A 72,089-nucleotide genomic window follows, 5' to 3' on the forward strand; every position below is an offset into this window, starting at 1 on the left:
TAGTTGTTAACGGAATGTTAGCCCTTTTGTATTGCCTAGCTACATATTATTGGTGCGGGGACCAAAGATCGATACTTAAGCAGGCTTAGGCAATTTATCTTTCATTTAAAGCTCTCAAAGCCTAATGGACTGACCTAGCCAAGGGCAAATAAGCTCTTGAAATTCAGCACGGTTCTCATTGTCTCTAACCTACCCGAGGAAATGCAAGCACAATAAATTCTTCATTTGTTTTAATATCTCATAGGCTCTGACCTACCGGAGGACAAACAAGCTCGGTAAGTTCATCATGTTTTTAGAGTCTGCACTGCCTCTGACCTAGTTGAGGAGAAACAGGCACAAGAAATCCATCGTTCTTTCTCTAAATCTCATAACCAAAGAACTTTTAGCTATAAACCTAACAGAGGACATATGACTTTATCTCACTACTATCATTCACCAAGTCTTCTATAAGGAGCGAGTCTTTCCTAAGACAAACATGAATGTCTTATTCCTCATCATATTTCTATGTAGCTGAAATGTTCATCCTATTTCGTTCATTATTTATCTGGTTATGTACACACTTGGGATTTAAATATCAGAGTCGTAGGCATAGGATACATCAAGAAACTACAGATCATGAATGGATACCTGAATTGTTACAAGACATCACCCTGCTGCTTAGAAAGGACTAGATGTTTTATATGGAATAAACAAGGAGTACATGCTGCTCAAACAAACACACTTGAATTTTTGTATATAGGTATATAGTAGGCACGTTGATGAGCTGCGCGACCAGGTTTAACTTTTAGCAAGAATGCTAGTTTCTCGGATTGAGGAACCCGATGGTATCGATCGTTTATCAAAAGCTGATATGGTTGAGATTTGTGGTTGCGGCCGGTGCCTTCTTCGTTTGCAAGGTCGCTATTTTTTCTATCTTGAAGGGATTTAAGAAATTTGATATGGTTTATTGGTTCGCAACACTGCGCCATCAGAGTAACATGGGTTGCACTAGCAAAAAATATTTCTTCTTGCTGATACTTAGAGTGTTCAGCTAAATCTTGTGTATGTTTCAAAAATTATTACGAAATCACAACAAGATAATACAGTTGAAACTTTGAATTGTATCAGTTTTGTGCCAGAAAATAATAGTTGAGCTCATCAATAATGCCCCAACATGAAACAAAATAGTTGAGCTCATAATAGTTGAGCTCGTTGAACCATCAACAAAATCACGGTTACCAAATAATAATCACGGGCATTCAACTATCAAAGCTCGTATCAGTTGTCGACATTTGGTAACTATGGTAGTATCACACAACAAAATGTTATATAAAAACTAGTTTAGATACAAGTGGGTTGGGTTCGGCCGATCGCCCCCTTTTACAGTGTTATGGATGTATTGAGTCATTAGCGAAAGTAAAGTGTGTTAACATGTATGAAACGAGAGCTTGGCAGCTCCTGAAACTGCAGAAGGAAGGACTAAAGAAAGCAGAAGTGACCTAGTCGAACTGACAACAGTGACAACGACACATATGGTTTTACTATCACGAGTAAAGCCAAATTGCTAATACTCAAGTTGTTGTAGTCAGAGATGTTTAACAGACCAGCTCATAGTATGTCGATCTATCTACTTGATCCAGATTTAATAAACACGTTTCTATGTATCTCTGGAAGAACTTTTAATTAGCTGTTGCCATCAGTCAAGGCAGGAGCAACACACATGACCCGACCGAATCGGGATAGGTGTATTGTTAAAGGTGATCGTGGCGGTGGCTGTTCGAATAGCCACTTAAGTTTGAACAGTGGTGAGAATCGAAGGTGAAATCAAGAAAACATCTTCAACGCAACTTATGATCGATTTATTCAGATGAGACGATGAATGGTCTAATTAACACGCTGGAAGCATTCCCAATTCGAGTCAGTTCTACTTACTTAGGTCGCTTATCCTCGTCGAGGACGGAATGTATAGCCCCTTTTCCTTGCTAGTTGCATCATCTTGGTGGAGAGACCGGAAGATCAATACTTTACAAGAAAAACTCATGAAATCTATTGTTTCCTTAAAGCTCTTATTGCCTAATAGACTGGCCTACGAGGACAGGGAAGTTCTAACTTCTAACTCTTCTTTTTGTAAATGTAAAAATGTTCGCAGGTGTTGCAGGTGGTACGAGTGCTTGCAATCGTACCGATGGCCGTCGGTCGGTCTGTTTCATTCGGCTTGAAGCAACAAAGGCAGTACGAGCGCACACGCTCGTATCAGACACCGCCGATCTTGATTTGGTTCCAATTCAAGACAAACAGGCACTGGGTATTCATATTTTGTTTAAAGTTCTTATTGTATCTGACCTACCCGGGGAGAAACCGTACAACAAATTCATTGTTTTTTAATGATTTCACGGGCTATTACTTGGCTGAGGACCGAGCACATGACCTAGGAATTTTTAGCTAATGACCTGACGGAAAACCAACGACTTTCTGTCACTACCTTCATGAAAACAAATGAACATGTCACTACCTCTACAGCTCACTAAGTCCTTTATATCGAGTGAGCCTTCCCAAAGTGAAAGATGAATAGCTTATCCCTCATCTTATTTCTCTGTAGTGGAATTATTCATTCCTACTACATGCATTGTTTGTTTCATATCTGCATGATATGGACTGGAGTATTGTAGGTCTAGGCATAGGAGGCACCAGGAACTATCGATGAACAATGTATAATCCATAGAGGAATTGCGGGAGAGAGAACCGCCACATCTTCCTCCTACCCTACCACATCAGCTATTTCCTAGCCAGTCACTGAGTGGTTAAAAGTGTACTGGCTAGATCCACCTAGTGCAGCCTTTTGGTGATTTCCAGTCTAACCAAGGATCAAAGCAAGTTTCGGTCAAATCTCCACACTTCTGGGATTCCTTGTACTAGTGATTTCCAGTGGTGGTAATAAGTTTTGGTGATTTCCAGTCTAACCAAGGATCTAAGATAAAACTGGGATGGTTGTAAGAAAATGCAGGTTCCGTGATCAAGATAGAACTATTATGCATTTGTTTTTATCTTGCATATCTGCACGCTTTTTATTGAGGTATCTCGAATATGTTTGAAGTGATATTATCCACGTCCACCAATACATATGTAGAGTTTTATATGTTGAACTATCTAAAACCATCGCAATGACATTATCCACTAATGCATACATAGAGGTAGAGCTGAATTAATAGGAATATTACATGGACCAACGAGTCAAGAAATTATGGGTGAGTATGAAAGCAGTAGACATGCAGATAGGTCTCAGATGCGTACACTACACAGCAAACACAAAATTGCAGGGCTCACAGAAGAGCAGATACAAATTAATTTCAAGGAATTCACAACAGAGATCCACTTGGGCCCTGGCTGAATACCAGAATAACAGAATAACAGGGAGGGTAAACCATAAACCGAACGATAGAGGGTGCATGTTGGCCCTTGCTGCTAGACCAATGGAGCCTGTCTAGGAGCCTTGTGTACTGCTGTAGTCGCGGTGCTAGGCCGTGTTCTGTTCTCTACTACTCTTTTTCTTTTTCTACTTTCACCTTGCAGTTTGTTCCAGCCGTGTACTCCTTCCTTCACGCAATGAAAGCAGTGCCTAACTGCATTTCGTCAAAGTAAACCGAACGATAGCATAGGAAAATGACTGAATTAAGCACCCAACCTTGCCAGACCTGGCTTCCTTCTTTCATATACTGTATACACACACGTATAACTTTTTTCCACAAACAAGCACAAATGTGGGGTAAATATTCATCCATCGGGTAACAGAAAAAACTATCTCTCAGTTTATATGTAAAACTCTCCTCTACACTCACTTATCTCGCAACGAAGTTGTAGAAACTTGCTAAGAGCTGACTGTGGAAACCATTTCATATTCACTAATGGCTTCCCGTTCATCAAGCAGAGGAAGAAGGCGCCCCCGAGCCACCGCAGAAAAAACACGAGCGCTGCCACCTACCAAATACACCTATGATTCCCCTTCTTTGTTAAGGAGATTTGAATTATTATTCTGTAGCTTTCAAAACAAATAAGTGGAGAGCAAAAATGTATAATTCTGAACGCTGAACAAGGAAGCTCCTCATTCCTGATATGACACTGATTATTCATGGGCTGATGTTCCATGATCTGTTTTCTCTTATTCATCATTTGTAAAGTTCGTATTGCCTACCTACACGAGGACAAACCAGCACAAAAAGTTCATATTTTGTTTAAGATCTCATATGCTCTTACCTACTCAAGGACCAAGCGTGTAACAAGGAATTCTAGTTATTGGCCTAATGGAGAACCAACGATATGATGTCATTACCTCTACCATGTAACCAATTCTGCTCTTCTTCTATAAAGAGCAGGCCTTCCCTAAGCCAAACATGAATAGCTCTTCATCTGATTTCTCTAGTGAAATTGGTTATTCCTATTTCATGCATTATTTATTTGGTATCTGCACACTACGGATTAGAATCTGATAGGTGTAGGCATGGGAGGCACCAGGAGCTATAGATGATCGATGGGTAACAATAATTGCTACAGTACACAGCCCTTATGCCTCTCACCCGGACTTCACCACACGGCCCTCACGTCTCCCACTTCTACCCCACCACATCTGAACTATTTTTCACGTGGTCATTGACTGGTGATATGTGGACCGGCTAGGTGAAAAGTTAATTCAGGTAAAATCTATGTATTCCGGGGTGGCGGCGCGGCACGGGGCATCTGGAACTGGAATGATGGCAGCGGGCGACGAGGCAGCTGCGAGGTGAAGGTTCATTGTGTTGCGTTCGCATGGCAGCCATAGTCAGAGGAGATGTATATCTATATCATCTGTGGCAAAAAAAATGCCACAAACAAGCGCAAATGTAAGGTAAATATCAATCAGTCTGCCTGTGCTTGCTATCACCCTGAGTTTTTGTCATCTATCACCAAAGCTACTTGTCAAAGAAAATGCAGTTTCAGTTACCGCTCCCAGATGATGCAAAGTACTCCCTCCGCCCTACAATATAAGAGCGTTTTTGACACTACACTAGTATAAAAAAAAGCTCGTATATTATGGGACAGAGGGAGTAGGTGCGTGCGTAGTGCCACGGACGTCGGCATTCTGTATGAAGTTGCCCATGACCATGCGCATGTCGTGCCTGGCGTCATCGACCGATAGCCAGCTAGCCCGCCCCCAATGACTTTGTTGTTGCGTCTGCACGCGTCGGCGATCGCCTTGTCATCATCAGAGGTTCCAAGTCTGTCTCTGAAAGAATTCCAAGGTGCAGCAGTGTTCCTGCCATCTTCAGATTTCAAGGATGGAATGTAGTTTTGTTTATAGTTTTGAGATGCCACTGCATGGATTTTCTTTGTATTTTCATCCCATACATTAGCCAATCTCATATCAACTATTTTTCTCTGGTACAACCGCTTGGCTTCAAGCAGTTTACTAGTGTGGCAGGTAAGTGCTTTCTTTTGATCTTCAAGCTACATTGATCAATTGATTTACTGATCTGAGAAAGGTTCTTGCTCCATCTTTTGAGCCATCTTCTGGTGGCCTTATACGTGGCAACAATGTCCTGGGCAGGATGGCTATACAAGGCGGCATTGTTCGTTCCAGTTAGTTTCGTCATCAATGTCAAGGAAACCAATTGCAGCCACACAGTCATGCAGAATGGGTAGAGTAATTGAGATGCTCGTGGTAGTTATTAGTAGTAAAATTTGCAAAGCTTGTTTTTCATGTCTCTCCCTATCACACTTTTTTCTCTTTTCTTTTTATTTAGTTTTCTTCTTCTTTTTTGTATCATTTTTCTCATGTGTGTATCTAGTCTGCTTTTGCTTTACTGTGTGTTATTAGTAGTAAAATGTGTCAATTCTACTCTACTGGGAACGAGAAGTAGCACGCAAGGCCGAGTCAGGTGGGCCTCGGCCTAAGATGTCGACGTCGTGGACAATCATGGCGTCGACAATGAGGGATCGGACGAGAACTTGCCGGATGCGAGGCACGGGAGATAGGGGAGAGAAATCAGGTTGGGTGCAATCTCCTAAATAAATGATGAGGCAAATTTTATGCCTCCGTTTTGAAAAAAAAAAGATGGTTGGATGCAATCGACTCAAACTGTGCTCTGTTCGTTCTAATCCTAAAAACGGTTGGAGGAAGAAGAAACATATCTGGTCATTGTTTTCTGATCCAATGATTAAAATGCAATTGATAGAAATTGGAAAACAATTAAGTCGCATCAGGTTTAGGCGGTCCTTTTTAATTAGCCGTTGCACATCATAAAATTCTAGAATAATTGTGAAAGGTGGTCGTGACTATGCTAGTTTAAACAATTATTCAAATTTAGACAATGAGGAGAAGGGGAATCTTTTGAGATTTTTCATGAAGTTCAGTCTAGAAAATAATAATGAAGAGGACGTCCTCGAGGTGAAACTTATGACCGATTTATCTCCCCAAGAGACATGAATGGTATAATTAACACATTGAGTTAGAAAATACTAGTATCAATTAGGCGAATTTGTACCTCTTTTCTCTTGGCTAATTGCATCATCTTAGTGTAGAGACCGGGGATCAATACTTCCAAAATAAACTTATGAAATGTAGTGTTTGTTTAAAGCTTTTGTAACCAACTAGACTGACCTAGCCGATGACAAACAAGCGCAGGGCATTGATCTTTTGTTTCAAGTTCTCATTGTATCTGACATACCCGGGGAGAAACAAACACAACAAATTTGGTTCTTACCTACTCAAGGACCGAGCTCATAACTAAGGAATTCCTAGCTATTAAAGTGATGGAAACCCAATGACTTCATGTCACTACCTCTACCATGCATCCAAGTCTTTTATATGGAGTGAGCCTTCCCAAAGCCGAAGATGAATAGCCTATTCCTCGTCTTATTTCTTTATAGTGGAATTACTGATTCCTATTTCGTGCATTATTTGTGTCATATTTGTACGCTAGGGACTGGAATAATGTGGGTATAGGCATAGGAGCCACCAGGAACTATCGATGATCAGCGGAATATGAAAACAACAACTCAACAAAGCCCCGCTGCATCTTCCTCCAACTCTACCATACCAGCTATTTCCCAACCGGTCACTGACTGATGACAAGTGTACTGCCTGGATCCACCTAGTGCAGATTCTTGATGATTATTTGACAAAGGATCTTCTAAGCAAGTCTCGGTTGAATCTTCATTCTTCTGGTCTTTTTTTTTTCTTTTGAGACCTATATATACTGACGCATTTTCTTTTGAGACAAAAATGCGTTAGTCGATTCTTCTAGGAACGAGAAGTGGTAGACAAGGTCGAGTCGGGTGTGTCTGGGCCTGAGATGTGGACATTGTGGACTGTCACGGTGTCGCCATTGAGGGATCAGACGGGAACTTGTCAGAGGCGAGGCACGGGAGATTGGGTAGAGAAATCAGGTTGGATGCAATCGACTCAAACTGTGCTCTGTTTGCTCTAATCCAGAAAAGGTTGGAGGAACAAGAAACATATCAGGTCGTTTGTTTTCTGATCAAACAGCTTGAATGCAATCGATTGAAATTGGAAAAAAATTAAGTCGCCTCAGGCTTATGCAATCCTTTTTTGTTAGCCCTTGCTCATCCGATAATCCTAGAGCAATCATGAAAGGTGGTGCAGGCGGGGCAGTTCAAACAATTATTCAAATTTGGACAATGAGGAGAAGGGGAATATTTTGAGATTTTTCCTAAAGTTCAATCTGCAAAATAATAATCAAGAAGATGTCCTCGAGGTGAAACTTATGGCTGATTTATCTGGCCAAGAGACATGGACGGTCAAGTTAACACATTGAGTAAGAAAATACTATCAATTAGGCGACTTTGTACCTCTTTTCTCTTGACTAATTGCATCATATTGGTGTAGAGACTGAAGATCAATACTTATAAAATAAACTTATGAAACGTAGTGTTTGTCTAAAGCTCTTGTACCCTAATAGACTGACCTGACAAACAAGTTCAGGGCATTGATCTTTTGTTTGAAGTTCTCATTGTATCTGACCTACCCGGGGAGAAACAAATACAAGAAATTTGGTTCGTACCTACTCCGGGATCAAGCTTATAACCAAGGAATTCTTAGCTATTAAAGTGACGGAAAACCAATGACTTCATGTCAGTACCTCTACCATGCACCCAACTCTCTTATATACAGTGAGCCTTCCGAAAGCCAAAGATGAATAGCTTATTCCTTGTCTTATTTCTCGGTAGTGGAATTATTCCGTGCATTATTTGTTTCATATATCTGCACGCTAGGGACTGGAATATTGTGGGTGTAGGCATAGTAGGCACCAGGAACTATCGATGATCAACGGATAATCAAAACAGCAACACGACACAGCCCCTCTGCATCTTCCTCCTACTCTACCATACCAGCTATTCCCCCAACCGGTCACTAACTGATGACAAGTGTACTGCCTGGATCCACCTAGTGCAGTTGAATCTTCATTCTTCTGGTCTTTTTTCTTTTCTTTTCAAAACCTATATATCCGACTTAGTGAATGTTAAATGTAACTTTTGCACTAAATTTATTTGAAAGCTCAACATTCCCTTTAAAAATCTGTATACCGTATCTACGTCGAGGAGTGGCTTTAACAAATAGGACAAGCTAAAATTACAATGGTAGTAAGATAATGCAGGTTTGGCGATCAAGATGGAAATACTATACATTTGTTTTTATCTTCCCATTTGCACGCTTTTTACGTTGGACTATTTAAAACCGTCGCAATGACATTATCCAAACCAATGCATATGTAGAGCTGAATAGGCATCCCAGATGGACCAACGAGTCAGAAACTATGGATGGGTAGGAAAACAGTAGACAGACAGACAGTTCTCAGGTGCATACACTACACAAACACACGACGCGGAGCTCATAGCAAGAACAGGTTCCAACTAATTCGCAGGCAGAAATCCACCTGGGCTAGCTAGCCCTGACTGAATACCAGAATAACAAGGAGGGTAAACCATAGACCGAATTATGGCAATAGGAAAAGGAATCAACGATTCCACAAACTATGGATGGGTAGGAAAACAGTAAACAGAGAGACAGGTCTCGGATGCATACGCTACACAGCAAACACACGAAAACACAGAGCTCACATAAAGAGCGGATGCACAGATTAATTCCAACGAATTCGCAGACAGAAATCCACCTTTTTTTTTGAAACGAAGACGCTAGACGCGTCCGGCTTTAAATTAATAAAGCCCTCAGGCACCAGTTCAGCAGGATTCAACCCATAGAAACAGAAAACAAGTTCAGTCCACGAGGACGACGAAACGACATAAAGGTTCCACGCGAAGGCAACTGAACAACATACAGCTCATCCAACGCAAAGACCTAACTAGCATGAAACCATCTCCGAAGGCACCAAAAGGATCATCGAGTCGTCGTGTCTTGTCTAGCCATCACCTGGATAGTCTTGATACGCGCCATGGCCTCCGACATACGCTCAGCATCGCGCTCCTTCCCCAGCGGAGTCCATGTCTGTAAGAAAAGGTGACATTTGAAGATCACATCCGCAGGGTGGTTAGGGAATATTTTCTCAATCGTAAATTTATTGCGCGTCGTCCAAATAGCCCAAAGAAGCGCCCCTACGCAACGCCAAGCGATTCTACTACTGGTCCCTCTCGTGGTTTTAAGGATGGCAATCAAGTCGTTCCCCGAGGCTGGGTTCCAGTTCGAGTGGAAGGCTTCCCTAACTGCGCTCCACGCGAACCTGGCTAGGTGACATCTAAAAAAGACGTGATTAGCATCTTCACCTAGACCGCAGACAGTGCAGGTACCGTCCGCCGGACCGTTACGTTTTGCCACATTGTCCGACGTGGGCAGCCTATTCCTGAGCATTTGCCACATGAAGATTTTAATTTTCAAGGGCAGGCCTGCCTTCCACAGCCCCCTAGCTATATCAAGTGCTGTCCCTTCAGTAAGCTTGTTGTATAAGGATTTAACCGAGAATTTCCGGGACGCTGTCAAGCTCCATTCGACTAAATCGTCGCCCAGCCCTATCCGGTTGACACCCATTTGATGTACGAGGTCGTCCCATGCCTCCCGTTCGGCATTGGAAAGGGCCCTCATAAAATGTATCGCTGGAGGGTCAGAACAGGCTGCCTCTCCCACTAGGATGTTGCTGTCTGTGGCGATCCGAAAGAGATTGGGGTGACTTTGCCAAAGGGGAGAGGCTCCCAGCCAATGGTCCAGCCAAAAGCGAGTGGATTGACCATTCTGGATGTGGAATTTGGCCCCGATAGCAAAAGCTGGACGGACCGCTTGGATCCCTTTCCAAAACACGGATCCGCTAGCCGGGGCACTGAAAGGATTCCCATTTGGGAAATACTTAGCCTTTAGCAGCTGAGCCCAAAGACTCGACTCGTTTTGGGCGAGCCGCCACCACCATTTGGACAGTAGGGCTACGTTCATAAGTTTGGAGTTTAGGATCCCTAAACCTCCAAAATTTTTTGGCCTACAGACAGCCGCCCACTTTACCAGGTGGTATTTCCGCTTGATACCAGTTCCTTCCCAAAAGAACCGGGAGCGCGGTGTATCTAGCTTAGCGTGCACTCCATCAGCTAATAAGAACATCCCCATAGTGAATAGGGGTAAGGAGGAGAGGCTCGAGTTAGTCAAAATGAGCCTAGCCGCAGAAGACATAAAACGCCCTCGCCACGGGCTAACCCTATTGGCCACCTTCCCATACAGCGGCTCCCACTCAGAAATCGATAATTTGCGATGGGATATAGGGAGCCCCAAATACTTAATTGGAAAGCTCCCAAGCTTGCAATTAAGTAGATTTGCGGCACGCCGACTTTGCTGGTCGTCCATCCCCATGGTGATGACCTCGCTTTTGAGAAAATTTATTTTGAGTCCGGACAGGATCTCAAAGGCTAATAACAAGAGCTTAATCGAGGCGATACTATGATCGTCGGGTTTAAACAGAAGCAAGGTATCGTCTGCATATTGTAAATGGGTCACACCGCCCGGGATGAGGTGAGGAACGAGTCCCTTAACGTGACCAGCCACGCTGGCCTTGGACAACATTGCTGCCAAAGCGTCTGCTACAAAATTGAAGACGAGTGGGGAGATGGGATCGCCCTGTCTTAACCCTTTCCTATTACGGAAAAACTTCCCCATCTCGCCATTGACAATAACCGAGGTGTTGCCACTAGTGATCAGATGCATGATCCTGTGAACGAAACCCGCCTCAAATCCCTTTTTGAGGAGGACTTCCCGCACAAACTCCCAGTTTACGCGGTCGTACGCTTTCTCAAAATCGAGCTTGAGGATAACGCCCTGTCCACGAGTACGTTTTAACTCATGGATTATCTCCATTAGCGCGATAGGCCCTTCTAGAATGTTTCTACCCTTAAGGAAAGCGGTCTGGCTCTTATGGATAACTCGTTGGGCCACCGGCGCTAACCTAGAGGCATAGGCTTTGGCACATAACTTGAAGGGAACATTTAGGAGCGTGATCGGACGGAACAGCTTGATTGTATCCGCCCCTTTGACCTTGGGAATCAAACAGATCGCCCCATAGTTAAGTCTCGAGAGGTCAACCGTACCTAGGGCGAAACCATTAATAATGGCTTGGAAGAGGTTTCTAAGTAAAGGCCAGAACTTTTTGAAGAACTCTACCGGCCAGCCATCCGGACCTGGAGCCGTGTCGTTCTTCATGCCTGCTAGCGCTAGGTCAATCTCTTGTGGCGAGAAGGACAACATGAGTGCATCGTTTTCCTGCTGAGACACCCTCTCCCCCGGGCCCCATAAGTCTTCCCTAAGACTTAAGACTTTCTCTTCGGCTGTTCCCAACAGCTCGACAAAGAAATCGAAGATGTGTTTAACTATTTCAGAATGGGCCACCAGGGTTCCATGCTCCGACTGAAGTCTTAGGATGGTACTCTTGCGTTTACGGCCATTGGCGAAAGCGTGGAAGTAGCCAGTGTTGGCATCACCTTTCACGACCCACTTGACGCCGCCCCTGCGTCGCCAGTATTCCTCCTCTGCTCTAAGGATAGCCAAGACCTGGTTTTCAAGAGAGTAGCGGTGCTCCCATTCGTCGCCAGAGAAGGGTCTGGCATCCGCCTGCGCGTCTAAGCTCGCGATTTCTTCCACGATGCGTTCCCTTTCCCTTTTGGACTCGCTGCCATGGTTGGCCCCCCATCCCCTGAGGAAAGCCCGCAGAGCCGCAGCCGCAGAGGACCAGAACTCTACTGGTCCTCTTTGACATCCCACCCGGTCTCCAATCAAGGCCCAGCGAGTCGTGACCAACTGACAGAAGCCCTCGTGTTCAAACCACGCCGTCTCGAAGAAAAATCTACGGCTACGACGCCTACTGTCCTCCCCTGACGAAAGAATAAGAGGTACATGGTCTGAACCAATACGCGTCTCGGCCACTAAGGTACAAAGGGGGAACAGGGCCTCCCAATCGCTAGAACAAAAGACACGGTCGAGAACACAACGCACTGGAACCCGCTGTTTGTTAGTCCAAGTGTATCTTGCACCTGTCCGCGCAATTTCCCTAAGAGCCGCGGCTGCTATCGCATTGTTGAAAAGGAACACCCTAGCCCAGTCAATGTTGCTGTTACTCTTGTCCGCCCCCGAGCGAATCAAGTTGAAATCCCCGCCCACAACGACGGGCAAGTTGGCCGCACGCTTGGCCCCGACCAAGGTTGTGATTTCCCCCAAGAAATCTGCCGACCTCGCGTGGTCCGCCGGCCCGTAGACGCTGACAATTACCCAAGTAGCCATGGAAACCCGGTGACGAACAGTAGCTGCAATAAAGAAAAGACCCGGTTCCCACGCAATAACATCACAAATATCTCTATTACAACCCATCAGCTGGCCTCCAGAATGCCCCATGGAAGGGGTCCAGAACCAATCAAAACGCTGCAAAGGATCAAACGCCACTAAATCCCTAAACGAGAAATCAGCCTTAATAGTCTCTTGGAGCGCAACAAAATCAATGAGTTATTTAGACATATACTCTCTGAGCTGCGTACGCCGCCCCCCATGGCCGCATCCGCGAATGTTCCAGAATATGTATCTCATCAGATAACCCTATTATGCAGGCGAACTCCTCGGGAGCTCACCGCCTTGGCCACACGCTTCCTTGCCGGCGCTCGGCTGGAAGAAGGCAAGTCCGAGGCCACCCCGGCCTCGTCTTCCTCGGTGGGCAAAACTACTGCACCAGCCCCTACTGGTATCGCAGCTTGACCGTCCGCGGGCTGCACAGCCACACAACGGGCGGCAGCAGCCGCCAGAGCGGCCTGACCATCCTCACGCGCGCGAACTAAGGGAATGATATCCAAAGGCGAGGAATCTAGTGCAACGCCACTATCGTGAAGAATCTCAGCTAGATGAACATCAGAAAAGGCATTTAAGATCTTATAAGAGGGGGGAGGGTTACCTGTCACGTCCATGTTCTTGTCAGCAGCACGGAGCTTGGCGCTTTCCAATGAGGACAAGTCCCCGAGCTTGGCCTTGGCGCGCACGCTAGGAGCCCGGGTCGCCACCGGAGTCGCCCTCGAACGCTTGGCCTTGGTCGCCGGCCCTGGCGCCTCCAGAGCCGCACCCAGCTCTCCTCCCAGCGCATCAGTCGCCCCCACCGCCTCCTTGCCTACCGTCTTGATCCCTGGCTTCCTCCCTGCTGTCTTCTTGTTCTGCCGCCCGGAGCCGCTCGACATCCTCTTGCCCGAGGCCGGGGTAAGGTCAGAAACCTCGCATCCTGACCCCGAGCCCCCAACGCGCGCTGGAGAGGCAGTCAAAGGGTCTGACTCCTTCGACACCAGCGGCAAGGGCACCGGCTTGATAGGGACTTGCAGGTTGGAGCCGTATTGGTCGAAGGACTGATCGAGTGAACGGGCAAGGGGGGGAAAACTCACAGCAGTGTCTTGAGTAGCTAGCACACCCAACTTTTCCCAAGTTTCCGTGTCAATGGAAGTATCTGGAATGCTCTCTTCGGGCTCCTCATGCAGCTCGCCCATCTCCACATCTTGGCCAACCGGGGTCACCCCCGCGCCCGGTGCCACCTGCTGGTGCCCCCAGCCACAGCGTTGTCCGTTGTCGCATCCTTAACAACTTGCTTGGAGGGAATCTTCGCGGCTGGCCCGGGTTTGAGCTTGAGCTGCCCGCCCGCACCAAGCTGGCTTACAGAGAGGGGAGCGGATGGGCCCGCCCCAGACGCACCACTCCCGTCCCCCAGCCTCCGCGGCAGCCGCTCCACCTCCACCTTGATCTGGTACCCTTCTTGGTTAAACCACACCTCGACCGTGCCGTTAAGCCTAGCCGGCGACTTGCAAGCCAGTTTCATCCTCACAGGCCCCAACTTTATGAGGGAAAGCTCGTCAACCACGATCGGACGTCCCAGCATCTTAAAAGCCTCCTTGATACGCTCAATCTTGCGATGTTTCTCAGGGATCCCGTAGAGCCGCACCCAAGCTTCTGGCATCACCATCAGGGGGATCACCTCTTGCTCCACATCACGCACCCTAGCAATGATATCGTTGATAGAAAGGAAGAGCTTGCCACTAGTCCGGGCCATATGCAGGAGATCCGCTGAAGGGAACACGACCATGAAATCGTCCTCACCTACTTGGGTGACTTGCCAGTCCCAGTCCCCCGTGACCATGTGGTTGAGCTCCTGAATAAGGATCCGCAGGCTCAGGCGTCCTGGCTCAGCCGAGAGGATGGCGGCGTTGCCAACAGAGAGCTGCCGAGGACCCTCGGATTCCTCCTCCTCTTCGAACTGCAGACAGAAGAAGCCTTCCCCAGCAATAGCGCTACCCATGATCTGCAAACAAGGTTGCCGACCCCTCGTCGGGCAGTGCGCAGACGCGTGTCCCTCCTCCTTGCACAACACACACAAAGGCTTGAACTTACACTGCGACTGGAAATGGCCAAGTCTCCCGCACTTGAAGCATTCCACCTCCGGGGCCTTCGGCACATCCTCCACTGGAATGGGTTCATCCGCTGTACCCTTCGATCCAGGGAGGAGCGGCACCGACAGGGGGGCGGAAGCCGCCCTGGGCCTCTTGGCCAGTGGATCCCCGTGGCCACCACCACAGTTAGGGTGATCCATTGGCTTCCGCTCCAACTCCCGCCGCCGCGCCTGCTCCTTCTTCTTCTTCTTTCTCTCCTGCTGCTGGATCCACCAGGGGGGAGGAGGACCCCAATCCCCCTCGCGCCCCACTTGCTCTTGGTAGCGGTCGAATCTACCAATTTGCCTCGCGCGCGTCTCCTTCGACGCCTTCTCCCGCAGGTCTCTCTCCCGCTTCCGCTCCCCATCCAGGTCCTGGACCTCCATCGGCCTCTTCTCCATGCGCCGATCGCTCATCACCGCCGCTGCGAACGAAATGGGAAGCGAAGGAGGGGGGGTGGGGCGAATGGATCTGGCGAGGTGTGCAAGACGCCGCACCTCGTTTCTGATTGCGGGAAACCCTAGCGAGGGGGTGAGGCAGCCGCGCCGCAGCCATATATATGAGCCGTGGCTGGGCCAAGACCTAGACAGCGCTGGCGCGGGCCTGATCGGGCCAGACGGCCTAGTAGAATCCAAGCCACCGCCCGCAGGCTGATGTGTGGGCCCCACTAGGCGAGACACACCCTCGACGCTCGTCCCAGGCACGGGGGCCGGCCCACAGCCCACTAGCCCGGCCTCGGCCCCAGGCCCAACAGCGCCAACCCTAGCCTGCGAGGAAACAGGGTCATCGTCCCCCGCCGACAGCCCTGCCGCCGCCTCCACCTCCTCCGGCCCCTGACCGGCGGCCACCTGCGACGGCAGCCGCGGCCACTCAGCCGCCGAGGCCACTGGAGCGAGCATCGCGGACGCCGCCCTCGACCGGATCGCTCGCGCAGCATCTCCAGGAGACGCCCCCCTGACCGGAGACTGCGAGGGCTGCCATGCCCGAACTGCGGCGGCGCGCGATCCCCGGCCACCCGGAGCGAAACGACGGCGCGCCCCAGCTGCGCCGCGCCCCTCGGCATGCGCGAAGGCGACAAAATCGCCCAACGACGGGCCCTCGGGCACCGGCCGCCCTGCCTCCGACTCCAGATCCACACCGACCACATCCTCCGGCTCCTCTCCTGCCAACGCCCAGAACCTACCTCCTACCGACGCCACCACCGGACCCTCCGCCGCGCCCCGCCGCGACCAAGCCGGGGAGGAGCCAGCACCACTCCTTACCACTTCCCAGCCCTCGCCGGCCGGAGCACTGGGCGACTGGGGCAAGGCGCCCGAGACGTCGCCAGAAGGAGCGCCTAACGGTCTGCTCGTCATGTCCTCTCTATGGTCGACCACAGAAATCCACCTTAGCCCTGACTGAATACCAGAATATAACAGGGAAGGTAAACCATAAACCAAATGATTTCATAGGAAATAGAACTGTGAATCAAGAACCAAACCTTGCCTGATCTGGTTACCTTCTTTTGTATACATGCATGTATAAGTTTTCGCCACAAACAAGCACTTTCATCCATCAGGAAACAGAAAAAACTATCTCTCAGACCATATGTAAACCCCTCCTCTACTTCCACTTATCTCGCGATGAATAAAGCTGTAGGAACTTGCTAAGAGCTGACCGTGGAAACCATTTCGTATTCGCTCGACGGCTTCCGTCTCTTGGAGCAGAGGAAGAAGGCGCCCCCAAGCCACTGCTGAAAGAAGAGAAGCGTGGCCAGCAGGACCACCCCACAAGGTATGACGATGTCCCACGCGAGGCTGAAGAGGTCGTCACGAGAGCTCGCGTAGATGTAGGATGGCCTCATGCTGTGCACGAAGTGATGGGTCCTGTATGCATCGTATGCATGAGGCAGCGCACGCAGCATGGTGCCCCCGCCAGATATTGCTTTCAGGCGGGATTTGATTGGCCCTCATCTTATGTCATGGTAAAATCTTTTATACAGATTGAATTCGATTAACCAGACACAAGGACGAGATGAGTTTCGCTGGAGTCTCACTATATCTGGGTCCTTCATAGTCGACTCGATGTACCGTGCACTCACGCATTCAGAGGTTCCAGTGGATAATAACATGAAAATTTAGAAGTCCAAGATTTCACTAAAAATTAAAATCTTCATGTGGTATCTTCGGAGGGGAGTTGTGCTAACCAAAGAAAACCACATCCGCCGCAACTGACAAGGAAGTAAGAAGTGTAGTTTTTGTGCTCATGACGAGACAATTAGACACCGCTTTTTTCAGTGCATGGTTGTGCTTTCTACATGGTCAGTCATCCAAGTAGCGTCTAATTTGTATCCGCTGATAAGTGTAGGCAATATTGTTAGTCATTGGTTGGTCGGGTATTCCAAATAGGTTCAAAACGCTAATAAAGGTGGGAGCGTATGCCTTGTTATGGCCGCTTTGGCTATATAAAAATGATTTGGTTTTTTATAGCAAAAAATGCTCTTTTTACAGATTATTTTCCGTTGTACGCACTTGCTTCGTATGTGGTCTATTCTACATCAAATGGAGTGCCAACCGCTGTTTAAGGCGGTGTGTACGCGGTTGGAGCTGGTGGCCATGAAGATCATGCTTTGTATGCGCTTGATGTTACATTTTGAGTTAACAAATGCACCCTTTATCGAAAAAAAGAAAAGGATCTGCGAATCAAGAACCAAGCCTTGACTGATCTGGTTTTCCTTCTTTCTTACGCACGCATGTATATTTTTTTCACCACAAACAAGCGCAAATGTAAGGTAAATATCCATTAGTCTGCTTGTACTTGTTATCACCCTGAATTTTTTAACATTTCGGGCTGGTACGTTACAAGGTCGCCTGGAATTGTCACGCTAACACTAGTAGCAAATGTTCCCGATAAAACTTAAAGCACAAGCAAGGTTCTTCAAAGTTAAAATCTCTACATTCGCCCTACGCATATACGCATGTCACTTGTGAGAAAAGTGTGAATGACCAAATGGTGGACAGGCTATGGTGGCACAATGGGTTGGCCTGCTCGCATTCCTAGTAAACAGAGTACACATGAGTTGCTAGCACTTATTTAACAAGATACTAAATTATGCTAGACTTAGCAGGATACTAACCCATCTTAGCATTGTAGTAGTAGCATTAATCTGAGAAAGAAATGCATAAATGCAAGATCTTACAGGATCTGGTAAATAGTTCTGTTGTATGGTACTCCCTCCGTTCCAAAATAGATGACTCAACTTTGTATACAAAGTTGAGTCATCTATTTTGGAACGGAGGGAGTAATTCTTTGCTCACCCCTCCACTGCCCGGCACCATGTGCGATAGCTGCTGTCATGCCAAGGTATCACCTTTCGTCATCCAAGCAGGGCATATGTACGGCGGAGGCATGCAATGTGCCTTGATCCCGATTGATCAAGCCACTCATGGTAGATTCTGCCAACGTCATGGGCATAAGCTCTTTGTGGTGCGAGCTGAGATAGAGGAGTTGAGCTCCTTCCATGAATGATGTAGGTTTTGTCGACGTCATGAGCATAAGCTCTTTGTGGTGCGAGCTGAGACATAGGAGTAGAGCTCCTTCCACGGCACGTAGATGATTCGCTATTTTGGGATACTCTTCGCAGAAAACGAATGGTTTCGGATTGTGCACTATGAAAGGTGGTCGTGGTAATAGCCGTTTGAAGAGTCTTTCAAGTTTGAACAATGAAGAAATCTTCTGAGATTCTCCCGAAAGAAGACATCGTCGAGGCGAGTAAACTAATGAATGGTTTATCCGGGCAAGACAATGGAGTGGGTAGTTAACATGTCAGAAAACAGTGCCAATTGAGTCAGAAGGTGTTGACAATTGTGTGAATTTGGTTCTACTTATTTAGCTCGTTAGCCCTTTTATGTTGGCTAGCTGTGTTTTCTTAGTGTAGATATTGAAGATCAAAACTTTAGTTTTTTCTAACAAATATATTCCTTGTTTATTGCTCTTGTAGCCTAATAGTCTGACCTAGCAGAGGACAAACAAACTCAGAAAGCTCACATTCGTTTCAAGTTCTCGGTGTCTTTGACCTACCCAAGGAAAAACAAGCACAACTGATTCGTCGTCTATTTTAAGGTCCCATAGGCTCTTACCTACCCAAGGACAAACAAGCTCAGGAGAATAATCATTTGTAAAGTTCTTATTGCCTACCGACACGAGGAGAAACCAGCACAAAATTTCATAGTTTGTTTAAGATCTCATATGCTCTTACCTACTCAAGGACCAAAGCTCATAACAAAGGAATCCTTAGTTATTGGCCTAACCGAGAACCAACGACATCATGTCATTACCTCTACCATGTACCCAATTCTGCTCTTCTTCTATAAAGAGCAGGCCTTCCCTAAGCCAAGCATGAATAGCTCACTCTTCTGATTTCTTTGTACTGGAATTGGTTATTCCCATTTCATGCTTTATTTAGTTGGTATCTGCACACCACGGATTAGAATCTGATAGTTGTTGGCATGGGAGGCACCAAGAACTATAGATGATCGATGGGTAACAGGAATTGCTAGAGTACACAACCCCTATGCCTCTCACCCCTACTTCACCACACAACCCTCGGTCCTCTCACTTCTACCCCACCACATCTGAACTATTTTCCGCGCGGTCATTGACTGGTGATAAATGGACCTGCTAGGTGAAAGGTTACCTCTGGTAAAATCTATGTATTCCGGGGTGGTGGCATGGCACGGGGAGGCTGGACCTGGAACGATGGCCGCGGGCGACGAGGCAGCTGTGGGGTGAAGGTTCATTCTGGGCGGTTGCGTTCGCGTGGCAGCCGCAGTCAGAGGTGATCTGTAGCAAAATTTTGGGCGTGATGTAAAATTGTTTGGGCACCATATACATACCTAGGGCATCAGCTGGAGCCCTTTTTCGCCCAAAGTGACTGAAATGGAAATTTTGTGGCACGGAGGCTATTTTTTGTCATATGTTGGAGATAGTAGATAACTTGAGACTCAAATTCGGGTGGAGGTGTGCTTTACGTTGGACTGTATTAAACTGTCACAACGGTATTGTCCAAATCAATGTATATGTAGAGCTGAATAATATCTCACATGGACAATCGAGTCAAGGATCTACTGCTATGAGTAGAAAACAAACAGGTGCAAACATGCGTACACTACACAGGATACGCACGAAAACGCAAAGAACACAGAAAGAACAGACCAGAGTTTTCCCCTTTTTTTTAGTGGAAGAACAGATTAGATTAATTTCAAGGAATTAGTAGCAGAAATTCACATGGGCTAGCTGCCTAACAGTACCATAGGAAAAGGAGCTGAGAATCAAGAACCAAGCCTTGCCCTGATCTGGTTTTCCTTCTTTCTACACACGCATGTATAACTTTTCGCCACAAACAAGCGCAAATGTAAGGTAATCCATTTATCACCAAAGTTACCTGTCAAAGAAAATGCAGTTTCAGTTACCACTCCCAAATGATGCAAAGTAGGTGCGTGCACGGTGCCGCGGGTGTCGGCGTTCTGTATGAAGTTGCCAATGACCATGCGCATGTCGTGCCTGGCGTCATCGACAGATAGCGCCACCGTATTCATCGATGCGACGCACAGTGTGTGTGTCCCAATGACTTTGTTGTTGCAAACGCTGGCGCCAGTGATCGCCTTGGATCGTCAGAGGTTCCAAGTCTGTCTCTGAAAGAACCTGAAAGAATGCCAGGGTGCAGGTTCCTACCATCTTCCGTTTTCAAGGATGGAATGTAGTTTTGTTTATAGTAGTTTTGAGATGCCACTGCATGGATTTTATTTTATTTTGCATTTTCATCCCAAAGATTAGCCGATCTTATATTAACACTTTTTCTTCGGTACAACCTCTTGGCTTCAAACCAGTTTACTAGTGTGGCAGGTAAGTGCTTTCCTGAAATTCTATTCTTGGATTGGATGGAGAGAACTCTTTAATCTTCATGCTGCATATTGCTCAATTTGTTTAGTGATCTGAGAGAAGTTCTTGCTCCGTCTCTTGAGCCATCTTCTGGTGCCTTATACCTGGCAACAATGTCCTGGGCAGGGTGGCTATACAAGGTGGCATTGTTCGTTCCAGTTAGTTTCATCAATGCCAAGGAAACCAATTGCGGACGCATAGTCATGCAGCATGGGTAGAGTAATTGAGATGCTCGTGGTAGTTATTAGTAGTAAAATTTGCAAAGCTTGTTTTTCATGTCCCTCCTTATCACATTTTTTTCTCTTTTCTTTTCGTTTAGTTTTCTTCTCTTTTTGTGTCTGTGTTTCATTTTTTTCATGTATGTATCAAGTTTGTTTTGCTTTACTGCGTGCCATGATATAATATGGCATTATTAGTAGTAAAATGTGTCAGTCAATTCTATTCTACTGGGAACGAGAAGTAGCACCCAAGGCCGAGTCGGGTGAGCCTCAGCCTAAGATGTGGACGTCATGGACGGTCACGGCGTCGCCAATGAGGGATCAGACGAGAACCGGCCGGAGGCGAGGCAGGGCAGATAGGGGAGAGAAATCAGGTTGGATGCAATTTCTTAATTAAATGATGTGGCAATTTTTATGCCTCTGTTTCGAAAGAAAAGAACTAGGATGCAATCGACATGATCTGTGCTCCGTCCGTTCTAATCCAAAAATGGTTCGAAGAAGAAACATATCTTTTCATTCATTTTCCGATCCAACGATTTGAATGCAATTGATTGAATTGGAAAAAAATAAGTCGCCTAAGGTTTAGGCGGTCCTTTTTAATTAGCCGTTGCATGTCAGATAATCCTAGAGTAATTGTGAAAGGTGGTTGTGACAGTGCCAGTTCAAACAATTATTCAAATTTAGACAATAAGGAAAAGGGGAATCTTTTGAGATTTTTCCTAAAGTTTAGGCCGCAAAATAATAATCAAGAGAACGTCCTCGAGGTGAAACTTATGACCGATTTATCTGGCCAAGAGACGTGGACGGTCTAATTAACACATTGAGTCAGGAAATACTATAAATTAGGCGAATTTGTACCTCTTTTCTCTTGGCTAATTGCATCATCTTGGGGTACCTCTTTTCTCTTGGCTAATTGCATCATCTTGGGGTAGAGACCGAAGATGAATACATCTAAAGAAACTAATGAAATGTAGTGTTTGTTTAAAGCTCTTGTAGCCTAATAGACTGACCTAGCCGAGGACAAACGAGCTCAGGGCATTGATATTTTCTTTGAAGTTCTCACTGTATCTGAACTACCAGGAAGAAACAAATACAACAAATTTGGTTCTTACCTACTCGAGGACCGAGCTCATAACCAAGGAATTCTTAGCTATTAAAGTGATGGAAAACCGTTGACTTCATGTCACTACCTCTACCATGCACCCCAAGTCTTTTATATGGAGTGATCCTTCCCAATGTCAAAGATGAATAGCTTACTGATTCCTCGTCTTATTTCTCTGAAGTGAAATTATGGATTCCTATTCCATGCATTATTTGTTTCATATTTGTACGCTAGGGACTGGAATATTGTAGGTGGAGGCATAGGAGGCACCAGGAACTATCAATGATCATCGGATAATCAAAACATCAACTCGACACAGCCCTGTTGCATCTTCCTCCTACTCTACCATACTTTCTTTCTCTTAGCCGGTCACTGACTGATGACAAGTGTACTGGCTGGATCCACCTAGTGCAGTTTCTAATTTTAGATTGGGTGGATCTAAGCAAGCATCTGTTGAATCTTCATTCTTCTCCACCGCAAAAAAAAAATCTTCATTCTTCTGGAGCCAAATTTTTGTTGCCCAAAATGACCCAAATGTCTGTTTTTTGTCATGGAGGCTATTTTTGGTTATATGTTGGAGGTGCTCTTAGTAGATAGCTTAAGACTCAAATCCGGGTGGGGGTGTGCTTTACGTTGGAATCTTTTAAACGGACGCAATGACATTTTCCAAACATGTGTAGAGCTGAGTAATACTATGACTCTCACATGGACCATTGAGTCAAGGATCTACTATACTACGAGTGAGTAGAAAATAGTAGACAGACGAACAGGTCTCACATGGTTATTACTAGTAAAATTTGCAAAGCTTGTTTTTCATGTCTCTCCTTATACATTTTTTTTATCTTTTCTTTTTATTTAGTTTGCTTCTCTTTTTGTGTCTGCATGTCATTTTTTCATGTGTGTATCTGGTTTGCTTGGCTTTATTGTGTGTTATTAGTAGTAAAATGTGTCAATCGATTCTACTCTATTGGGAACGAGAAGTAGCACCCGAGGCCGAGTCAGGTGAGCCTCAGCCTAAGATGTGGACGTCCTGGACAGTCAAGGCGTCACCAATGAGGGATCGGACCGAGGCGAGGCACAGGAGATAAGGGAGAGAAATCAGGTTGGATGCAATCTCTTAATTAAATGATGAGGCAAATTTGATGGCTCTGTTTCGGAAAAAAAAGTTGGATGCAATCGATTCAAACTGTGCTTTGTTCATTCTAACCCAGAAAATGGTTGGAGGAAGAAGAAACATATCTGGTCGTTTTCCGATCGAACGATTTGAATGCAATTGATTGAAATTGGAAAACAATTAAGTCGCCTCAGGTTTAGGCGGTCCTTTTTTTTTATAGGCGGTCCTTTTTAATTAGCCGTTGCACATCAAAGTAATTGTGAAAGGTGGTCGTGACAGTGCCAGTTCAAATAATTATTCAAATTTAGACAATAAGGAAAAGAGGAATCTTTTGAGATTTTTCCTAAAGTTTAGTCCGCAAAATAATAATCAAGAGGACGTCCTCGAGGTGAAACTTATGACCGATTTATCTCGCCAAGAGACATGGATGGTCTAATTAACACATTCAGTCAGAAAATACTAGTATCAATTAGGCGAAATGTACCTCTTTTCTCTTGGCTAATTGCATCATCTTGGTGTAGAGACCGAAGATCAATACTTCTAAAATAAACTTATGAAATGTAGTGTTTGTTTAAAGCTCTTGTAGCCTAATAGACTGGCCTAGCCGAGGACAAACAAACCCAGGGCATTGATCTTTTGTTTGAAGTTCTCATTGTATCTGACATACCCGGGGAGAAACAAACACAACAAATTTGGCTCTTACCTACTCGGGGACCGAGCTCATAACCAAAGGAATTCTTAGCTATTAAAGTGATGGAAAACCAATGACTTCATGTGACAACCTCTACCCAAGTCTTTTTATATGGAGTGAGCCTTCCCAAAGCCAAACACACGAATCAATAATATCACTACAGAGAAATAAGACAAGGAATCGATAATATCACTACAGAGAAATAAGACAAGGAATCGATATGAAAAGGAATCAACGATTCAAGAAACTATGGATGGGTAGGAAAACAGTAAACAGAGAGACAGGTCTCGGATGCATACACTGCACAGCAAACACACGAAAAAGCAGAGCTCACATAAAGAACGGATGCAGATTAATTCTAACGAATTCGCAGACAGAAATCCACCTGGGCTATTAGCTAGCCCTGACTGAATACCAGAATAACAGGGAAGGTAAACCATAAACCAAACAATAGCATAGGAGAAAGAACTGTGAATCAAGAACCGAACCTTGCCTGATCTGGTTTCCTTCTATTGTATACATGCATGTATAAGTTTTCGCCGCAAACAAGCGCCAATGTGGGGTAAATATTCATCCATCAGGAAACAGAAAAAACTAACTCCCAGACTATATGTAAACCCCTCCGCTACTTCCACTTATCTCGCGATGAATAAAGCTGTAGGAACTTGCTAAGAGCTGACCGTGGAAACCATTTCGTATTCGCTCGACGGCTTCCGTCTCTTGGAGCAGAGGAAGAAGGCGCCCCCAAGCCACTGCTGAAAGAAGAGAAGCGTGGCCAGCAGGACCACCCCACAAGGTATGACGATGTCCCACGCGAGGCTGAAGAGGTCGTCGCGAGAGCTCGCGTAGATGTAGGATGGCCTCATGCTGCGCACAAAGTGATGGGTCCTGTATGCATCATATGCATGAGGCAGCGCACGCAGCATGGTGCCCCCGATGTAAAACACTGGGGAAAGCGCTCTGACTTTAGAGGCTGAGAACACATTCAGGATGACCTGGGGGAGCAGGAACCCATCGAGCAATAAGCCCCCGTAAGGGACAATGTCCTCCCAGAATGTATGTCGTGACGGCATGAGGCGAGCAATTTGCCTCAACATCCTTCTGCTATGGTTGGTTCTCATGTGGACAACCGCAGTTACGACTCCACCTATGATGTACAGCGGCAAGCACACCCAGAGCACTTTCCTCTCTGCAGCCCATGCCTCGTGTTTGCTTCCATCCACAGAAGACCGTGCAGACCATGCCAACTGAAGAAGGCGCAGCTGCAGCAGAAACGTCGCCATTGTGATGATTCGCACCATGACCTCATTCACCTCAAGCCAACCACCACCGGAGAAGGGAACAGTCTGTTTGTTGCTGTGCTTGAAAAGAGCCTCAAAGTTGAGCACGAGAGGGGTCATGTAACCCAGAACGAGCACGACAAGCATAGTGATTGACATAGCAGGGAGCGCTTCAGGGACCTTCTTGACATGGAACAGCTGCACAGCAATGAAGGCACACGACAGAGTCATTGAGATGAGGGCCATGGTGCTTTCCAAGTCCATTCTCCATATTGATTCTTCCACTTGGCCTATGTACATCCCATATGAATCAATGCCCAGCGTTTCAAAGAAAAGAGGGTCGGTCTTGCCCCTCAAGCTTATAATTTTCCCCTGGACATGTTTTGCTGCTTTAGCGTCCAGACTAGCAAAGTGAGCAGTTATCAAAATCTTACAGTCTGAGGAGGAGACATTAACCCGTCGACATGCGATCAGGCACAAGGAGCCTGTCTCGGTGTCATAAACACCTTCCGCCGAGATCTGTTGCCGCTGAAATGTTGCTAGTGACCAACGCCCAACATAGCGGATATTGTAGCTGACATTAAGTAACCTCTGCTTCGTCTCCAGCACTGCAGGGCGAGTGGAAAGGTCTGTGAGCACAAAAGAGCTCCCATCAGACAACATGGATCCGATTGTGATCGGCGATGCGTACCCAGAACCACCCCATTTCTGCAAGTTGAACCGGAACGCCAAGTCTAGATACGAATTTCTATCTGGGAACTTGCCCTTCCTCTTCTTGTTCAGGCCATACTGCTTGTAATACTTGGTTGCCTCCTCAACCTTAGTGTAGTTGTACTTCAAACCCCCAAAGTTACCCCTAACCGCAGTTGAATATCCGGCAATGCCCTGGTCGCCTTTCAGGCTGGTGTTCCAGACCAACCCTGCAGAAAAGCTCCGTTCCTGGATCGACCACACTCCCGGGAACCAGAAGGTCATCCCAATCCCGCACTCACTGACAGTCAATTCCGCACGGGATGATCCTGAGTTTACCACATGGCATCCTTTCAAGCATAACCTGTTCGAATTGTGATCCCAGAAGCCCTCTGCCACAATCGCCTTCTCGGTGACCATGAAGTAATACCTGGAATAATCTGACATGTTGGAGAAGGCGACATAGACACGCACGGCGCCGTCGGCCGCGCAGTGCACCCTGTTGACGAACATGTGCGTCTGGTTAATCCCCAGGGAGGAGGCGGCCGACTCGCCGCCGTTGCCGTAGTCCAGCCTGAACCCCGGCTTGAGCAGCGTCCTGAGGCCGGGGCACGTGAAGTTCCTCCCGCCGAACAGCTGGCGGACGTCGCGGCCGTCGGCGGGCGGGCGAGGGCAGGACGCGCTCTCGGCGTAGGCGTACCCCTCCTCGGCGTAGGCGAGGAGCGAGACGGGCTCGAACGCCACGCCAGGGCCAGGGCCGGTGCTCTCGAGGCGGCCGGTGACGAAGGGGCTGGAGAGGTTGGCGGGGCGGGGGAAGCGGAGGCGGAGCACGGCGGCGAGGAGCGCGACGGGGCGCCCGTCGGCGGCGCGGCCGGAGCCCGAGCCGACCATGCAGAGGTCCCCGGAGGCGGAGGAGTAGTAGCCGTGGAGGTCGAAGACGAGGGAGCCGCGGCGGCCGACGAAGCGCGGGAGGCGCGGGCGGAGGCGGTGCTGCTGGCCGTCGTACTCGAAGAGGCGGCGGTTGCGGCCCGAGGGCCAGATGCCGTCGCGCTTGCCGCGGCCGCCGCCGCCGGAGAAGGAGAGCGTGGCGGCGACGCGGAGGACGGAGGCGTCGGCGGTGGGGAGGACGGAGGTGGGGAGCAGCGCGAAGGAGCGCGGGAGGCGGGAGGCGCCGTCCGGGCCGAAGAGGAGGTCCCCGCCGCCGGAGAAGTAGCCGGTGGAGAGCTGGAGCGCGGGGGCGGGGGCGGGGGAGGCGGGGCCCGCGCCCGCGGGGAGGTCCGGCACGGCGGGCGGGGCCGGGCAGTGGGCGGCGTAGGCCGGCGGCGCGGGCCCGGAGGAGGTCCCGGCGGCCCGGATCAGGAGCAGGAGGAGGAGGAGGAGCGGCGGCGCCATTGGTGAGGCGGGGAGTGGGGATTGAGATCTCCTTCCCCTCTCCCCTTGCTTGGTCTAGATGGAAGTGGAGACGACCCACCGGGAGAGACAGGGGCTTGACTCTCTGTGATGTGGGGTTTAAGCCACCCAGTGGTGGTAGATGGGGAATTTTATCTCACTTTCATGTAATTCTAGTATTTTTTTTTATCTTTTTATAATAATTTCAAAATGCTCGCATCTTTTTAAAATGCAACAATCCAAGCCAATGTTTTCTAAATAGATCGAATTTTTAGAAAAAAGTTATATTGACTTGAAGATAACGGAAACATCATGGTGTTATTATGGGTATCGCTGTTTTCTCGATAAACTTGCTCAAGCTTAAAGAAAATAGGTTTGACTCAGGACACAGTCTATATGGCTTATATTCCAGGAATGAGAGAGGAGGGTGTTTTTAATTTTTGAGTGCATTCGACGGTTTCTTCTTTTTAAAAGGATTTTCAGTTCTCATTTTATTTTATTTTTTGCTTGCACATCATAGTGTGCGAACTTTTTCCTTTCTCTATGGCACATCATAGTGTGTTTATATATGGCATGAAATGTGCGTTTATGTGGTAGCACTAATGACTTTGTTGCACAACCGGCAAATCCGTCTAATGGCCTCCCTTCTTCTTTTGTAGTCAAAGAAAAGTGGTCTAGTGATTTGGGTCCGTCGATGATACCGAGGCTCCTATCCTGGCATGGCAGTAATAATAAAGCCAAAGTGGTCAACAGGAGTGCACCAGCCGGCCACACCACACAGGACAAGAATTCAGAGTTGACACGGGGAAGATACAAGGCCTAGAAAACATCGAAAACACCCAACGAATATCAAGACAGTGAAGAACGACGGAATGGACGATCGGACATGCCTGAGCTGAGCTCCCAAAGAAGGAGCGAGGGGCAAGGGCATGCTGACAAACTCCATCAGATATATATTAAGCCTAGGACGGTGACATTAATCATAGTGTCTCTCTCACAGGTGATGATGGTGCTGATGATGATACTTGTCCCTAAACATACGGATGGATGGATTATGTTCACCGGAAGAGCTAGGCGGGGAGGGCATATGTACATAAACTACTTACACAAAAAACAATCAGGTTTAATTCCCCTCTCGCTCGGGTAGGGCGCCTCCTATCGACCGACGAGGTCAGGGCAGGAGGAGTTATAGCTAGGCAAGCCTAGAATCGAATCGCTTCCATGGCCAAAATTATTGCTACCATTTTGGCTCGGCTCGGCTCGGCTGGCGACCACCGCTTATAGCCTCAGGGTGGTGTCTGCCGGCGGCCCTCTAGAGGTGGTGGCGGAGGCGGCCGACTGCTTCGCCTTCTCCGACAGGAACTTGCTGCAGTCCGCTCCCTTCACCGTGAACTCCATCAGCAGCTCCTCGAACAGCCTCTTGAGCGAGGTCTTGAACTTGAGCGAGCAGCTCTTGTCACCCTCGTCCACGTCCTGCACCCCGTTCCCGGCGAGGCACCCGACCTGCGCCCCGTCCAGGTAGGCCTTGCAGGCCACCAGGACGTTGCGCCCGTGCTTGCGGAAATGGCCGGCCACGAAATCCTCAAAATGCTGCGCAAAAGATGCACCCCATATTAGAGTTGCAGGATTTGAGGCGGTATATGAACAAATACACGGAAGAGGTTTCAGCATAACAGGTTTTCATAAATAAGATGAAGTTGCAGGAAATGTGTCCACATTAGAGCTGCAGGATTCAGGTAGTATATGAACAAATATATGACAGCAGTTTCAACTTAAAAGGTATTGATAAACAAGATAGATGTCAACAGGTCTATCACAATCCACGCTAGTTATCAACTAGACAGGGTTGCACGGGTTCCCAGAAGTAGCAATGTTAAGGAAACAAGTACTAGTCGCTTTTGCAGTAACTATGATAAGCAGAGGCACATCCATACCTTTGGTGGATTTCGAAGAGAATACAACATCGTCCTGCAGGACAGCAGGAAGGTGTCTTCATTATAAGTTAGGGATCTTTTCTCCCCGCCAGGTGTGTTAGCTGAATTAGCATATCCAGGCTCATTGAAATAAGGTTTGGCATTCAAAACCAGGGCCTGAATGGAGACAAGGACCTGCAGCATGGTTGAATTGGATGGATTCCATTTCTCACATCCACTGCCAGCCCAGGTGTTTAACAGGCTAAGGCACACCTTCCCACAAGCATACAGGTTTGGATTAAGCCGCAGCCCACCAGAGCGGTAGTTAACAAGCTGCAAAGAATTAACTCATCAATATAAAATGTGACTAAGGGCAAACTAATAAAAGAAAAACAGCCATTAATGGAGATAAAGTCCATAAAATCTTACTGGAGGTATGTTTGGATATTGAGGAGGGAAGTAAATGTCGAAGAAAAAGAGCCCATCATGGTAAGGAGTGCCCGCTGGACCCATAATGACAACTCTAAGAAGGTCCATTCTATCCTCGTATGCCCTCACGAATATGGTATCTATTAAATTGGGAGAAAAGCAAAAACATAATCATAAAATGCCCTTTACAGTGTATCCCGACAAAAAATGCGCATCTCATCACAAGGAAATATTTGAGCTAATGACAGCAAGATACTGATTGGGAAAATTAGTACCAAGAGGAAGTTTATTATAGAAAAAAAGGTCATAAGAAGCAAGAGCTGACTACCTGGCAAGTCTTTCTCTAAGACTTTCCACTCATGCTGAATGCGCTTCGCCCAGTCTTTTGATGGCTGTCAATAGGACAATTAGTACCAATATAAGATGGCAAAGGATGAACAGGGCATGTCATAACCATTACCTTCTTCACTACCAGAGCTTTCCTTAACTCTGGTTTCACATAATAATGATCACTATGGCCATCAACAGTATCAAATTGCTTAAATGTGCTGTATCTTTCATCAACTTTCTCGTCCAAGATTGGGATGGGTTTGGAATTACTCGACATCTCAGCGGCAGTCTTCTGCAGCCATGGTAAAGGAGCCTCCATTCCAGGCGGGATATCCAAGCCATCAAACTGGGCAGATAAATTATAGTTATATTCATTCTCATAAAGTGTATCATCAAACTCATAGTTTTCGTAGTCATCTTCCTCATAAGCAAAGTCTTCATCTTCCTCGAATGCGTCGAAAGGGTAGTCATCATAATCATGGTAAACTGCGGTTTCCATATATTTTTTAGCAAAAGCATCCTTAACAGCAGTACTGCTTGAAAAATAGGTGTTTGGTCCAGAGGTAACTTTTTTGAAATCACCCATAATGGTAGTACTGTTTGAAGCATAGGTGCTTGGTCCGGCGCTAACTTTCTTAAAACCACCCATAATGGCAGTACTGTTTGAAGCATAGGTGCTTGGTCCGGCAGTGTCACCAGCCACACTAGTCTGAAATTGTGCATCAATCAGAGAGGAGTAGGCAAACAAATAATATGGAAAGGGAAAGACATGAGAGGGTTTACCTTCACATGCTTTGGCCAAACAAGAGGACATCCAACTGAATGTTTATTCTTTTCAACTGGTGCTTTCTCACCAATAATCACAACACCATCAGGATCATCATCAATTTCAATTATTTCGCGAGGAACAACCTGTTAATTCCCATAGCAGAAAAACAGTATTAATCCCATGTAGGCAAATTTTAAACACGCCATTATATAACCCAATAGCATTTTGTTGGAAAATTGTTATATGGAAAGTCACGAACGTAGTTGATCCTATATATGGAAACAATGGGCTAGCTAGGTTTATATAATACACATAATAAATACAGAAGAAGAACAATGGCAGATGTCATGCAACTATGAACCAGCCAGAATGGTTTATGCAATTATAGTTAAGAATGTTGGAAAAAACGCTAGGCGTAAGCGAGACGGTTGGCCTTCGCCTATTGCCTAGGCGGCGCCTAAGCACCCTAGGCATATAGACATTAATTTAGAGCATGAAAATGGGTAAAATACCAACTACCCTCCATTTAAAAATGGCATATGGGCCCATTTGGCCCGTCACTGTGACATGGAATGAATTCTCACTCGTATGGATAACTTTTTGCTTGCTCCACCTAGACTTGTGCTTATGCCCTATGCGAGGCGTTTGGCCATCGCCTAGCGCCTAAGCACAACCTAGGCGTCGCCTTTTCCAACAGAGATAAGATTCTGTCATCAATGACACCATTTCATGCAACATAGTAGAAACACATAAGGTGCTCACAAGCTGTAAGGTTACCAAGTCAAATGCACTGAAAGAGTAGTATGTCAAAGCAATAGCATTTCATAAGAATTACAACAATATGATTGTATGAGTATGACAGAGCAAGGTCATAGTGGTATTATTTAGTGTCAAGACCAGTGGAACAGGATACAAAGGTCAACAACAGAAGATGTGCAAAGTGCGAACATGATCCAAATAGCTAATAACTATTTACACACAAAGAGAACGAAGGGAGACAATCCTGTATGCACAAAGAGATCAAAGAATTTAAGAAGCACATGGGATAATTAACAATGAACGATATGCCAGCCTACGACACCCTACATTTCATTCGAACACGAGTTCCTGACATACCATCAGAGAACCAACTCAATCCCCACCTAAACTGCTTGACAACCATAACTAAAGAGATCAAAACAGAGCGCAATTCTAGAGTCACCCCAGGGGTCCTGCCTGGTGTATCAGCTAAACAAGACAATCAACCATGAAAATTTACTAGTTTCACCAGTCAATTAACCGCAATTCCCCATTCAGACAGCAAATGGGACCTTGCTAGCAGATGACCCAACACACAAACATAGAAAAGACCTACTCCAGGATATTATCAAAACACAAACAAGATAAAAGACCAGCAAACGTGACGAGCCACCGCAATCTATTTCGGAACACAACGACATATCATCGGCACACAGATCAGATGCGCAGCCTGGGATCCGAACCGTAATTCAGCACCTAACCAGCCGAAATTCAGGATCGTCTAACCAACCAACCCTCCCCCTCCCACGAATTACCTTACCTACGGCGGCTACCGGCCCCTGATTCCAACAACCAACTAGAGCTAGTGCGATGATATTATTATACCTGGCTCCGCTTCCTCTTCTGGTGGCCGGGGTTCCACCCCCCGGCGGCGGCGGCGGCCGCCGGCGACACCTCGACGACGTCGGGGTCGTCGAACGAGGAGCTCCCCGCGCACAGGTAACTCCTCCTGCGGACCAAACCCGAAATCAGCCTTAGCCGCGGCGAGACGAGACGGCAGGGGAGGGGGGCGCCCCGATCAGATCGGCGGCGGGGCGCGGGGAGGGAGAGGGAGGGGGGGAACTCACTTGGAGGGGTGGGTCGCCATCGGCGCCGCGGCCAATGCGATCGCCGGAGCGCCGCGGCTAGGGTTCCGGCGAGGCCGGCGCGGGGAGGGGAGGGGGTTTGGGTGCGGAGGGAGGGCGCTGCGGTTGGCCGCCGAGTAGGGGGGGGGGGGGTCAGACTGGGGTGAGGGCAGAGAAATCTATTTTTATAATACGGGAAATGTGTTTTTGGGCCGTTTGGAAATGGGATTTCGGTGGAAAGGCCCCTCTGGCGAGTGGGCCCCTCACAAGCTGGTACGCCGCCCCCCTGCCAGCGCCTGTGGGTGTGTGTGGGGTGGGGAGACGCGGAGGCTGTGCCGTGGGCGCCACTGGTCTCTGGGTCAACTGGTCCTCTATTTATTTGTATGAAATGTCACGTTCCTCCTAGGAGAAAGTACTCCTGGCTAGCCACTGCATAGTGAGCTACGCATGGATTTGCAAGATGGATATATATGTATTTATTATCAGATAAAAAAAGATACTAGATCTATCTATTTTTCTGAAAAGGAAAGCTTCCTCTCGGATTTCATACCGGTGAATGTGTACATGCAACACATGTTTATATTAGGGAGTAAATTAATTACACGTTGATATTAGGCAGGAAATCAATTACTACTACATATGTTAATCATGTGACTGGCATGGAGTTTATATTTAGCATCCTATTAATTACACGCTAAATATGTTGAGCGCTCGTCATTGGAGCAATCTTGGCCGTTGGATTGAGAAGATTTGATGGTCGGGATTAATTAGATCTGCTCCTTTGGATCTTTGTATAGATGATGAAATCTTTATCTGACTGGCGTTCCCCAAGGACGTTTTGCCAATGAACCACTAGTAGAAAAAGGGGCTTTCGTTCGGGCCTGGCCAGCCCATTAGTCCCGGTTCTGCCACGAACCAGGACCAATGAAGGCATTTGTCCCGGTTCGTGAGCCCAGGGGGCCGGCCGGGGCCTCGTGGGCATTGGTCCCGGTTCTTGGCACGAACCGCGACCAATGGGCCTCGCTCCTGGCCCACAACCATTGGTCCCGATTCGTGGCAGGAACCGGGACTAAAGGCCATCCTTCTGTCCCGGTTCCAGCCACGAACCGGGACCAATGAGTTGCCTATATATACCCCATCGCCGGCGAGCAGAGCACTCCACGGTGCTCTGTTTTTTGCTGGCCGGCGAGGGAGAGGGCATTGGGTGCTCTAGCTCACCTCCTATGCACATGAGGTGTTCGATGAAATGCCCGAGCCACATTAGTTAAGCTTTCTCATCTCGAAGCTTGACCTCTGAGCTTCATTTTTTTTCCGAGATTTGTCTAGGTTTAGCGGTCCGTCACGCCCCGTCCTCGTCTTCACCGTCGTCGATCGCCGCGCCGATCTCGTCGCCGGCACCACCGTGGTGAGCCTCTTGTTCTTATCTTCTTTCTAAAAGAAAAAAAATCTTACTTTAGATAGATACTTGTCTAATTTTCTTACTTTTAACACACATAATTATATATAATGCACGCAAATGAACCGGCAATGGATGTACGGTGACAGACACACCTCTGAGTACATTAAGGGCGTGCATATTTTTCTCGAAGTGGCTGAGGCAAACAAGCAGAATGGTTTTATGTGTTGTCCATGCCCTAATTGTGGGAATACGAGGTCTTACTCTGACAAGAAAATCCTTCACACCCACCTGCTTTATAAGGGTTTCATGCCACACTATAATGTTTGGACGAAGCACGGAGAAATAGGGGTTATGATGGAAGACAGCGAAGAAGAGGAGGACGATGAGAACCATGTGCCCCCTGAATACGGTGATGCTGCAACGGGGGAAGATGTCTACCAGACCGAGAAAAAGAAAAGATAAGGAAGCGAATACATCATACGATGAGCCAAAGCGCCACATAGTTCTTTCAGGAAAAAACGACATTGTGGGAGTGGAGGGCAAGACAGACATGTCTAAAGATTATGAAAAGTTTCATGAAATTCCTCCCTTCAAAGTCAAGGCTGACCCAAGCATCCTGATAAACGATGAAGATTATCCATGGTTACGGCGTAATAAGCAAAGCACACAAGCGAAAAAAAAGTGAAGACTTTCTCTCCACAACTATTATGATGATACCATGCCAACTTTCAACCTTTTCGTAGTTCATTTGAAATGCCTGTTGTAACAGACGAGTTTTCGTATGAAATCATGATACTTCGAAACAGATTGTCCGTTTTGTACACGAAGTGCATCCAGTTTTTGCCGTAACCCTCTCTACTTTCTTGCACATGCTATGTGGGTGAAATGATGATACCATGCCAACTTTCAACCTTTTCAGAGTTCATTTCTAGTACTTTTCAATTTCAGGGTCTTATAGCTCAAAATAATCAGTAAATGCATGGAAAATAACAAATATCATAAAAAATAAATAAGTAATTAGAAACATAATAAAATAAACTTTAATAAAATATATAAGTAGAAACAAAATAAAATAAACTTTAATAACATAAATAAAATTTATGAAACTAAAATTATCAACGTATTTTCTGTTCAAAACATTATAAGCAACCTCTAGTATTACTGAAACTAAAATTATATAAAATTGATGCAACTAGAATTATCAAAGTTTTTTCTGTTCAAAATCATTAAAAGCAAAAAGAATTTTCATAAAGAACTTTTTTTGTTAGAAACTTTAATAGCAAAAATAATTATCATAAAATAAAACAAATAAGTATTTTGTTGTAAGTAGAAACAAAATAAAATAAATAGAGCAAAAAAGAAAAGAAATAAACTGGGAAAAAACAAAAAAACGCCACCTACTGGGCCACCACGGCCTGAATACGACTAGAAACCCACCCATGGGCCAGGATTTAGGCCCGTAGAAGGCCCAATAGGCCCAAAGGCAGATACAGTGTGTTTAGGCCCGAAAGCCTGCATTTGAGAGGAGCTCGAGAGGGCAGCGGGAGTGGGGCTTATAAACCAGTCTCGAGCTCCTTCAGCTAGCGAGGTGGGACTAAACTTTCGTGCCGCGATGCGGCCAGCACAAGGCCTTTAGTTCCGGTTGGTGCCACCAACCGGTACTAAAGGCATACATTGGTACCGGTTCGTGGCACCAACCGGTACCAATGCCCACCCTTTAGTCCCGGTTTGTGCCACCAACCGGGACCAAAGGCCTCTGCTTCCCGCCCTTTGGGCTGCTGAAAAGAGGCCTTTGGTACCGGTTCGTGCTACGAACCGGGACTAAAGCCTTTCCTATATAAGCCAGCCCTTAGCATTTTTTCAGATTTCATCGCAGTTGCCGCCCGACGACGTCGACCTCCTCGACGCCGCCAGGCTGCCCCGCCGCCGTCGCCGTCGCCCGTGCCCCCGAGCCCACGCTGACGCTGTCCGCCGCCCTCGAGCCCACGCCGTCGCCGGCCGCGCCCCTGCGCCACGCCCCGACGCCGTCCCGCCCCGCCCCGACGCCGTCGCCGCCCCGCGCCGCCCCTGCCCCGACGCTGCCTCCTCGTCGCCGTCGCCGCGCACCCTGTGAGCGCCGCCCTGATCCCCTCCTCCTCCTCCCTGTAATGGCCGCCGCCGCGCCCCCTAGCTATTATATATGTGTAGTTTAGATTTGTAATTTAGTTGTATTAATTTGGATGTGTAGTTAGATGTGTAGTTAATTTAGTTGTCGTAATTTAGATCTATTAATTTAGATGTGTAGTTTAGATTTTTTTGGTGATATTATTATTGAATATGCAAATGTTTGTATGTTCATATGCAAAGAATATGTCAATTTTTTCATAGAATTTTTATGATTTTTTCTGTTGTAATTTTGTTCATAGAATTTTTATGATTTTTTTGTTCATAGAATTTTCTTTGTCAATTTATGTATATGTTCATATTGTGTAGGAATCTGAAAATTGGGTATGATCAAAGTCATTTATGTATGTTCATATTTAGAAGAAAAAGAAGGAGAGAAAAAAGGAAAATAAGAAGAGGAAGAAGGACGAGAAGAAGAAGAATAAGAAGAAGAGGAGAGGAAGAAGAGGAGAAATAAATAAAAAGATGAAAAAGAAGAAAAAAAAAGAGTAGAAGAAGAAGAAATAGAGGACAAGAAGAAGAAATAGAATAATATATTATTCTATTTTTTATTCTTCTCCTCTTTTTTTCTTTTTTTTCTTTGATCTCCTCCTCTATTCCTTTCTTCTTCTCCTCTTTTTTTCTTCTTCTTCCTCTTCTTATTTTTTTATCGGGTATGTCGTTGTTGATATACGTAGCCCCCTCCCCGATAACTTTTAGTAAGTACTACTTAGAAAGTGTTTAACATAATTAGTTAGAAAAATAATAGAACTAGTTAAACTAGCTAGTTTATTTTTAGTAAGTACTACTTTATTCTATTTATAGTAAGGAAATTAATAAAACTAGTTTGTTTTTTTAGTTAAAGCAATTATTCCCGCATCGACGTCGACGATGCCTATCCTGCATCCTCTGTTTTTTCTGGCCGGCGAGGGGAGGGCATTTGGGTGCTCTAGCTCACCTCCTATGCACATGAGGTGTTCGATGAAATGTCTGAGCCACACTAGTTAATCTTTCTGCTCTCGAAACTCGACCTCCGAGCTTCATTTTCCCCGAGATTTGTCTAGGTTTAGTCGTCCGTCATGTCCCATCCCCGTCTTCACCGCCGTCGATCGCCCGCGCCGATCTCGTCGCCAGCCCCACCGTGGTGAGCCTCTTCTTATCTTCTTTCTGAAAGAAAAAAATTCTTACTTTAGATAGATACTTGTCTAATTTTGTTACTTTTATTATTCCTTCTTATTACATAGTGCGATGGTTTTGGTATCCGCCCCCGTCGCCCCTCGTCCTGTCTATGATTCGGATGTGGTATATATTATCTTTTTATAACTATTTGGTTCATTTATTGTTTATGACAAATATGCCGACCAACGTGACATAGATTTTATTTATCTAGGAGGTGGTTGAACCGGAAATTCTAACCGACCCTATTGTCGAGAAGTTAAATTTAGTTGAAGAAGAAAACAATTACTTGAAGGAAAAAATAAAAAAAATTGAGGAGGAGAAGATGATATTGGAGTTGCATGTTGCGGATGTCGTCGATGATCACAAGATCAAGATGGATGCAATGCGCTTGAAGATTAGAAAGATTAGAAAATATGCCATTCATACCGAGGCTTGGTATCATTATGCCGTTGGATCAATTGTTACCTTGGTTGCGATTATGATCGCATTTGTTTTCGCATTGAAATGTTTTACATAGTTTCAATGTATGGTTTAATTAATTAGATGCTCTGGAGAGCTATATATATGTTGTTAGATGAGAACTATGTATGTACTTTGGTTTTAATGTGATGATGAACTTCTATTAATTTGGTCACTTAATTATCTATTCATGATGTTCTGTAATGGTTTTTGACACACTTAATTATATATAATGCACGCAGATGAACTAGCAATGGATGTACGGTGACAGACACACCTCCGAGTACATTAAGGGCGTGCATGATTTTCTCGAAGTGGCTGAGGCAAACAAGCAGAATGGTTTTATGTGTTGTCCATGCCCTATATGTGGGAATACGAAGTCTTACTCTGACCGGAAAATCCTTCACACCCACCTGCTTTACAAGGGTTTCATGCCACACTATAATGTTTGGACGAGGCACGGAGAAATAGGGGTTATGATGGAAGACGGCGAACAAGAAGAGGACGATGACAACTATGTGCCCCCTGAATACGGTGATGCTGCAACGGGGGAAGCTGCTGAAGATCAAGAGGAACCAGACGATGTGCCCAATGATGCTGCAAGGGGGGAAGCTGCTGAAGATCAAGAGGAACCAGTGCCCGATGATGATGATCTCCGCCGGGTCATTGTCGATGCAAGGACACAATGCGAAAGTCAAAAGGAGAAGCTGAAGTTCGATCGCATGTTAGAGGATCACAAAAAAGGGTTGTTCCCCAATTGCGAAGATGGCAACACAAAGCTCGGTACCGTACTGGAATTGCTGCAGTGGAAGGCAGAGAATGCTGTGCCTGACAAAGGATTTGAGAAGCTATTGAAAATATTGAAGAAGAAGCTTCCAAAGGATAACGAATTGACCGACAGTACATACGCAGCAAATAAGGTCGTATGCCCTCTAGGATTGGAGGTGCAGAAGATACATACATGCCCTAATGACTGCATCCTCTACCGCGGTGCGTACAAGGATCTGAACGCATGCCCGGTATGCGGTGCATTGCGGTATAAGATCAGACGAGATGACCCTGGTGATGTTGACGGCGAGCCCCCCAGGAAGAGGGTTCCTGCGAAGGTGATGTGGTATGCTCCTATAATACCACGGTTGAAACGTCTGTTCAGAAACGAAGATCATGCCAAGTTGATGCGATGGCACAGTGAGGACTGTAAGAAAGACGGGAAGTTGAGAGCACCCGCTGACGGGTCGCAGTGGAGAAAAATCGAGAGAAAGTACTGGGCTGAGTTTGCAGCTGACCCAAGGAACGTATGGTTTGGTTTAAGCGCGGATGGCATTAATCCTTTCGGGGAGCAGAGCAGCAATCACAGCACCTGGCCCGTGACTCTATGTATGTATAACCTTCCTCCTTGGATGTGCATGAAGCGGAAGTTCATTATGATGCCAGTTCTCATCCAAGGCCCTAAGCAACCCGGCAACGACATTGATGTGTACCTAAGGCCATTAGTTGAAGAACTTTTACAGCTGTGGAATGGAAACGGTGTACGTACGTGGGATGAGCACAAACAGGAGGAATTTAACCTGCACGCGTTGTTGTTTGTAACCATCAACGATTGGCCCGCTCTCAGTAACCTTTCAGGACAGACAAACAAGGGATACCACGCATCCATGCACTGTTTAGATGACACTGAAAGTATATACCTGGACAAATGCAGGAAGAATGTGTACCTGGGCCATCGTCGATTTCTTCCGACCAACCATCAATGTCGAAAGAAAGGCAAGCATTTCAAAGGCGAGGCAGATCACCGGAAGAAGCCCGCCATGCGTACCGGTGATCACGTACTTGCTATGGTCAATGATTTACACGTAATCTTTGGAAAGGGTCCCAGCGGACTAGCTGTTCCGAATGACGCTGAGGGACACACACCCATGTGGAAGAAGAAATCTATATTTTGGGACCTACCCTACTGGAAAGAGCTAGATGTCCACTCTTCAATCGACGTGATGCACGTGACGAAGAACCTTTGCGTGAACCTGCTAGGCTTCTTGGGCGTGTATGGGAAGACAAAAGATACACCTGAGGCACGGGAGGACCTGCAACGTTTGCACGAAAAAGACGGCATGCCTCCGAAGCAGTATGAAGGTCCTGCCAGTTACGCTCTTACGAAAGAAGAGAAAGAAATCTTCTTTGAATGCCTGCTCAGTATGAAGGTCCCGACTGGCTTCTCGTCGAATATAAAGGGAATAATAAATATGCCAGAGAAAAAGTTCCAGAACCTAAAGTCTCATGACTGCCACGTGATTATGACGCAACTGCTTCCGGTTGCATTGAGGGGGCTTCTACCGGAAAACGTCCGATTAGCCATTGTGAAGCTATGTGCATTCCTCAATGCAATCTCTCAGAAGGTGATCGATCCAGAAATCATACCAAGGCTAAGGAGTGATGTGGCACAATGTCTTGTCAGTTTCGAGCTGGTGTTCCCACCATATTTCTTCAATATCATGGCGCACGTCCTAGTTCATCTAGTCGATGAGATTGTCATTCTGGGGCCCGTATTTCTACACAATATGTTCCCCTTTGAGAGGTTCATGGGAGTCCTAAAGAAATATGTCCATAACCACGCTAGGCCAGAAGGAAGCATCTCCATGGGCCATCAAACAGAGGATGTCATTGGGTTTTGTGTTGACTTCATTCCTGGCCTTAAGAAGATAGGTCTCCCTAAATCGCGGTATGAGGGGAGACTGACTGGAAAAGGCACGCTTGGAGGGGACTCAATAATATGCAGGGACGGATATTCTTGGTCTCAAGCACACTACACAGTTCTACAGAACTCTACCTTGGTGACCCCGTATTTCGATGAACACAAGAACAGTCTGCGCTCCAAACAGCCGGAGCAGTGTGACGACTGGATTACATGTGAACACATCAGGACTTTCAGCAGTTGGTTGGAAACAGGTCTCAGAGGTGACACCACTGTTTGTGATGAGTTGTACTCGTTGCCCAGGGGACCATCTTCGACTGTATTGATTTACAAAGGATACGAGATAAATGGGAATACATTTTACACGATCGCCCAAGATCAAAAGAGCACCAACCAAAACAGCGGTGTCCGCTTTGATGCAGCAACCGAGAGGGGAAAGGACACATATTATGGTTACATAATGGACATATGGGAACTTGACTACGGACATGATTTTAAGGTCCCTTTGTTTAAGTGCAAATGGGTCAATCTGTCAGGAGGCGGGGTACAGGTAGACCCACAGTATGGAATGACAACAGTGGATCTGAACAATCTTGGGTACACTGACGAACCGTTCGTCCTAGCCAATGATGTGGCACAGGTTATCTATGTGAAGGACATGTCTACTAGACCGAGAAAAAGAAAAGATAAGGAAGCGAATACATCATACGATGAGCCAAAGCGCCACATAGTTCTTTCAGGAAAAAGGGACATTGTGGGAGCGGAGGGCAAGACAGACATGTCTGAAGATTATGAAAAGTTTCATGAAATTCCTCCCTCCAAAGTCAAGGCTGACCCAAGCATCCTGATAAACGATGAAGATTATCCATGGTTACGGCGCAATAAGCAAATGACACAAGCGAAGAAAAAGTGAAGACTTTCTCCCGCAACTATTATGATGATACCATGTCAACTTTGTAACAGACGAGTATGATACCATTGTCCGTTTTGTACACGAAGTGCATCTAGTTTTTGCCGTAACCCTCTCAACTTTCTTGCACATGCTATGTGGATGAAATGATGATACCATGCCAACTTTCAACCTTTTCAGAGTTCATTTGAAATGCTTTTCAATTTTAGGGTCTTATAGCTCAAAATAATTAGTAAATGCATGAAAAATAACAGGCCAAAAATTAAAAATTATGCCACCTACTGGGCCACCACGGCCTGAATACGATTAGAAACCCATCCATGGGCCAGGATTCAGGCCCGCAGAAGGCCCAGTAGGCCCACAGGCATGTACAGAGTGGTTAGGCCCGTAAGCCTCCTTTAGAGAGGAGCTCGACAGCTCAGGCGCACCGCACCTTATAAACAGGTGCGGCTCTCTCTCAGCTAGCGAGGTGGGACTAAACTCCCACCACCACGCCGCTGTGCAAGGCCATTGGTCCCGGTTGGTGGCACGAACCGGGACCAATTTCACCCTTTGGTCCCGGTTGGTGCCATGAACCGGTACTAATGAGGCTGTGGCCCCACGAGCACCTTTAGTACCGGTTCGTGGCACGAACCGGTACTAGAGTTTCTTACTAAGCAGTTTTTTAGTCCCACCTCGCTAGCTGAGAGGCACTAGGAGCGGTTTATAAGCGCTGAGTGCAGAGACGATGAAGAAGAGGCGCAATGCTCACCTTCACGTTGCTTAGCTTCAAGCCTTGAGGAATAAGGTAGACTGCATGGAGCTATGTGCAGTGCAGTCTACACTATTCCGAAAGGCTTGAAGCTAATCAACGAGCATTGCGCCTCTTTTTTATTTTTAATAACTTATTACAACTCCGGACTTCTTGTGTTACGACAAAATAAAATAAACTTTAATAAAATTTATGAAACTAAAATTAACAAAGTATTTTCTGTTCAAAACATTATAAGAAACCTCTAGTATTATTGAAACTAAAATCATATAAAATTGATGCAACTAAAATTATCGAAGTATTTTCTGTTCAAAATCATTGAAAGCAAAAATAATTTTCATAAAGAACTTTGGACCCGGTTGGTGGCACGAACAGGTGACGGTGAAATTGAAAATCACTACAAAATGAATAGCAGAAAATAAATAATGCAAAAAAGAAAAAAAACTATATAATTTTTTTATATTCACAAAGAAACTAAATACAGCAAAAAAAAATAGTCGGAAATAAATAGAAGAAAATTATATAAAAAATTGTTGGGGCGCTGCCCGCTGGGCCTGCCAACCCTAGGGTTTGCAAATACAGGCCCAGGAGGGCTAGAAGGCTCAACGGGCAGCGCGCCAAAGTTAGGCCCAGAAGCCTGCTTTAGTGAGGAGCTCAACAGCTCAGGCGCACCGCACCTTATAAACAGGTGCGGCTCTCTCTCAGCTAGCGAGGTGGGACTAAACTCCCACCACCACGCCGCTGTGCAAGGCCATTGGTCCCGGTTGATGGCACGAACCGGGACCAATGCCACCCTTTGGTCCCGGTTCGTGGCACCAACCGGGACCAATGCCCCCCTTTAGTCCCGGTTGGTGCCACCAACCGGGACCAAAGGCCACCGCTTCCTGCCCTTTGGGCTGCTGAAAAGAGGCCTTTGGTCCCGGTTGGTGGCACCAACCGGGACTAATGCCCACCTTTAGTCCCGGTTGGTGCCACGAACCGGGACTAAAGACTTTGCTATATAAGTTCACACTTAGGAAATTTTCACTCTCACCTTGCAGTTGCCGCCCCGACGACGCCGACGCCGCCCGCCGCCCCCGCCGTCGCCGTCGCCGTCGCCCGTGCCCGTCGTCGCCGTCGCCCGCCGTTGCCCGCGCCCTCGCCGTCAGCCGCGCCCCTGCCCCGACGCGCGCCGCCCCGGCCCGTCCCCGTCGTCGCCGTCGCCCTGCCCCGCCCTTCGCCGCCGTCGCCCCCTACCCCGAACGCGCGCCCACTGCCCCGTCGCCATCCTCGCCGCCGACCCCACGGTCCTCCTCACCTTGGTCCGGCCGGCGCCCTCCCTAGCATATGCTTGTTTTTTTTCATATATATGCTTGTTTTTTTATATATATGATGATATATATGCTTGTTATCATAATTGTTTTTGTTCATATATATATATATATATGTAATGATTTTTTATAGAATATGATGTTTTTCTCATAGATGATCACATATATGATGTATGCATGGATGTGGATGAAATATGATGTTTTTTTGTTCATAGAACATGATGAAATATGAACAATGCATTAGGCAAAACCTTTACTTTTTTTCGAAATTTTCTATTTGAACATTTTTTTATGAATGAGAGGAAAAAGGAAAATAAGTAGAGGAAGAAAGGAGAAGAAGAGGAGAGGAAGAAGAGGAGAAATAAATAAGAAGAGGAAAAAAGAAGAAAAAGAAGAGGAGAAGAAGAAAGGAATATTCTTCTTCTCTCCTCTATTCCTTTCTTCTTCTCCTCTTTTTTTTCTTGTTTTTTTTCTTCGATCTTCTCCTCTATTCCTTTTCTTCTTCTCCTCTTTTTATTTCTTCTTCGTTTTCTTATGTTTTATCGGGTCTGTTGTCGTCGATATACCCCTCTCCCGATAACTTCAACACGAGGGGGGTCGATATACCCCCTCCCCGATAATATTATTTCCCCATGTACGTATGTCGTCGTTGTCGATATAACCCCCTCCCGATAACTTCAACACGTGGGGGGGGGGGGTCGATATACCCCCTCCCCGATAACATTATTTTCCCATGTATGTATGTCGTCGTTGTCGATATATATAACTCCCTCCCAGATAACTTCGACATGATGGACGGTCGATATTTATACCGCCTCTCGACCGTGATAACTTATACCACGGGAGCACCCCCCGGCCCTCTCGCTCGACCAAAACTCTCGAGGACACCCAAACCCTAGAGAAAAAAACGATGTCGGTCTCCTACCCCCTCCCGCCGCGCCCCTACCCTTGAAGCGTTGCCGAGGCCACCCCAAACCCAGAATAAGCTAGGTCTACGTTTGCACTAATATATCCACCTGCTGTCATGTTTGTGTAATAATTGCCATGTTGTAATATTTGCAGAAACAATGGAGCACGGACGAGACGAGCAAGCAGAAGAGGTGTTGGGGGACATAATCTTAGCCGGAGGTGATATCTTGTCGTATCTTAACGACAATGATGGTCTAGAAGAACAGGGTGAAGAAGCAGGCTACGGTGATCGAAGAGTGGAGGAGGAAAGACATGATTATGATGGCTCCGGTGACCCAATGCTGGTGCAAGAAGGAGCCCGTGGTGACGGCTCCGGTGACCGAACAGAGTCCGGCCAGGTAAATATATTAGTTAAGCCTGTGCTGACTAGCTAATTGATGCATTCATTGTTTTGGTATGTACACATATTAATTAACACTCGTCTTTCTTCTTTTTTCTAGCCCTCCGGATCGAGCACAACTTCGGTAAAGAGACGAGGCCCGAAGAGAAAGTTGCGCTCGGATGAAAGGTTTGAGATCACAGCAATCGCGCGCGACGGCCAACCGATTGAACCCATCCGGACAAAGGACGCATTTGCTGCTCAGTGCGGGGTTCTAGTTAGGGACAAGATCCCGATCAGCATCCAGCAATGGTATAAGCCTAAGAAGGAAGACCCTGAGGTGTCTTATGTCAATGATATGCAGAAAGATGATCTTTGGACTGAGCTGAAGGCAAATTTCACCCTACCGCCAGAGGAGGATCCGGAGAAGCCAGTTAAAGAGCAATTAATCAAGTCTCATGCTCTTAAGAAGATGGCAGACCTATTCAGGAGGTGGAAGAATGAGCTGAAAACGTTTGTCGACAAAGAAGAGACACCAGAATTCATCGGCCGGTATGAGAAGATCAGAGATCACTGGCCCGCATTTGTGGCCCACAAGACATCGGAAAAGAGTAAGAAGATGTCAGCGACAAACAAGAAGAATGCTGCGAAGAAGAAGCTTCACCATCGCACGGGGTCAGGTGGCTACCTCAAAGCCCGGCCTAAGTGGGCCAAGGCTGAGAATGATCTGCTTGAAAAAGGGATCGAACCACAGACAATGAACTGGACAGACCGTTGCCGGACTTGGTTCTTCGGGGCTGGCGGAACCTTGGACCCTGTATCAGGGAGGTGCGTTTGGACGAACGAGCTTTTGAGAATACCAGTCAAGAAGATTCAGCAATATATCGATGCAGCGCAGGAAGGGACGTTCGTTCCAGACAGAGAGAACGACGAGCTCACAATGGCCCTCGGGAATCCTGAGCACCCTGGACGGACACGAGGCACGCCAGGCTCCGTTCCGTGGAAGGCTGGTTTTCCGGACGCGGGTGGTTACAAAAGCCAGGAGAGGAGGAAAAAAGTGGAGCAGATCCAAATTCAGAAGCTGCACGAAAGGGTTCAAGCGCTAGAGGAACGAGACGGCAATCGACATGCCGAAACTACCCCCGAAGCTACACCGCCATCTCAGCGGAGAAGCAGCGTGGCTTCCACCGAGCTGCTTCAGCCGGAGCATGTCTTGACGGCTCCTGCTAGCTACCCCGTGGATGCTATCACGGAGTCTCAACATTGCCACCTTATGGCGCAATGGCAGAACTTCAAAGTCAAGGCGGCTGTTGGCTCTGTTTTACCTCCTGAACCCGGCGCAACCTACCACTGCCGGCCGATTCCAGAAGGATATGCTAGGGTGATGGTGGATGAAATAACGGAGGGATTTGAGGACCTCCGGCTTGACCACCCTACCGGTGAAGGGGAGACTCGGCTGGGTTCTGCTCTGAAGACTCCATGCCTATGGCGGAAGGAGCTCATCAACCTTCCGAACTGGACGGCTCCGGCGAGTAAGGGCACTCCGCCTCCTCCTCCGGCGAGTGATCAGGGCACTCAGCCTCCTTCTCCGGCGCGTGGCGGCACTCCGCCTCCTCCTCCGCCTCCTCCTCCGGCGAGTGATCAGGGCACTCAGCCTCCTTCTCCGGCGCGTGGCGGCACTCCGCCTCCTTCTCCGCCTGCGCCGGCGCGCCAGAGCAGCCAGCCTCCTCCTTCTCCGCCTCGTCAGCAAGGGCGAAAGAGACCCGCCGCCGCTCCGGCTGCTCCGGCGCGTCGTAGTCCTTCTCCTCCGCCTCTTAAGCAAGGAAAGAAGACAGCCGCAGCCGCTTCGTCTGCTCTGCCGGCGTCTAGCAGTACAGCTGCCAGAGGCGGGAGGCAATACAGATTCGGTCCTTCTCTGAAGACTCCAGAGAAGTTACCATACGAGAGGACCGAGGAGGAAACCAGGAAGATCGTGCGAGCCGAAGTGACAAACTTCTTTGAAGGGGTGAAAGCAAAGAAACATCCACCTCCGGAGGAGAAGGTAGATCCGGTGAAAGCAAAGCGCACTCTGGCTGCCCTGACAAAACCACCAAAGTCTCCGCGAGAGGCAACTATGAGCGCATTCTTGCAAAGACATATGCCGAAGCGGAGCGGTCGGGAAGTACTGTCAGTGATCAAAGGTTAAAAGAACGACGAGCTGGGAAAAAATTGCCCAGCTCGGCGAACAAGCGAACCAATCGTGCCCCCCGCTCAAGGTGTCAAAAGACATCGTCGCTAATGATCCGAGGATGGTGGCCGGTTATAGCAATCTTGGAGATTACCTGCCCGACGATGTACATTATGAAATCATGGAGGTGGACGAACACAAATACCATTACGGGAAGCCTCTCGTCAAAGATGAAAGATCTCTAACAACGATGATGCGAAGATTACATGATTGGTACATGAAAACCTGCAGAGAGTCTGATGGGATGAATACTTTGACGCTGAGAGTTAAACCGGAGCATGACCTCGTTGGAATTGAACTGCTGAATGTTCCATTTGAGGAGTTCTTCCAGTTTTTCAATCAAAAGGCCCTCGATAAAACAACGATCACTTGCTACTGTCTGTAAGTAGTACTACTTCTGTCATTAAGTCTCTCTATATAGGTCAGCTCTTTCATTGCATGTATTTATAATTATCCTCACTATATTATGCAGATTGAAGATCGCCGAATTGAAGAAAAGACAAATCGGTGATATTGGGTTCATTAACACAAATCTCATAGATGCATATATGGTTGAAAAACATGCCAAAGAAGCCGAGGCCAACTTGCTACGATCGTTGGTATTAAATCAAAACTAAGATATAATACTCTTTCCTTACAACTTCAAGTGAGTGTTACTGTCTTGTGCATATTCGGTTTCCCTTATTAGTCCAGATTATGATAATGTAATTGATGACTTATGCATGCATGCGCAACTTCCACTATATTCTCCTAGAGATTAAGCTTGAGCAGGGAGTAGTAACCGTCTTAGACCCGAGACGAAAAGATCCCCAGGACTATGCGAACATGACTCAAATGCTCGAGAAGTAAGTTAAATCGATCATTATCCACCATATCAGCAACTTTGTTCATTTCCTGATATCAAGTAATTGTTTTCTTTATCTGACAGGGTTTGAAGAAAATTCACCACAAAAGCTCCGGGACTGCCGAAGAAGCTGCAATTTAGACACCCGAAAGTAAGTACTATAGTAGCATGTTCCGCACATCTCCTAGTGATTCAAGCGCTAGTTTCATCAATACCATTTAGCATGCTTGCTTATCAGTTAGATTGACCTCTATTTCTTGTAAAGTGGTTGTGGCAGGAACAAGGGAATGATTTCTGTGGATACTACGTTTGCGAGTCTATCCACCACACGACCTGTGAGCGGGGCTACTCTGACGAACAATATGAATTGCGTAAGCAATAATATTCACAATTTTATTTTATTACCATCATTTGTGTCGAGTTTCATTTATTCATATATATATATTGACCCCCTTCTTCAAATTAGATGTTTCGGATGCGGGGTGAACTCCTAGCAGAAGATCGTATGCGAGCAATTCAAGAGGAATTGGCGGCATTCTTCCTTGACCACGTGATCGCTGAAAACGGAGAATACTATGTGGACCCTGTGTTCTTACAATTTAATTAGGAGACTATATTGTAAGAGATAATTATTGTATATATGTAGCCGGTAGTGTCAGATAGATATACGAGAACTTGTTGTTCGACCAATCTTTCGGAGAAGGAGAGGTGGTCGATATCACTTCTCTCTGTATGCATATGTTCATGACGATCTTCTGTTTCCTTCATTTGCTTACTAGCTAGCGTGTCTAGTCCTCTCCATACGTATATAGTACGTAGCGTCGACCAAGCACGGAGATAAGAGAGGACACTTCTCTCTATTAATTAGCTAGCTAACAAAATATATGAAACACCTAAATTAACCCCCCAAAACCCCCCAACCCCCCCTTTCAAAAAAAACAAAAACCCCAGCCCCTGAAATGCTGACGCGTGGATGCCTATTGGTCCCGGTTGGTGACACCAACCGGGACAAAAGGCCCTGCCTATTGGTCCCGGTTGGTGGCACCAATCGGGACCAAAGGCCCCCCTACCTGGCTTGGCAGCAGCGGCCACGTGGAGGACCTCCTGTCCCGGTTCGTGTAAGAACCGGGACTAAAGGGTTAGGGCTTTAGTAACGACCCTTTAGTCCCGGTTCGAAAACCGGGACAAAAGGCCCTTACAAACCGGGGTAAAAGCCCCTTTTCCTACTAGTGCTGGTGGCCCTATGGCGGGCCGCGACCCCCAGACGGCTCCCCACGCGGGGCGGCGGCGCGGTGACCTGAGCGGAGCCCCATGGCCGGTGGCGCCCCAGGCGGCTTCCGATGGCGCGCTCCGGCATGGCGACCAGAGCCGGAGCCCCATGGCTGGCGGCGCTCCAGGCGGCTCCCAATGGTGCGCGGCGGTGCGGCGACCCGAGCCGGAGCCCCACGGCAGCGCGCCCAGCAACGACCCCCGCCACGGACGAGGCCGTTCGGGCCTGTGAGCTCCTTGTCGCCAGGGGCTCCGGCGAGCTCCTCCTAGCAGCAACCGCGGAGGGGGGGGGGAGCGACGTGGCATAGGGCGGTGGCCGGACCTGGCATAGGACGGCGGCGTGGGCAGTGTGGCCGGCGGCCATGGCAGTTCCTTAGCGGGCAGGAAGAGTGGAGGAGAAGAAGGGAGGCAGAGAGGAGAAGATGACTAGATGAGAAGAGACACTGACATGTGGGCCCCACATGTTAGCTAAAGGTCAAACAAACAGTCAAACTAACGTTTCGTTTAGGTGTGGGTCCGACCTGTCATAATCACGGTCAATAGATAAGCACTCGGCAATTTGGGTTTTTTGAAACAGCCGACCCCTGACTTGGTAGTTATCTGAGAAAAATTAAAAACCGGTAGTTTTTTAAAACCCTAGCCTGTAAAGTAGTAGTTTTACGATATTTACTCTTGAAAAGGACGTGACACTATGATTCCATGTGTTTTTCTTCACGTGCCGAGAGTTGTCTCCTTGTAAGATTGCAAGATTCTGATAACTGCTCACTTTGCTAGTTTGGACGCGAAAGCAACATAGCATGTCCAGTGGAAAATCTAAAGCATAAGACTGACCCTATTTTCTTTGAAATGCTGGACATTGCTTTGTACGGGATGTACATAGCCCAATTGGAAGAATCAATATGGAGAATGGACTTGGAAAGCACCATGGCCCTCATCTCAATGACTCTGTCGTGTGCCTTCATTGTTGTGCAGCTGTTCCATGTCAAGAAGGTCCCTGAAGCGCTCCCTGCTATGTCAATCACTATGCTTGTCGTGCTCGCTCGGGGTTACATGACCCCTCTCGTGCTCAACTTTGAGGCTCTTTTCAAGCACAGCAACAAACAGACAGTTCCCTTCTCCGGTGGTGGTTGGCTTGAGGTGAATGAGGTCATGGTGTGAATCATCACAATGGCGACGTTACATGACCCCTCTCGCCTGCTTCCTCTGCTCCAAGAGTAGGAAGCCATCAAACGAATACAAAATGGTTTCCACCGTTAGCTCTTAGCAAGTTCCTACATCATTATTCATCGCCAGGTAAGTGGATGTAGAGGAGGGTTTTACATATAGACTAAAGAGAAGATAGATTTTTCCTGATGGATGAATATCTACCTTACGTTTGTGGCTTGTTTGGGGTGAAAAATTATACATACATGCATGTATACGGCGGAAGGAAACAAGATCAGGCAAGGTTCACAGTTTCTTTTCCTATTGCCATCGTTCGGTTTATGATTTACACTCCTTGTTATTCTGGTATTTAGGACATGTTTGGATCCTCTTCACTCCATAACTGTGGCTCCCGGAGCGGAGAGAGCGGCAGCACAATTTCAGGGAGCGGCTCAAACTGAGCTCCTTGTTTCCTCTACATCACAGAGTGCGGCTTTGAGAATGGAGAGGTTCCGAACAGGCTCTTAGCCAGGGCTAGCTAGGGTAGGTGGATGTTCTGTTTGTGAATTCGTTGGAATTAATCTGCATCTGTTCTTTCTGTGAGCTCTGTGGTTTCGTGTGTTTGCTCTGTGTAGTGTATGAATTTCAGACATGTCTGTCTGTCTACTGTTTTTCCTACATATCCATAGTTTCTTGACTAGCTGGTCCATCTGAGATGCCTATTCAGCTATGCACATGCATTGGTTTGGATATTGTCATTGCGACGGTTTTCAATAGTCCAACACAAACTATACACCCTGCAATTTAATCAGTTCAAACAAATTCGTGATAATTGCTGGTGGTGGTATATTTAGAGCCACAAACACAACCCTCCATATAAACGTGCAAATGGGAAGATAAAAGAAAATGCATAGTGGTTACATATTGATCGCAAAACCTGCACTATATTACAAGCATTCTAATTTTGGTTTGCCCAATTTATTAAAGCCACCCCTTGACGAGATACCGAATAAGATATTGCTTTTTAAAGGGAAGTTGAGCTCTCAAATGAATTCATCCGGAAGTTATATTTAACACTCAACAAGTTGGTATATATAGGTTTCAATAGAAAAATAAACAGAAGAGTGAAGATTCCAGCTAGACCTGGTTAAGTCCTTGGTTATACGGAATATCAACAAAACACTACGCTAGGTAGATCCAGTCAGTCCGCTTATCACCAATCAGTGCACGGCGGGAAAATAGCTGATGTGGCAGAGTAGGAGGAGGCAGGATATCATCAAGACACTGCACCAGGTGGATCCAGCCAATCCGCTTATCACCAATTGGTGGCCAGTGGGGAAATGGCTGATGTGGCAGAGTAGGTGGAGGAGGCAGGCGGGCTGTGTCCAATTGCTACCTGGATTGTGCGTTGATCATCGATAATTCCTGGTGCCTCCTATGCCTACACTTACAGTACTCCATGCCTAGCATGAAACAAATAATGCAGGGAATAGGAATCAATAATTCCACTACAGAGAAATAATACGAGGAATAAACTATTCATCTTTGGCTTTGGGAAGGCTCACTCCATATATAAAGACTTGGGTGAATGGTAGAGGTTGTGACATGAAGTCATTGGTTTTCAGTCGCTAAGAATTCCTTGGTTATGAGCTTGGTCCTCGAGTAGGTAAGAACCACATTTGTTGTGTTTGTTTCTCCCCGGTAGGTCGGATACAATGAGAACTTTGTACAGAAGATGAATTCCCTGAGCTTGTTTGTCCTCGGCTAGGTCAGTCTATTAGGCTACAAAAGCTTTAAACAAACATTACATTTCATAAGTTCATTTTAGAAACATTGATTTTCGGTCTCTACACAAGAATGATGCGACTAGCCAAGAGAAAAGAGGTACACGTTCTGTCCTCGCGCGAGGAAAAATGAGTAACTAAGTAAAACCAAATTCACCTAATTGTTAGTATTTTTCGACTCAACGTGTTAATTAGAGCATTCATTGTCTTGGCCCGATAAATGGGTCATAAGTTTCATCTCGAGGATGTCTTCTTGATTATTATTTTGCATATTGAACTTTAGGAAGAATCTCAAAAGATTACCCTTTTCCCCATTGTCCAAATTGAATAATTGTTTGAACTGCCACCGCCACGACCACCTTTCACAATACACCTATACAAATTTAGTAGGACCATGCACTGTAGTGTTGCTCTAGGATTATCTGATGTGCAACGGCTAATTAGAAATGACCGCCTAAACCTAAGGCGACTTAATTGTTTTCCAGTCTCAATTGATTGCATTCAAGCCGTTGGATCGGAAAACTAACGACCATATTTGTTTCTTCTTCCTTCAACCGTTTTCTAGGTTAGAACGAACAGAGCGTTGTTTGAGTCGATTGCATCCAACCCGATATCACTCCCCTCCCTCCCGTGCCTCGCCTCCAGCGAGTTCCCATCCGACCCCTCACCGGCGGTGCCGTTACCGGTATGTCGTCCCCATCTCATGCGGTCAGCCGCGTTACACCCGACTCGACCTTGGGGGCTACTTCTTGTTCCTAGAAGAATCGACTGACGCATTTTTGTTCCCCAGTTGTCTATGAAATTTGTAAAGTGAATTAAAAAGTATTCCATAGAAACGTAAAAACACGCTTATTGGATATGGATCAACTAGATAGATGGGCGCATTATGAGCTGGTCCTTTAAAGATCTCTTAATGCAAGTTGAGGTATTAGCACTTTGGTTTTTTCCGTGATTGTGAGACCATATGCGTCATGGCTACCGTCCTCAGTTCAAGCATGTCATTTATGCTTTCTTTAGTTGTCCTTCCGTTGCTGTCTAGCCGTCTACCGGGTACAAGCATCCTATACGCAACTCGCGATCTGAACTTTTCCTCGGCGTCCGAGGCCGCCGGGCGCCGGCGGTCCTCGGCCTCGTTGAGCTACACGGCGGCAATCCTCCTTTTCACCGCAGCCAGCTGAAGTGTGGGTGGCAGCAGTGGAGAGCCTAGGCCGAAGGTGAAGCCCCTCATCGATGACTCACTCGACCGACGCGTGAGGCCTGGTTGAATGCGAGAAGAGCGCAGGGAACCTGGGGTATAGTTACCCTCCTGAGTCACGCGTCCCTTGACCCCCACCCCCGCGTCGCCAACCCTAGGCGACACAGGGGGGGGGGGGCGATCGTGCCTGAGGTTTCATCGGCGAAGCCTGACCTATGATGGCGGCGGCGGGGTCTTATCCCTCGCACGGTGGCGGCGCATGGTACGACGGAGATTCGGCGGCAAGGAGCGGCGGGATCCCTACGGCGTGCGTGACAGCGACGGAAGCGCCCCTGTGGCGGCGACCGAGATTACGGGTCTTGTCTTACCCTGATGGGCTTGGGCGGGCCGACGGTTTCGGTGTGCATCTACAGGCGAGCATGGTGGACCTGGCGGCGCCGGTAGTAGGCACCGTGGTGGTGCCATGGACGGTCAGGCGGCGGCGGCCCAGATCCCTTTCGTCCAGTCCCCGGCAAAGATGGCGGCAGTCTGTGCACAAGATGGTTGAGGGAGGCTCTTCGAACTGATCTGGGTGAAAACCTGCTCTCGGCTAGCTGCCAAGGCCGGCGGTGGCGACGCTGTCTGCGTCGTTCCCTTCTTGAAGGCATCGCCGTGGAGAAGTTCAAGGCCACTCTATGCTACCTTCGGGGGAAGCCCAAAATCAATAGATCAGATGACGGCGGCGCTATGGTGTCGTTTCCCTCTTGGGAGCATCATTCGTGGAGGTGTACACAGGCCAAGGGACCAGTGGAAGGCTTCTTTGGTGGAGCGGTGCTTCAACTTACACATTGATGGCGGCGGATCTCGGCGGCATGGCACAGTGGAGACTCGGCGTCCGATGTGCGGCAATGGACTCGCGTTGGAGGAGGAAGCTGTCTTGCGTCATGGTGGCGTCGATGGCAGAGAGGCCTAGCAAGGTCGGTGCATCAGTTCTGCTCTGAGGATGGATCGATGGATGATGGAGGCGACGGCCCTTGCAGCGTGCGGTACTCATTGGGAGTGTGCCAGACCGGTGGGTGACGCAATCCAGGTAGTGGGTTGGATGGGGCATCCGGCTTTAGATGTTAGACTTTGATGCGATGTCTGTTTGGTATTAGGTCCGGTCATTCGGCACACCTTCATCAAGGGGATAGAAGTAGCAACAACGTTGCTAAGATGGTAGCTTCAGGCTTATTGATGTATCACCTTGTATGATCTTTTGCGAATGATTAATAAAATGACTACATACATCGCCCAGATGCAAAGGCCGGAGGTACATCCTCCTTTTCTAATATAAAAAAATAGTTACCCTCCGGGGAGCCAGCGATCCATCCAGAACGACGTGGCCTGGCCGTCCCTGACAGCAGAGGAGGTGGTCGCTCATTGCCAATTGATACATTCGGTGACGATCCGCGTCTGTTCTGTCTGCGAATTCGTCGGAAGTAATCTGCATCTGTTCTTTCTGTGAGCTTTGTGTTTTTTGTTTGCTGTGTAGTGTATGCATCTGAGACCTGTCTGTCTCTTTCCTGTTTTCCTACTCACCCATAGTTTCTTGACTCGGTTAGTCTATGCGAGATGCGAGGACGCGTAGGCGGGCGGCGAGTAGTTGTATGGAGGGTACTGCACGCCGGCAAAGGCAGGTGTCGTGGATCTAAGACTGACAGTAGAATGAGGGGTAGGTATGAGGAGGCAAGATCCTAGCTATGGCGAAGTTGTACACACGAGTTTTACGAGTTCAGGCCCTTCGTAGAGGAAGTAATAGCCCTACGTCTCGGAGCCCGGAGGCGGTCGACTGAATTATGCGTGTGTGTGTGTTACAGGGGGTGCGAACCCTTGTGCGAGTGAGGGGGGTGGCTTATATAGAGTGCGCCAGGACCCCAGCTAGCCCACGTTACAAGGAGTTCAATGTACATAAAGAGGGAGCGTTACAGGTAACGTCCATAATAAAGTGATATAAATGATCATTAAGTCTATGCGTAACACCCGACCGTTGCTGTGCAGAGTGACTTTGGATCTTCTGTCCGTCGAGTGGTTTCTGTTACGGTCGAGTGGCATCGAATCTTCCGAGTGGAATGCTTCTGGTCGAGTGGATGCTGTTATCCTTTGAATACTTTTGACTTTAGGGTGATGTCCTAGGGGAGGGTGTCTAGGTCAGGCCTATGACCCTACCCTAGGTACATAGCTTCATCATTAGCCCCCGAATGGTTCAGGGTTCGAGTGGAGGAGTTGAGAATACTTCCGACTCAATTTTTGTGCTTCGGAAGTGTCTTGCCTGGTCCAATGAATCAACACGATGACTCCAACTTCTTTTTCAGTCGCCTTGATCCATTCTTGGTTTTGTCGAGTGAACTTTTATCGCTAAGCCTCGAGTGTTGATATGGAAAAAAATCTTCCGTCTGACAAGTTGCTCTGTTGCTCGCGGATTTTGTGGTATTTGAATTTTGGGAAGCGCGCGGGGCGGAGGAGGCCGCAGTAATCGGGCTGGATTAGGCAGGGCCGCCTCGATTTCTGCGCCACCTTTTTCGCCAGGTATCGCGCGCGCGACTGTTGCGGGATTTGATAGGATCGTCTGGGCCCACGGGTCAGCCACTCGGAAACGACCTCATATAAGGCGTCGGACTGGGGTTTTTGCACAATGCGTTCCCATTCTTCCTCTTTCTTCTCCGTTATCTCCACCGCATCCACTTCTGCTCCCGGCGCCGCCACTCTATTCGAGCTCCGCCCGCTGCAATGGGGAAGGAGAAGACGGTGGCCTTGGAGCGCGTGAAGAAGGCGACGGGGAAGAAGTCTAGCCGGGGCGGATCTTCGTCGAGGTCCGGCCTGCCGCGCGGCTGGATCCAGGGCGATTGGATCCGGTAGACGATTCGTCAGGACGACATCGATGATCTGGCCGAGGGGGGATTGATCCCCCACGGATCCGCGCGGCTCCCGGAGGGCGAGACCGAGCCGCGGCCGCAGGAGGGTGAGTGCGTTCTCCTCGCCACTCACGTCGACCGCGGGTTTTCTTTGCCTCCTCATCCTCTCTTCCGAGCTTTCTTGAACTTCTTTGGAGCACAACTCCACCACTTTTCCCCCAACACCATCATGTACCTTGCTGCCTTCGTGTCTATGTGCGAGAATTTCTTGGGTTGTCGACCACACTGGGGCCTCTTCAAGCACATTTTCACGTGTCGCTCTCAGTCGGTCAAGAAGGCCAATCCGAGTGATGAAAAGACGCAAGTGATCCAGATGTGTGGGGGTCTTGGGATTCAGATGAGGGGTAAAAGCTCTTTCCCAGCCATCATTGTGACGCCCGGATAATCAAGCTACAGTAAAACTCTGCTAATGATGCCACGTCACCTCCGTTACTGTTTCGAATCCTTCGTTAGTTCAAAACCAGATTCAAAAATCAATTCAAAATATGGCAAACAACAAAAGTTTTCAAACTTTGAAACAAAAATGTTCGGAGTGAACCAAATATTGCACAGATAATTATGGTGGAGAAACCACACCTTTATAAAATGTTTAAATACTATGAGATGAATAAAACAGTAGCAAAAACAATTATATAAGTGTTTTTAATATAAACAAATATTAAACTAGTTTATTTAGTCACTAAAAACTTTTTACAACTCCGATTTAGGTGTGGGCTTTAACTTATTATAAAACTATAACTATTAAAGAAATAAAATAAAACAGTAAAGGAAAATAAATAAAAGAAAACACAAACAAAAAAAAACAACTGCCCCCCCTGCTGGGCCAAGTGGCCCAGCTGGCCTCAGCCGCCCGAACGGGCCGGCGCACCCCGGTCCACCTCCCCTACTAACCCCCCGCTACCCCGTAACCCTAACCCCCACCAGTCGCCCCCGATCCCCACTCCCTCGTCTCCCTCCTGGCGCCGCCCCCCCTCCCACACGCACGCGACACACACACTACACCACCGCCACCCTGGGCTCTGGAGCCCCCCGCGCTCGAGCCCCGCACCATCCGGCGACCCGACGGCCGTGGATGAGCCGCCCGCGGCGACGACCTCCCCCCTCCCCGTTCTGGATCTGGCCGCCCTGGTCGCCCTGACGCCGCCGCCACCGGACTGTGCCCGCCTCCCCGATGCCTGACGCCGGCGCGCGTCCCCGGCGCCACCCCGACGCCCCGCCTCTCCATCGCCGGACCGCCCCGTTCCCCGCCTCTGCTTCACCCGGCGCCGCCGGACGTCCACCTCGACCTCATCCCCGACCGGCCTCCTCGAGCCACGCCGCCCCCGCTTCCCTCCATCGCTGGTGAGGCCCACGGCCTCCCCTTTCCCTCTGCCAGCGCCTCGCACCGCCGTGCTGCTACTGCCAGCGACGCGCCCGCGTAGGCTCGCCTCGTCGCCACGCCCATGGCCCCGCCCGACGGCCCCGCAATCGCCGTCCACGCCACGCCCATTGCGCGCTGGCGCTGTCCGGCTCCTCTCGCCCCGGGCGCGGTCCCTTCCCCTGCCCTGACCGGTCGTAGCCCGCCCGGAGCCCCACGCCGCACGAACCCTTCGCCCGGAGATGCCCGCGCCCGTGCGCCGCGCGTGGCCGCGCCCCCTGGCTGCGTCTAGCGCTCCGTGCCCGGCGCCCGTCCGCGCGGTCCCACTCCGGCACCACCTCCTGCTGCCGTCACGACCACCCCCTCGCCGTGCCGCCCCGGCGCCATGCCGTCGCCGTTGCCCCTTTGGCAGTTGAGGCGTGCGCCCGAACGAACGGGTGCTGGGCACCCGTTGCGCCCATTCGCCCAGTGCCCGCTGCACCCCCCTGAGCCACTGACACGGGGACCCCACCCCAGAACGTAAAAAAAAAGAAGATAAAAAAAGAAGAATAAAAAAATAAATAATAATAATAATATATTAAAAACAATTAATTAATTAAAGAATTAATTAACCTAATTAATTTTTGATTAATTAAACTAATCTAATAACTAAACTAATTAAACTATTAGTTAATTAATTAATCAGTCAATGACAGCTGGGTCCTGCACATCAGTTTGACCCAGTCAACGCCCTGTTGACTGCTGACGTCATGATGACGTCAGCAGGCACTATTCTGGATAATGTTGAATTAAATAAATTAAATAAATTCTAAAATGATTTAAAACTTTGAAAATTCATATCTTTTAAACCGTAACTCGGATGAAAATGTTTTCTATATGAAAGTTGCTCAGAACGACGAGACGAATCCAAATACGCAGTCCGTTCGTCCACCACACCTCCCTAACCTATCGAACTCGCAACTTTCCCCCTCCGGTCCGTCTGTCCGAAAACGCGAAACATCGGGAAGACTTTCCCGGATGTTTCCCCCCTTCACCGGTATCACCTCATACCGCGTTAGAACACGTCTAGCTCTGCCTGTTGTATTGTTATGCACTTGCTTGCTATGTATTTACTGTTTCTCCCCCCTCTTCTCTTCGGTAGACCCCGTGACGATGCTGATGCCCCTGTGGTCGACTACTTCACCGATGACCCCTCCTTCTTGTCTGAGCAACCAGGCAAGCCCCCCCTTGATCACCAGATATCGCCTACTCTACTCTCTACTACTTGCATTAGAGTAGTGTAGCATGTTACTGCTTTCGATTAATCCTATTCTGTTGCATAGCCTGTCATTGTTGCTACAGTTGTTCCCCTTACCTGCTATCCTACTGCTTAGTCTAGGATGCTAGATTTCCATCAGTGGCCCTACATTCTTGTCCGTCTGCTATGCTATACTATCGGGCCGTGATCACCTGGGCGGTGATCACGGGTATATACTATATACATTATGTACATGACACATGTGGTGACTAAAGTCGGGTCGGCTCGAGGAGTACCCGCAGGTGATTCTGATGAGGGGGCTGAAAGGACAGGTGGCTCCACCCCGGTAGAGGTGGGCCTGGGTTCCTGACGGCCCCCGACTGTTACTTTGTGGCGAAGCGACAGGGCAGGTTGAGACCACCCAGGAGAGAGGTGGGCCTGGCCCTGGTCGGCGTTCGCGGATAAACAACACGCTTAACGAGTTCTGGGTATTTGATCTGAGTCTGGCCATTTGGTCTATACGCACTAACCATCTACGTGGGAGTAGTTATGGGTATCCCGACGTCGTGGTATCAGCCGAAGCTCTTTTGACGTCAGCGACTGAGTGGCGCGCGCCGGATTGGACTGGAACGCCACTAGGCTAGGTCTGCTTCCGGCCGCGTACGCAACGTGCAGGTGTGCATAGGGCGATGGGCCCAGACCCCTGCGCGCATAGGTTTAGACCGGCGTGCTGGCCTCTCTGTTGAGCCTAGGTGGGGCTGCGACGTGTTGATCTTACGAGGCCGGGCATGACCCAGAAAAGTGTGTCCGGCCAAATGGGATCGAGCGTGTTGGGTTATGTGGTGCACCCCTGCAGGGAAGTTTATCTATTCGAATAGCCGTGTCCCTCGGTAAAAGGACGACCCGGAGTTGTACCTTGACCTTATGACAACTAGAACTGGATACTTAATAAAACACACCCTTCCAAGTGCCAGATATAACCCGGTGGTTGCTCTCTAACAGGGTGACGAGGAGGGGATCGCCGGGTAGGATTATGCTATGCGATGCTACTTGGAGGACTTCAATCTACTCTCTTCTATATGCTGCAAGATGGAGATGTCCAGAAGCGTAGTCTTCGACAGGACTAGCTATCCCCCTCTTATTCTGGCATTCTGCAGTTCAGTCCACTGATATGCCCCTTTACACATATTCCCATGCATATGTAGTGTAGCTCCTTGCTTGCGAGTACTTTGGATGAGTACTCACGGTTGCTTTTCTCCCTCTTTTCCCCTTTCTATACCGGATTGTCGCAACCAGATGCTGGAGTCCAGGAGCTAGAGATCCCGAGGATGATTCTACAAGGAGTTCGGCTTCGAGGAGTAGTTAGGAGGTCCCAGGCAGGAGGCCTTGCCTTTTCGATCGTGGCTACTTTTGTGCTAGCCTTCTTAAGGCAAACTTGTTTAACTTATGTCTGTACTCAGATATTGTTGCTTCCGCTGACTCGTCTATGATCGAGCACTTTTATTCGAGCCCTCGAGGCCCCTGGCTTGTATTATAATGCTTGTATGACTTATTTATGTTTTAGACTTGTGTTGTATCTTCCCGTGAGTCCCTGATCTTGGTCGTACACATTTGCGTGCATGATTAGTGTACGGTCAAATCGGGGGCGTCACAATCATCCTTCCTGAGTCAGTCCGAGGGTGGCAGTCGACCTGGTTCTACTGCAAAGACCAGCCGACTCCAGGTTAGTCGACTGGACTTCCCCCCTTTTCCATGGCTCGAGTAGAGAAGCCCTCCGCCTTGAAAGTGACCCCGGAGGAGAAAGCGGAGGTGAAGGTGCTGGTCGAGCGAGTGGTCTAGCTCGTCCGTGATGGCGTGACCAGCATGGATCTGTTGGAGGTCTTCCTCAGACGCCGCACTCAGACGCTTCAAGCTCGTGACCATCCGATGTGGATGTATTCGGGCATTGATGATTCCACTCGGATCCACCCAGAAGAGGTCGACGAGGATACGGTGGAGAAGTGGTTGAGGGGTATCACTGGCAACAAAGATAATCCCAGGTGGTCTAGGAGAGTCCCTCCACTCGACAACTCGTACAAAACAGACAAGGTCCAACTCTGAATTGTCGAGTGTTTTCTTGATTTATCATGTAACTGCTTGTTGTCAACTGACTGATTTTTGTTTCGCTTGTTGTCTTTCAGGCCCTTACTGAGATGTACTCGATGCCCGACGGGAGCAGGAGCAGGATCCAGAGGGGGAGGCGAGTGGAGGCGAGAGCGGCGAGTGGCACTCTGATGGAGAGGAGGACGAGGAGAGCGACGACCCGAGTGATGAAGAAGAGGTCGATTCACCTCCCCGTAGGGAAAGGCGATCCAAGCACGCTCATGACCCGGCAAGCATCAGTGGCAAAGCGACCGCACAGACCGAGCAGTCGTCAAAGCGCCCTCGGACGTCTTCTCAGCGCCGACTGAGAAGGCACCGAAGCAATCGAAAGCTGCGCCGTCAAAACCGCAGAAAGCCTTGCCCAAGATCAAAGTGGTCGTTCCCACTGTTTCTGGGTAATAGTTGGACTTGAATTCTTCGTTTAGTACGAATTGGGTTTTGGTCGACTCACTATTATAGACATGACCGACTGAATCTTGAAATTTGTAGTGCTGCTACCTCCGAGACTTCCGCTTACAGGAATGAAGATGAAGAAATGGAAGATGCAGTCACCTCCAATCCGGGTACGACTCTCGTAATCATGTCCTCATTTACTCGGCCGTTTTATTGGTCGATTGAATTTCTGGCAATTGACCCAATGTCACTGATCTTCCAGATGACGATGAGGACGTGCCGCTGAGGCCCCAGGGGAGAAGAAACAGGAAGGCGTCAGCTGGAAAGACACCTCAGTCTGCATCGGCGACTGAAACGACAATCCAGGAAGGTGGCAATGCCAATCGGACTTCTGTATCTTTTGCCGTACCATTGACGAGTGCTCAGCCTTCAGCGTCAACTGCTTAGACTCCAGTCGATCCATCTTCGCTCTTTACTGCACATCACGTCCCAGAGGACCAAGTGGGTGCTGCCAAGGAAGCTATACGCCAGGCGGGCATCATGATGGAGCAGATGAAGGTGGTCCGGGAAGCCAGCCAAGCGGCTTTCGACGCCAGCTCAGCCCTTCAGAGCAACGTCCAGGTTGGTTGATCACCGACTGACTCTTTAGCTTGTGACTTGTTCTATTAGGATATGCTACCTGAAAACTTTCCTTGAAGACTTTCCATCTGTCTGCGTTTCGCATTCGTACACCCACTGGGTATTTTGACTTGCCACTGAGCAAATTTGTATCTTGAGTCGACTAGGTTGTGTCGATTGGATCTTTAAACTAGTGGGGGCATGCCGAGTGCACCCACTAGGTGTAGTCCCCGAGACCATAGTTGACTGCGGGCAGTCGACTGTGGTCTGAGAAGCTAAATTTTCCACTCGGCCTGGACGGACCGTGTCGAGTGGAACCTGAACCAGTGGGGGCACGCTAAGTGCGCCCATTGGGTGTAGTCCCCGAGACCGTGGTCGACTGCAGGCAGTCGACTATGGTCTGAGAAGAACTTCCTTCTTTTTTTTACACTCAGCTTGGGCATACCACGTCGAGTGGAAACTGGACTAGTGGGGGCACGCTAAGTGCACCCACTGGGTGTAGTCCCCGAGACTACTGTTGGATGTTTGATTCGACAGTAGTCTTAGAACTTGTTGAGTTTACCACTTTATTGCTTTGAAGTAACCAATCTTTCCATCCGTCGATTGACCATCTTTTGATTATAGAAATCATGTGAACTCGGAGCTCGTTTTGCCGACCTCGAGAAGAAGCAGATTCAGCTCAATCTCGATCTGGAGCTGGCCAAGAAAAACTTGCAGAAGGCCAAGGATGAAGCCACTGTTATGAAAAGCCTTGTCAACTGATTTGTTTTTGAACTGGATGTTATTTGCTTTTTCTGAGCTAAACGTTATTTCTTTCAGAGACTCTGAACCAGGCTCTGACGCAGAAGGATCAGGACCTTGCAGCCGCACAGAAAGCAGCTGATGAGAAAACTGCACTCGCTGAACAGAAGCTAGCTTCAGTCGGCAAACTGGAAGAAGAAAACGCCAAGCTGAAAACTGCCCTTGATGAAGCCAATAAGGAAATGACTCGCCTGAAGAAGGACAAGAATAATCTGACCGAAAAGATGGAAGGTATTGCTCGCAAGAGGGACGATCTGGAGAACTATATGGGAGGTCTTGCCAAGAAGCTGTTCGTCATGCTTGAAGGTAGTTTCTTCGGCCCGACTGACTTGTTACTGTCGACTCGACATACAACCACTGACTCATCTTTGAATTGTGCGTGCAGAATTTTGCCAGAACTTCGAGGAAGAGACTAGGCGAGTTGAGACAAGCTTGGACCCCATCCTCTCTCCAGTGAAGGATGAAGCTGCCATGAACGTACTCCGACTGGAATCTCGTGTTGCTGGCGTTGTCGACTATCTTGCTCGACTGAAAGTCGTGATGTCGCGGATCGACACAGCATTCTGGCCAAGGGCGACGCTCCAGAATGACCTCAAGTCTCAGATGACTCGACTTAATGAGGTTCTCGGTCGAGTGCAAGAATGGAAGAAGTCTTCTGCTCGGTGCGGCGCTGATGTGGCTCTGTCCCTGGTTCGTGTCCACTGCAAGGAAGCGCGAGAAGAGAAGCTGGCGGCGATCAAGGTTGCCAATACCAAGAGGCACGACTTCCAATCTTTCATGGAAACCTTTATCGCTGCTGCCACTCGGATTGCTGACGGAATCAACCTGGACGAGTTCGTCGAGCCTGCTAGCCCTCCTCCTGCGGAGTGAACAAACTTTATGCCTCACCTTAAATTTCCTCGGAATGCCGAGTGATTTTGTAACCGTTAAACTCCTTCGGGCTTGATGCCCGAGTACTTTAATCCGTGATCCGGAACCTTAGGATTTATCTGAACTTGGTTTATCTCTGAATATGCTTGTGTTTGACTTTGAGTGGAACTTGTTCTTCACTCGGAACAGTCTTTGAACTTGTGTTGCAGCTCTGAAGGGAAGGTAACAGTCGACCTGCACCTCGTCATCCTTGTGGACCAGGATGGAGCGCACGTTGTATTTGTGGCGCAGCTCCGAGGAGAAGGTTGCAGTCGACCTGCACCTCATCGTCCTTGCGAATCAGGATGGAGCGCACGTTATACTTGTGGCGCAGCTCTGGGGAGAAGGTCGCAGTCAACCTGCACCTCGTCGTCCTTGTGGATCAGGATGGAGCGCATGTTGTACTTGTGACGCAGCTCCGAGGAGAAGGTTGCAGTCGACCCGCACCTTGTCGTCCTTGTGGATAAGGATGGAGCGCACGTTATACTTGTGGCGCAGCTCCGAGGAGAAGGTCGTTCTTTACCCGGAAAGTATTTTATCCTTAGGCGAGTACTGGACTGCAGCTAAGCCCCCGAGTGGGAGGGTTGCTCACCACTCGTTAGGATTTTTTAAACTTAGGCGAGTACTGGGCTGCAGCTAAGTCCCCGAGTGGGAGGGTTGCTCACCACTCGGTAGGATTTTTTAAACTTAGGCGAGTACTGTACTGCAGCTAAGCCCCCGAGTGGGAGGGTTGCTCGCTGCTACCTCTTGAGCACTGCGTTGGTTTTCCCTTGAAGAGGAAAGGGTGATGCAGTAAAGTAGCGTAAGTATTTCCCTCAGTTTTTGAGAACCAAGATATCAATCCAGTAGGAGGCCACGCACGAGTCCCTCGCACCTGCACAAACAAATAAAATCCTCGCAAACAACGCAATAAAGGGGTTGTCAATCCCTTCACGGTCACTTACGAAAGTGAGATCTAATAGATATGATAAGATAATATTTTTGGTATTTTTATGGTAAAGATGCAAAGTAAAATAAAAGGCAATAAAAATAGCTAAGTTTTGGAAGATTAATATGATGGAAAATAGACCCCGGGGCCATAGGTTTCACTAGTGGCTTCTCTCAAGAGCATAAATATTACGGTGGGTGAACAAATTACTGTTGAGCAATTGACAGAATTGAGCATAGTTATTAGAATATCTAGGTATGATCATGTATATAGGCATCACATCCGAGACAAGTAGAACGACTCCTGCCTGCATCTACTACTATTACTCCACACATCGACCGCTATCCAGCATGCATCTAGAGTATTAAGTTCATAAGAACAGAGTAACGCTTTAAGCAAGATGACATGATGTAGAGGGACAAACTCATGCAATATGATATAAACCCCATCTTGTTATCCTCGATGGCAACAATACAATACGTGCCTTGCTGCCCCTACTGTCACTGGGAAAGGACACCGCAAGATTGAACCCAAAGCTAAGCACTTCTCCCATTGCAAGAAAGATCAATCTAGTAGGCCAAACCAAACTGATAATTCGAAGAGACTTGCAAAGATAACCAATCATACATAAAAGAATTCAGAGAAGATTCAAATATTGTTCATAGATAAACTTGATCATAAACCCACAATTCATCGGTCTCAACAAACACACTGCAAAAGAAGATTACATCGAATAGATCTCCACAAGAGAGGGGGAGAACATTGTATTGAGATCCAAAAAGAGAGAAGAAGCCATCTAGCTAATAACTATGGACCCGAAGGTCTGAGGTAAACTACTCACACATCATCAGAGAGGCTATGGTGTTGATGTAGAAGCCCTCCGTGATCGATGCCCCCTCCGGCGGAGCTCCGGAAAAGGCCCCAAGAGGGGATCTCACGGGTACAGAAGGTTGCGGCGGTGGAATTAGGTTTTTGGCTCCGTATCTGGTAGTTTGGGGGTACGTAGGTATATTTAGGAGGAAGAAGTACGTCGGTGGAACAACGTGGGGCCCACGAGGGTGGAGGGCACGCCCAGGGGGGGTAGGCGCGCCCCCTACCTCGTGCCTTCCTGGTTGATGTCTTGACGTAGGGTTCAAGTCCTCTGGATCACGTTCGTTCCGAAAATCACGTTCCCGAAGGTTTCATTCCGTTTGGACTCCTTTGATATTCTTTTTCTGCGAAACTCTGAAATAGGCAAAAAACAGAAATTCTGGGCTGGGCCTTCGGTTAATAGGTTAGTCCCAAAAATAATGTAAAAGTGTATAATAAAGCCCAATAATGTCCAAAACAGAATATAATATAGCATGGAACAATAAAAAATTATAGATACGTTGGAGACGTATCAAGCATCCCCAAGCTTAATTCCTACTTGTCCTCGAGTAGGTAAATGATAAAAACAGAATTTTTGATGTGGAATGCTACTTAGCATAATTTCAATGTAGTTCTTCTTATTGTGGCACGAATGTTCAGATTTAATATGATTCAAGATAAGAGTTTAATGTTGACATAAAAACAATAATACTTCAAGCATGCTAACCAAGCAATTATGTCTTATCAAAATAACATAGCCAAAGCAAGTTATCCCTACAAAATCATATAGTCTGGCTATGCTCCATCTTCCCCACACAAAATATTCATATCATGTACAACCCCGGTTTTAGCCAAGCAATTGGTTCATACTTTTTAACGCGCTTCAGCCTTTTCAATTCTTACGCAATACATGAGCGCAAGCCATGGATATAGCACTATGGTGGAATAAGGTATAATGGTAGGGGTTATGTGGGAAGACAAAAAGGAGAAAGTCTCACATCAATGAGGCTAATCAACGGGCTATGGAGATGCCCATCAATTGATGTTAATGCAAGGAGTAGGGATTGCCATGCAACGGATGCACTAGAGCTATAAGTGTATGAAAGCTCAAAAAGAAACTAAGTGGGTGTGCATCCAACTTGCTTGCTCACGAAGACCTCGGGCATTTTGAGGAAGCCCATCGTTGGAATATACAAGCCAAGTTCTATAATGAAATTTCCCACTAGTATATGAAAGTGACAAAATGAGAGACTCTCTATCATGAAGATCACGGTGCTACTTTGAAGCACAAGTGTGGTAAAAGGATAGTAACATTGTCCCTTCTCTCTTTTTCTCTCATTTTTTTATTTGGGCCTTTCTCTTTTTTTTATGGCCTCTTTTTTTTAGTCCGGAGTCTCATCCCGACTTGTGGGGGAATCATAGTGTCCATCATCCTTTCCTCACTTGGGATAATGCTCTAATAATGATGATGATCACACTTTTATTTACTTACAACTCATGAATTACAACTCAATACTTAGAACAAAATATGACTCTATATGGATGCCTCCGGCGGTGTACCGGGATATGCAATGAATCAAGAGTGGCATGTATGAAAGAATTATGAATGGTGGCTTTGCCACAAATACAATGTCAACTACATGATCATGCAGGGCAATATGACAATTATGGAGCGTGTCATGATAAACGAAACGATGGAAAGTTACATGGCAATATATCTCGGAATGGCTATGGAAATGCCATAATAGGTAGGTATGGTGGCTGTTTTGAGGAAGATATAAGGAGGTTTATGTGTGATAGAGCGTATCATATCACGGGGTTTGGATGCACCGGCGAAGTTTGCACCAACTCTCAAGGTGAGAAAGGGCAATGCACGGTACCGAAGAGGCTAGAAAATTGCGGAAAGGTAGGTGTGCGTATAATCCATGGACTCACATTAGTCATAAAGAACTCATATACTTATTGCAAAAATTTATTAGCCCTCGAAGCAAAGTACTACTACGCATGCTCCTAGGGGAAGGGTTGGTAGGAGTTAACCATCGCGCGATCCCGACCGCCACACAAAGGATGACAATCAATAAATACCTCATGCTCCGACTTCGTTACATAACGGTTCACCATACGTGCATGCTACGGGAATCACAAACTCCAACACAAGTATTTTTCAATTCCACAATTACTCAACTAGCACAACTATGATATTACCACCTTTATATCTCAAAACAATTATCTAGTATCAAATTTCTCATGATATTATGATTAAAGCAAATTACCATGCTATTTTAAGACTCTCAAAATAATATAAGTGAAGCATGAGAGATCAATAGTTTCTATAAAACAAATCGACCGCCGTGCTCTAAAAGATATAAGTGAAGCACTAGAGCAAAACTATATAGCCCAAAAGATATAAGTGAAGCACATAGAGTATTCTAACAATTTCCGAATCATGTGTGTCTGTCTCAAAAGGTGTGTACAGCAAGGATGATTGTGGTAAACTAAAAAATAAAGACTCAAATAATACAAGACGCTCCAAGCAAAACACATATCATGTGGTGAATAAAAATATAGCTCCAAGTAAAGTTACCGATGGAAGTAGACGAAAGAGGGGATGCCTTCCGGGGCATCCCCAAGCTTTGGCTTTTAGGTGTCCTTAGATTATCTTGGGGTGCCATGGGCATACCCAAGCTTAGGCTCTTGCCACTCCTTGTTCCATAACCCATCAAATCTTTCACCCAAAACTTGAGAACTTCACAACACAAAACTTGACAGAAAATCTCGTGAGCTCCGTTAGCGAAAGAAAACAAAACACCACTTCAAGGTACTGTAATTAACTCATTATTTATTTATATTGGTGTTAAACCTACTGTATTCCAACTTCTCTATGGTTTATAAACTATTTTATTAGCCATAGATTCATTAAAATAAGCAAACAACACACGAAAAACAGAATCTGTCAAAAACAGAACAGTCTATAGTAATCTGTAACTAAAGCAAACTTCTGGAACTCTAAAAATTCAGCCAAAATAGGACGACCTAAAAAATTTGGTTATGGATCTGCTGCAATTGGAATCAACATCATATCACGTTCTGATAATTTTTAACAATTGTTTTCGTGAATAGAAAGTTTCTGAAATTTTCAGCAAGATCAAATAACTATCATCCAAGAAGATCCTATAGGTTAAACTTGGCACAAACACTATTAAACATAAAAACACATCTAACCAGAGGCTAGATCAAATATTTATTCCTAAACAAAATCAAAAAGTAAAAAACTAAAAATAAAATTGGGTTGCCTCCCAACAAGCGCTATCGTTTAACGCCCTAAGCTAGGCATTGATAATTTCGATGATGCTCACATGAAAGACAAGAATTGAAGCACAAAGAAAGCATCATATAGCATGTGAAAAACACATCTAAGTCTAACATACTTCCTATGCATAGGCATCTTATAGGCAAACAAATTATCAAGGAAAGCAAAAACTAGCATATGCAAGGAAGCGGAAGGAAACAATAGCAATCTCATCGTAACGAGAGGTAATTTAGCAACATGAAAATTTCTACAACCATATTTTTCTCTCTCATAATAATTACATGTGGGATCATAAGCAAATTTAACAATATAGCTATCACAAAACATATTCTTAACACGATCCTCATGTATGCAAAGTTGACACTCTTCCAAAATAGTGGGATTAACATTAACTAAAGTCATGACCTCTCCAAACCCACTTTTATCAAAAACATAAGATTGAACATTCTCCAAATATGTGGGATCTAAAGTTGACACTCTTCCAAACCCACTTTCAATATTATTGCAAACATTATAATCAATCTCATATTCATCATGGGGCTTAAATAAATTTTCAAGATCAAAAGAAGAATCACCCCAATCATGATCATTGCAACAAATAGTAGTCATAGCAAAACTAGCATCCCCAAGCTTAGGGTTTTGCATATTGTTAGCACAACTGACATCAAGAGAATTTATAGTAGAATCATTGCAATCATGCTTTTCATCGAAGGGACTATCAAGTATGGGTGCAATAGCAACGATCTCATGTTTAACATACGGAACTATAGCAAATTCATCTTCATAAATATTGGCATCATGGCCACAAGAATAGCAAGCATCATGTTCATCAAGGGATATTTCAATCAAATCATCAGAATCATAATTATCTATAGATTCATGCATATCATTATTTTCTTCCGAAGCAACGGTCATTCTTTCAATAAATTCTTTGACATAGACATTATGAGCATAGTTTTCATAGCAATATTTAAGTATGTCAAGATTTTCAGATTCATAGAGAGTAATATCATACTCTTCAAACAAAGAAGCAACTTCATAAGCACCCTTAAAAGCAACAAATTCTTCAATTTGTTCGATATCGTAGTAACTATAAACACCCTTTGCATAAGAAGATAAGATTTCATTATCATTAAACTCACATAGGTAGGGGAGGTGTTTTTTAGGGTCCTTAGAGCAACAAGTAGGATCACAAATTTCACAAAGATTCCAAGCATAACACAACAATTTGTTTATTTGATTCCATAAGAGTCCCCCTTTTTCAGACAAACGGTGACACACAAAATGAGCATGCTCATCTAAAGATTTCCCATCAACTAGGCTAGTTGGGGTTTCAGCACGAGCGCATAAGGATCGAAGATGATCCAAGTAGAACACTTTAAGTGGATCCATATCAATAGATTTTCAGCAAGCGAAGATGCAAGCATATAGAAGGCACATGGCAACATGAACAAACAAAAGAACGAACGGAAGAAGGGCGAATAAAATGGCAAGGGTGAAGTGGGGGAGAGGAAAACGAGAGGCAAATGGCAAATAATGTAATGCGGGAGATAAGAGTTTGTGATGGGTACTTGGTATGTTGACTTTTGCGTAGACTCCCTGGCAACGGCGCCAGAAATCCTTCTTGCTACCTCTTGAGCACTGCGTTGGTTTTCCCTTGAAGAGGAAAGGGTGATGCAGTAAAGTAGTGTAAGTATTTCCCTCAGTTTTTGAGAACCAAGGTATCAATCCAATAGGAGGCCACGCACGAGTCCCTCTCACCTGCACAAACAAATAAAATCCTTGCAACCTACGCAATAAAGGGGTTGTCAATCCCTTCACGGTCACTTACGAAAGTGATATCTAATAGATATGATAACATAATATTTTTGGTATTTTTATGGTAAAGATGCAAAGTAAAATAAAAGGCAATAAAAATAGCTAAGAGTTGGAAGATTAATATGATGGAAAATAGACCCGGGGGCCATAGGTTTCACTAGTGGCTTCTCTCAAGAGCATAAATATTACGGTGGGTGAACAAATTACTATTGAGCAATTGACAGAATTGAGCATAGTTATGAGAATATCTAGGTATGATCATGTATATAGGCATCACGTCTGAGACAAGTAGACCGACTCCTGCCTGCATCTACTACTATCACGTCCGACACATCGACCGCTATCCAGCATGCATCTAGAGTATTAAGTTCATAAGAACAGAGTAACGCTTTAAGCAAGATGACATGATGTAGAGGGATAAACTCATGCAATATGATATAAACCCCATCTTGTTATCCTCGATGGCAACAATACAATACGTCCCTTGCTGCCCCTACTGTCACTGGGAAAGGACACCGCAAGATTGAACCCAAAGCTAAGCACTTCTCCCATTGCAAGAAAGATCAATCTAGTAGGCCAAACCAAACTGATAATTCGAAGAGACTTGCAAAGATAACCAATCATACATAAAAGAATTCAGAGAAGATTCAAATATTGTTCATAGATAAACTTGATCATAAACCCACAATTCATCGGTCTCAACAAACACACCGCAAAAGAAGATTACATCGAATAGATCTCCACAAGAGAGGGAGAGAACATTGTATTGAGATCCAAAAAGGGAGAAGAAGCCATCTAGCTAATAACTATGGACCCGAAGGTCTGAGGTAAACTACTCACACATCATCGGAGAGGCTATGGTGTTGATGTAGAAGCCCTCCGTGATCGATGCCCCCTCCGGCAGAGCTCCGGAAAAGGCCCCAAGACGGGATCTCATGGGTACAGAAGGTTGCGGCGGTGGAATTAGGTTTTTGGCTCCTTATCTGGTAGTTTGGGGGTACGTAGGTATATATAGGAGGAAGAAGTACGTCGGTGGAGAAACGTGGGGCCCACGAGGGTGGAGGGCGTGCCCGGGGGGTAGGCGCGCCCCCACCTCATGCCTTCCTGGTTGATGTCTTGACGTAGGGTCCAAGTCCTCTGGATCACGTTCGTTCTGAAAATCACGTTCCCGAAGGTTTCATTCCGTTTGGACTCCGTTTGATATTCCTTTTCTGCGAAACTCTGAAATAGGCAAAAAACAGCAATTCTGGGCTGGGCCTCCGATTAATAGGTTAGTCCCAAAAATAATATAAAAGTGTATAATAAAGCCCAATAATGTCCAAAACAGAATATAATATAGCATGGAACAATCAAAAATTATAGATATGTTGGAGACGTATCACTAGCCACTCGGTAGGATTTTTTAAACTTAGGCGAGTACTGGACTGCAGCTAAGCCGCCGAGTGGGAGGGTTGCTCACCACTCGGTAGGATTTTTTAAACTTAGGCGAGTACTGGACTGCAGCTAAGTCCCCGAGTGGGAGGGTTGCTCACCACTCGGTAGGATTTTTTTAAATTTAGGCGAGTACTGGACTGCAGCTAAGCCCCCGAGTGAGAGGG

At 47.0% G+C, this 72,089-nt stretch overlaps 2 protein-coding genes across 2 annotated transcripts; both read right to left on the reverse strand.

Annotated features, from left to right (window-relative positions):
• Window positions 1-24,377: 24,377 nt before the first annotated feature.
• LOC123183023 (uncharacterized) lies at window positions 24,378-27,405 on the reverse strand. The gene has a single exon (XM_044595745.1). The coding sequence runs from the start codon at window positions 27,305-27,307 to the stop codon at window positions 24,614-24,616; it is 2,694 nt and encodes an 897-aa protein (XP_044451680.1). The 5' UTR covers window positions 27,308-27,405; the 3' UTR covers window positions 24,378-24,613.
• Window positions 27,406-28,234: 829 nt separating this feature from the next.
• Window positions 28,235-32,764, reverse strand: LOC123183024 (putative ubiquitin-conjugating enzyme E2 38). The gene is made up of 8 exons (XM_044595746.1): window positions 32,611-32,764; window positions 32,369-32,492; window positions 30,760-30,888; window positions 30,107-30,685; window positions 29,975-30,038; window positions 29,647-29,786; window positions 29,239-29,550; window positions 28,235-28,894 (listed from the first exon to the last, which is right to left on the reverse strand). Exons 1-8 carry the CDS (start codon window positions 32,628-32,630, stop codon window positions 28,583-28,585), a joined length of 1,680 nt encoding a protein of 559 aa, XP_044451681.1. The 5' UTR covers window positions 32,631-32,764; the 3' UTR covers window positions 28,235-28,582.
• Window positions 32,765-72,089: the final 39,325 nt, after the last annotated feature.

The sequence above is a fragment of the Triticum aestivum genome, chromosome 1D (genome assembly GCF_018294505.1).
Source record: "Triticum aestivum cultivar Chinese Spring chromosome 1D, IWGSC CS RefSeq v2.1, whole genome shotgun sequence".
Taxonomy (NCBI): domain Eukaryota; kingdom Viridiplantae; phylum Streptophyta; class Magnoliopsida; order Poales; family Poaceae; genus Triticum; species Triticum aestivum.

What these genes read in the sequence shown, in the direction of transcription:
- LOC123183023 (XM_044595745.1), bottom strand. Translation starts at nt 27,307, where the DNA reads ATGGCGCCGCCGCTCCTCCTCCTCCTCCTGCTCCTGATCCGGGCCGCC.
- LOC123183024 (XM_044595746.1), bottom strand. Translation starts at nt 32,630, where the DNA reads ATGGCGACCCACCCCTCCAA. An exon ending in CTTAGAGAAAGACTTGCCAG is followed by an intron (nt 29,787 to 29,974) that starts GTAGTCAGCTCT and finishes CCAATTTAATAG; the next exon opens with ATACCATATTCGTGAGGGCA. An exon ending in AATATCCAAACATACCTCCA is followed by an intron (nt 29,551 to 29,646) that starts GTAAGATTTTAT and finishes AATTCTTTGCAG; the next exon opens with CTTGTTAACTACCGCTCTGG.